This window comes from Balaenoptera acutorostrata, chromosome 17, assembly GCF_949987535.1.
Source record: "Balaenoptera acutorostrata chromosome 17, mBalAcu1.1, whole genome shotgun sequence".
NCBI classification, from domain to species: Eukaryota; Metazoa; Chordata; class Mammalia; order Artiodactyla; family Balaenopteridae; genus Balaenoptera; species Balaenoptera acutorostrata.
Window position 1 is genome coordinate 39202179 of NC_080080.1, and position 72089 is coordinate 39274267.

The following is a 72089-nucleotide window of genomic DNA, read 5'->3' on the forward strand; positions in this document are numbered from 1 at the left end:
CGAGCAATCACACACACCCTGTAAGACCACAGCGATGACAAGTCCTATGAAGAAGAGGCGCACGAGAGACTGGGCTTGGGGTGAGGGGGAGGGAGGCAGGGAGGCCTTGCCGGAGGACGTGATGCTCCAGCTGGGAGCTCAGGGATCAGCAGGAGAGCAGGGGTTAACTGGGCCACGGGGGGAGGGAAGAACGTTTCCGCAGAGGAACGCTACATTCAAAGGGCCTGTGGTGGGACGGAGGTGAGCATGAGAAGCTGAAAGGGGGCAATGAGGCCAGCGTGAAGGAGTGGGGGAGGGCGCCAGCGTGAAGGGGGCTGCCTTTCCTTCTCCTGACGTTTTCCCCCATGCGGAGGGAGCTGTATTAGCTGTAGCCCTCCTGGCCTCTTTCGAGCCCTCACTCGCCCCGCCCCCCTTCCCTGGGGTGGAGTAGGAATGGCCTCCGTGGGTGGCAGGTACAGCCCAGAGTCTTCCTTACCTCGGAGGGAGGGAGCTGCCTGCAGGGAGTGGGAGATTCCTCTGACCCACCAGGGAGAGGCTCTGCCCCTGGGGTGGCCTGTCCCCAGCAGCACTGCTTCCCTGGGGAGGGGAAGGCTGCCTGATTCTGGGGCTCAGAGCATGGAAGCACAGCAGTGCAGAGATTCCAACTACATCCTCCAAGGTGTCATTATCATGAACAAAGATGCTGCTGTGGTCTCCATCTCCTTGCTCCTATGTTCTCTCTCCCCACTGTCCAGAGCTTGGGTGGGAAAAAGGGATGTTATTTATGGGACCCACAAAGACCCCAAGAGGTATAGGTTGTGACCATAGAGATGATCAGGGTTCAAACCTTTCAGAGCCTCGCAGTCTTTGTTAAGAGGTTTGCATTTCCTCCAACGAGCAATGGAAATCTTTGAAGGAAAGGGACCTGATCGGACTTGTATTTTGAGAAGTTCCTTCTGGCTGTTCCATAGTGAAGAGAATGGGGGATTCTTAATCCTGGGTGGACCTCTTTCTCTGTCCTCTGACTTCAAATAAATTGTCCTAGGTCTTGGCTTCGGGAGATCTCAAAGCAGGCAGAACTGCAGTGCGTGGGCCTGGGCCTCGAGAGGGGAGAGGGTCAGAAGCAGCTCTTTCTCCCTTGGCCTCAGCTCCAGCTGAGGGAGCAGCTGCGGCTCCCAACACCCACCCTCCCAGGCTCCTTTACTAGACTAAAATATACTCAGAAACGGGGCTTACCTTGAACAGTGATGATCTGATTTTTTCAGTTGTTGATGTGGAAAACAGAAAATTAAAAATGCAGTTTCAGGTTAAAAACATGCAGTTTGGGTGATGGAAGACTGGCAACGATTCTTTTCATTTCTAGATGGTATCTGTCTCTGGATTTGTTGGGGAGATACGAGAAGTATCTGTGGAAGATGGGGCAGGCAGGGGGAGAATGCTGCAGCTTGGCTGTACGCTCGTCAGGAAGAGGGAGCAGGCAGTGTGGTCAGCTGTGATCAGGGCTTGGAGGAAACAAACCAGGGACTGAGAAAGATTAACAGGGAGGACCTCCTCTAGGTAAGGGGCCAGGGAAGCCTCCAAAGGAGCGATTTGTAAGCAGAAACCTGAAGGAAAAGAAGATGCGAGCCAGGGAGGAGTGGGGAGGAGGAGGTAAGGGATTAGGTGAGGTCAAGCCAGAGGAAGGAGCCGGGCTGGTGCAGGATGAGTTGGAGACACAGCGGGGCCAATTATACAAACTGCAAAGTAACAGGGGAATGTGTTGAAGGAAGAGCTCACTTAGCCAGAGGAAGAGGGGCTGACCTAGGAGGGCTTTGAAGGGGAGATGACATTTGACCTGGATCCTTAAGCCCGAGTAGGAATTCTTCAGGCAGAGAAGGAAAAGAAGCACATTTCAGGGGCAAAATAGCATTGCTTAAAGGCAGAGAGGTGTGAAAAGACCTGATCTGGGATGCCCACAACCTTCAGAAAAAAAAAAAAAGATAATTAATGCCATGGTCTCTGGCTCGGGTTATATTTCCCCACTTCATGTTTTCTTTCCCATGTTGTTTGTCTACCACAGACAGGCGTCTGAGTGTTTTCACTGAAAATAATGCTCAGATAATTTTACTTACTGCTCATGCTATAAAAAGCCCTTAGTGTTGGGTCAGGTTAGGCAGAAGGCAACCAGAACTGTCCCCAAAATATTTATTTCCGCAGCCTGTTTATTCTAGGTGGATTGAAAGAGATGCATTTCACTGATGCAGCCATGAGCTCAAGTTTGAAAGTTGGTCCACAGGGCAGAATGCTCGGAGGCTCACACGGGCTTAACCAGGCCAGGAAGTTGGGACCCTGTTGGCAAAGAGAAATTGAGAAGAAGGAAACCTCTTGAATAATTCAGATCAGAAGTGAAACACTTTGGCTTCAACTTGGCTTCTGGAGAGATCCTGACGTCCTTTCCCTCAACACTCTCCGACTCAGCATTCAGGGGCCAGCCCCTAAAGAGGCAGCAGTGATAAATAATCATCTATTAGGACTCCTTTCCCCAGCATGGCCTGTCTACCTCGGAAGCCATGAGAAGCCCAGCACTCTAGCCCATTCCCTGCCACCCTCCCTCTTGCTGTCCTGCTCTGACTTGCGCTTGAACCCTCCCCCCATCCCTCCAAGCCCTCCCACCGCGCCTCCTGGACTCATGTTCTCTCAGCAGCAAAATCTCCTGGAGCCTCAAGTTCTTCTCTGAACGTTTTCTTCATCTTCTTGCAGCTCTGACTGAAATCCCCTACACCTCCCTCAAGGGGTGTTTCTTCATTGCTTTTTTTTCTCTCTTACCTTCTTTGCATCCTGGGCTTGGAGGTGGGCTAGAGGACCTCCTTGCTTCTCACTGCTGCTTCCAGGGCTTTGTTCCCCCCACGCCCTAAAGTCTTCCAGGGCACCGGAAACACGGGCCATGGGGCTCTCCCACATCCCACTCCTTCCTTTGTGTCACCCGCCTTCCTCCCCCTCATGCCTCCTCATTTTTTGATAATTGTAGCCTGGATTTCAGTCTTTCTACCACTGCCTTTGTCATTGCTTTTAGTATTCTGAATATCCACATGGGTGATGCATCCAACCCTGGCCTCTCAGTTGCAAAGATCTCATGTTCTGACCACGTCAGCCTTTTATTCCCGTGGCCAGCCATCCCCCAGACTCTGTAGTACCCTCTCCTTCACCACCTCAAAGTCTCAACTTCACTTCAAGTGCTTTCTGGCCACCATCTCCTTCTATTCTAGCCCATGCCCTCCACTAAGCCAACCCCGGGAAATATCTGGCCCTTCTCAGACTTCCTATCCATCTTATTTCTTTCCATTGCCAACTCTTTCCTCTTTATCCGGCTGAGATTTCACGGACTGTCTTGCATACATTTTCTTTCCTGCCACTCAACTCCTTTGTTCGTCTCTCCCTTCTTACTTGTTGGCAAAACTCCGACCCTGGTGAAATCCACCCCTCTCACTATCCACATCTGCACAAAGCAGCTGGATGTGGCTTGCAAAGAGCACACAACCTTGTGCCTAGCCATGCTTTCAATTCATGACCATGGACCTTAAGTAGACTCTCAGCCCAGCCTGGTAGAGCAACATTGTTTACCTTGTCAATTCATTCTCCACCCTTTGAGAGAACTATTTCACTTTTTTCTCTTTCCTAAGACCACCAATGCTCTCCCCCCACTATCCATAGACTTGCTTCTTACTTCACCAAGAAAATGAAAGCAGTGGAAAGAGAACTCTGGTAGGCTTCACCAGCCAGATCTATGATCCTGCCTGTACCTGGACCTTGTGCTCTCCTTCCCTCTGTAATTTGAGCGAGAAGTTACAGAGGCTCTACCCAAGGCTGGCTCTCCACCTGCGCACGGGATCCCATCCCCTGTCCCCTGCTCAAGGGCTCTGCCTTACCACTGTCTGGTCTCTTCTGCATCACCCATCCCTTCCTCCACCACATCATTCTGTTGAGCATTTAAACCTACTCCACTACCTCCTATTTTCATCCTGCCTCACGCTCAGCCTCCAGCCCCATTTTGTGCTCCTTTTTATAACAAAACTCCTTCAAAGAGCTGTCTCTTTTTGCTATCTCCATTTTCTCACTTTTCATTCTCTCTTTAATCCACACCCTCCATCAGGCTTCGGTCCTTATTACTCCGCCAAAACTCTGTGTGTCTACACTGACCAATCCAGTGGAAAATTCTCACTCCCTCTCTCAACTTAAGAGCATCATCCAACATGTCACGTCTTCCTTCCTGAGGCATCCTTCTCTTGGCTTGTAGCCTACGGCACTCTCCTGGCTTCCTTCCCGCTTTGCTGCCCATTCCTTCCCAGTTTCATATACTGGATCCTTCTCTTCTGGACCTCTACATGTTGGATTATGCCTGGGCTCTGTCTTGAACTTGTGTCTTCTTCAGCTTCACACTCATTTCCTAGGTTATCTCATCCAGGCCCATGGCTTTCAAGACCTTCTGTAGGCTGATGACTCCCAAATTGATATCTCTTGCCTGGACCTCTCTCCTGTCTTATTTCTTGCCCAGGGCCACACAGTTGTGCAAGTTATGCTTCACACAGTTCCAAGGGGTATCATCATTGATATTGGCAGCAATCATAGATTTGTGTGTTTATTAATATAACTTTCTGGCAGTTTACAATAAGGTGACAATAAAGTGTTTTCTAGTTTGCACCAAGTCATCTGGTGGGCTAGTGGGCATGTTGTAACAACTTTTCCTTCCATCAGTCTACACTCCAGCTATCCTCCGTTGTGGCTGTTCTTTAGGCAAACCAAGTACACACCTGCCTGTGCTGTGCACTGCTCTCCCCTGCCTTGACCCTGTCCTCTAGGTATGTGGTTGCCTGCCCTGCCCACTCATGTCATTCCAGGCTCTGTTCAAGCATTACCACCCTTGATAAAGTAGTAGCCCTCAATTCTTTCCTGCTTGACTATTTTTAATAGTCAATACCTCTCCTTTGCATTGTATTATAAATGTATTTTCTTATCTTTTTTTTTTGCTTTCTCCACTAGTCTTTAAACTCTGTGAGGGCAAGGACTTTTTCACTGTTGAATTCCTGGCATCTAGAAGAGCGTCTGGCATGGAGCAGGTGCTCAAAAAATAAATAAATATTTGTTGAATGGATGAATGAATGAAAGGGTAGCATGGCTATACTTCTTCATGTCATTAGCTTATGTCCTAGTATTCCATATATAGTAGGTATTATGGACTGAATGTTTGTGTTTCCCCAAAATTCATACGTTGAAGACCTAACCTCCAATGTGATGGTATTTGGAAGTGATATTTGGTGGTATTTGGGAGATAATTAGGTTTAGATGAGGTTATAAGAGTGGGACCCCCATGATGGGATTAGTGCCCTTTTGAGAAGAGATGCCAGAGAGCTTGCTTCCTCTCTCTCTCTGCTATGTGGGGACACAGAAAGAAGGAAGCAGTCTGCAAACTAGGAAGAGGGCCCTCACCAGGAACTGAATCTGCCAGCACATTGATCTTGGACTTTCCAGTCTCCAGAACTGTGAGAAATAAATGTTTAAGCCACCCAGTCTATGGCATTTAGTTATAACAGCCTGAGCTGGCTAAGACAGTGGGTGCTCATTAAATGGGGATGATAATAACTGTAAACTCCTGGGCCGTTGTGAGTCTTGAATCAGGTCATGGATGTGCATGTGAGCTGTATACAAAGACTCTTACAGTTGCTCTTATTGCTGAGAAATTAACTCAGAGATAGAAATTGAATTTCATTTATCCATTTACTCCACAATTAATTCTGAGCCCTTTGTAGGTGTTGTGTTCAGGGTCCTGGGGATACAGCAGTGAATAAGCAAAGTCTTTGTCTTCCTGGGGCTCACAAGTTCTCAGAAGATCAGATTTCTTTCTCCTTTCTCTGTTTTGCTCCAATTCCACTAGGGTGTGGTTTGGGTGAAAGGTGCAATCTTATAGCAGCAGAGGGGTGGAGTAGAACATTTGGAGAGAGTAGTGAGCCTGGCTGTCAGGGAGGGCATTTTCTAACCCCAGCTGCCCCGCCTAAAGCTGCAGGAATAAGAAAATTACTTTGTCTCTATAAATCTCATTGTCTCCCCTGTAAAACATAGGAACTAATGGAATCTACCTTGCTGGGCTGTTGTGAGGATAATCTGTGTAAAGCACTTGGCATCCAGGGAGAGTTAAGTGCTCAGTAAGTGTTACTTGTAGATCCATTTTTAGGAGAGGTCAAGGTGGGAATAGCTCCTGAGGGAGAGAGTTTCAGATCTTAGTGGAGGAAGCAAGATTTCTTAGAGAAGTCCTGGCTATAAGCATATTGTTCACAAGAGACTGATGATTACAAAAGAACATCATAGCAGGGCCTGGTAAGAAAGGAGGGAGAGAAGCAGGGCTGGAGCAAAAAAGGTGAGTCAGGTGGGTGTGAGGATACAGAGGAAGTGGCCTCGAGGAGACATGTTTGAGGAGATAATTTCTGAATCCCAGGAATGAAGGAAGTTGGGGTGCGGCAATGAGTTTGAGGCTTGACGATGTAAAGGAGAGATCTGTTAGAGGGAAGTGGGCCAATGTTTATTAGCTGTGACCTTGAGTGGCTTTGGATGCACTAAGGTGGACGTGGCGTTGCAGAGGGGAGTGGAAAAACGGAGCTCAGTAGAGTGAAATGCATTTGGAGTTTCTGGGAGAGCTTGGGAAGTGAATTGGGAGGATGGTGAGGGGAAGGGATGGAAAAGGGAAGAGAGGAGTCAGCAAACAGTAGGAGAATTGTGTCCAAAAGGGATCCCAGATGGCTGAAAGTGAAGAGCAAGGACAATTAAATTGCAACTTCAAGTTGATAGCTCTGTGTTGTGGCCATGTAACCCCTCCCTATGCTATGCAGCCCGCTGCCTGGTTTGATGTTGGCAACATCCTTGTTTTCCTGGATAGTTTAGGGTAGGGTGGAGAGGATTGACTAAAGTCATCTTTTTGGCAGGAATTTTCATTCAGCCCAGGACTACACACACGCACACACACACACACACACACACATACACACACACACACACACACACGCATGCACACACACAGTGACATATATTATTCCATGATACAACACTTAACCTTACTTTGTGTGATAAAGTAAAAACATAAAGTATATATCAACTATGATATCATCAATTCTTTAATGCAAAGAAACTGTTTCAAATAAATAAAAATTTTATAATTTCAAACAAATAAAGATATGATGAGATAGTTGTTCTTGCTTGTTCATAAATTTATCCTAAGACACATGTAGACAAAACTTCAAGCATATCTGGTGAACTATGGATCATAATTTTTCTTTGTTTTTAATGCAGTCCAGGTTGAAAATTTGGTTCACCCAAATGTGTTACCATGAATGATATTAGCAATATACTTTTTCTACTTAACTTAAACAATTCTTAATCTTAATCCAAAGTAATGAACATAAACAAGTCTTGTAATCTTTCTTTGGGGCAAATGACTAAGCTGCAGTAATTTATTCTCTGTTTTGGACAACACCAAGTTAAACTCAATTATTGAATCAGGGTTTGGAAAAGAAAATAGATTTGAAATCCAAGTGTTTTTCTTTAATGTTTCAATTTCTCTTTCAGAAAGTTAAAAATTAAAAGTCTGGGTGGAAGGGGATTGTAAAATATCTCTAATTCTATTTCACTTGGGTTGTGTTCACTAACAATGTTCTCTTCAAGCTGTTGTAACAATATTGGGAACATTTAGTAGATAAAGCCATTATTTCTTACTCACTTGCAAATAAAATCTTTTGAAACCCCTGGATATGTTGTCTTGTTGATTTTCTTCTATGGTTTCAAATTTACTTCATTAAGAATACTGAAAACATCAGCAAAATATACCATTTTTATTAACAAACATCATCTTTGAAAAAATTACCAAATGATACTGCTTCTTGATTAGAAAAATGTGAATCTCATTCTAGAATTCATATACCCTGCTTACCACTTTCCCTTGTAATGATAAGTAAACATTGGGATGACTCAGTAAGTGGATATGATTGTCTCTAATCTCAGAATAAAATATTCCCAAACTCAGCTGTGCAGTGAGTTTCCTTTAATAAAATTAACAAGTTAGCCTGCATTTTTCAATTTGTCCATGAGATCTGTAGAATATCTTTAGATGACCAATCCTCAAGACATATAAGCCAGATTCTAAACAGTAGCATCTAACCATTTTCTAAAAACTCTACCATGTTTTCTAGTTGTATTTACTGTCCTATGTCTTTTAATATTATGTGCTCTGGTTTAATTCATATTGATCAATAATGTATGTTTCTAATTTTGTAACTAATTCATGTGTGTGAGATTCAATTTAAATTATATAACAAATTCTCCATGAATTATCTCACCACACATACCTGATATAAATGAAAAGGATTGCTTCTATTATAATATTAGTGCCCTCAACTTGGATCTCAAAATCTACGCTAGTCTGTGTGTTCTGTACAATATACTGTGTTTTCACTAAGAGGAAAAGTTTTAATTTTGGAAGAGACCTTCAAGATGGTGGAAGAGTAAGACGTGGAGATCAACTTCCTCCTCACAAATACATCAGAAATACATCTACATGTGGAACAACTCCTACAGAACACCTACTGAAGGCTGGCAGAAGACCTGAGACTTCCCAAAAGGCAAGAAACTCCCCACGTACCTGGGTAGGGCAAAAGAAAAAAGAAAAAAACAGAGACAAAAGAATAGGGACAGGACCCACACCAGTGGGAGGGAGCTGTGAAGGAGGAAAGGAAACCCCTAGGAAACCCCTTCTCGGGTGGAGACTGCAGGTGGCGGAGGGGGGAAGCTTCGGAGCCACAGAGGAGAGCGCAGCAACAGGGGTGCGGAGGGCAAAGCGGAGAGATTCCCTCACAGAGGATTGGTGCCGACCAGCACTCACCAGCCCAAGAGGCTTGTCTGCTCACCCGCCGGGGCGGGCAGGGTCTGGGAGCTGAGGCTCGGGCTTCGGAGATCGCATCCCAGGGAGAGGACTGGGATTGGCTGCGTGAACACAGCCTGAAGGGGGCTAGTGCACCACAGCTAGCCGGGAGGGAGTCCGGGAAAAAGTCTGGAACTGCTGAAGAGGCAGTTCATCCAAAGCTGAACCCCAGGAGCTGTGTGAACAAAGAAGAGAAAAAAAAAAAACCTCTCCCAGCAGCCTCAGGAGCAGTGGATTAAATCTCCACAATCAACTTGATGTACCCTGCATCTGTGGAATACCTGAAGAGACAACGAATCATCCCAAATTGAGGCGGTGGACTTTGGGAGCAATGATATATATATTTCTTTCCTTTTTCTCTTTTTGTGAGTGTGTATGTGCATGCTTCTGTGTGTGATTTTGTCTGTATAGCTTTGCTTTTACCATTTGTCCTAGAGTTCTGTCCGTCCTTTTTTTTTTTTTTAGTATAGTTTTTAGCACTTGTTGTCATTGGTGGATTTGTTTTTTGGTTTGGTTGCTCTCTTCTTTCTTTCTTTTTTTAAAATTAATTTATAATTTAAAACAAATTTTAATAATTATTTTTTATTTTTTATTTTAATAACATTATTTTATTTTATTTTACTTATTTTTTTCTTTCTTTCTTTCTTTTTTTCTCCCTTTTATTCTGAGCCGTGTGGATGACAGGGTCTTGGTGCTCCAGCCAGGTGTCAGGCCTGTGACTCTGAGGAGCGACAGCTAAGTTCAGGACATTGGTACACAAGAGACCCCTCAACTCCACATAATATCAAATGGTAAAAGTCTCCCAGAGATCTCCATCTCAAAGCCAAGAACCAGCTCCACTCAATAACCAGCAAGCTACAGTGCTGGACACCCTATGCCAAACAACTAGCAAGACAGGAACACAACCCCACCCACTAGTGGAAAGGCTGCCTAAAATCATTATCAGGTCACAGATACCCCAAAACACACCACCAGATGCAGACCTGCCCACCAGAAAGACAAGATCCAGCCTCATCCACCAGAACACAGGCACTAGTCCCCTCCACCAGGAAGCCTGCACAACCCACTGAACCAACCTTAGCCACGGGGACAGATACCAAAAACAACAGGAATTATGAAACTGCAGCCTGTGAAAAGGAGACCCCCAAATGCAGTAAGTTAAGCAAAATGAGAACAAAGAAACACACAGCAGATGAAGGAGCAAGGTAAAAACCCACCAGAGCAAACAAATGAAAAGGAAATAGGCAGTCTGCCTGAAAAAGAATTCAGAGTAATGATAGTAAAGATGATCCAAACCTTGGAAATAGCATGGACAAAATAAAAGAAACGTTTAAGAACAACTAAAAGAACTAAAGAACAAACAAACAATGACAAACAACACAATAAATGAAATTAAAAATTCTCTAGAAGGGATCAATAGCAGAATAACTGAGGCAGAAGAACGGATAAGTGACCTGGAAGATAAAATAGTGGAAATAACTACTGTAGAGCAGAATAAAGAGAAAAGAATGAAAAGAATAGAGGACAGTCTCAGAGACCTCTGGGACAACATTAAACGCTCCAACATTCGAATTCTAGGGGTCCCAGAAGAAGAAGAGAAAAAGAAAGGGACTGAGAAAATATTTGAAGAGATTAAAGTTGAAAACTTCCCTAATATGGGAAAGGAAATAGTTAATCAAGTCCAGGAAGCACAGAGAGTCCCATACAGGATAAATCCAAGGAGAAACACACTAAGACACATATTAATCAAACTATCAAAAATTAAATACACAGAAAAAATATTAAAAGCAGCAAGGGAAAAACAACAAATAACATGTAAGAGAATTCCCATAAGGTTAACAGCTGATCTTTCAGCAGAAACTCTGCAAGCCAGAAGGGAGTGGCAGGGCATATTTAAAGTGATGAAAGGGAAAAACCTACAACCAAGATTACTCTACCCAGCAAGGATCTCATTCAGATTCGATGGAGAAATTAAAACCTTTACAGACAAGCAAAAGTTAAGAGAATACAGCACAACCAAACCAGCTTTACAACAAATGCTAAAGGAACTTCTCCAGGCAGAAAACACAAGAGAAGGAAAAGACCTACAAAAACAAACCCAAAACAATTAAGAAAATGATAATAGGAACATACATATCGATAATTACCTTAAATGTAAATGGATTAAATGCTCCAACCAAAAGACATAGACTGGCTGAATGGATACATAAACAAGACCCATATATATGCCGTCTACAAGAAACCCACTTCAGGGACACATACAGACTGAAAGTGAGGGGATGGAAAAAGATATTCCATGCAAATGGAAATCAAAAGAAAGCTGGAGTAGCAATTTTCATATCAGACAAAATAGACTTTAAAATAATGACTATCACAAGACACAAAGAAGGACACTACATAATGACCAAGGGATCAATCCAAGAAGAAGATATAACAATTGTAAATATTTATGCACCCAACATAGGAGCACCTCAATACATAAGGGAAATGCTAACAGCCATAAAATGGGAAATCGACAGTAACACAATCATAGTAGGGCACTATAACACCCCACTTTCACCAATGGACAGATCATCCAAAATGAAAATACATAAGGAAACACAAGCTTTAAATGGTACATTAAACAAGATGGACTTATTGATATTTATAGGACATTCCATCCAAAAGCAACAGAATACACTTTCTTCTCAAGTGCTCATGGAACATTCTCCAGGATAGATTATATCTTGGGTCACACATCGAGCCTTGGTAAATTTAGGAAAATTGAAATCCTACGAAGTATCTTTTCTGACCACAACGTTATGGGACTAGATATCAATTACAGGAAAAAATCTGTAAAAAATACAAACACATGGAGGCTAAACAATACACTACTTAATAACCAAGAGATCACTGAAGAAATCAAAGAGGAAATTAAAAAATACCTAGAAACAAATGACAATGAAACACGAGACCCAAAACCTATGGGATGCAGCAAAAGGAGTTCTAAGAGGAAAGTTTATAGCAATACAATCCTACCTCAAGAAACAAGAAACATATCAAATAAACAACCTAACATTACACCTAAAGCAATTAGAGAAAGAAGAACAGAAAAACCCCAAAGTTAGCAGAAGGAAAGAAATCATAATGATCAGATCAGAAATAAATGAAAAAGATATGAAGGAAACAATAGCAAAGATCAATAAAACTAAAAGCTGGTTCTTTGAGAAGATAAACAAAACTGTTAAACCATTATCCAGATTCATCAAGAAAAAAGAAGACTCAAATCAATAGAATTAGAAACGAAAAAGAAGAAGTAACAACTGACACTGCCGAAATACGAAGGATCATGAGAGATTACTACAAGCAAGTATATGCCAATAAAATGGACAACCTGTAAGAAATGGACAAATTCTTAGAAATGGACAGAAGAAGAAATGGACAAATTCTCAGAAAAGCACAAATGGAAGAAATGGACAAATTCTTAGAAAAGAAACGGACAAATTCTTAGAAAACACAACCTTCTGAGACTGAACCAGGAAGAAATAGAAAATATAAACAGACCAATCACAAACACTGAAGTTGAAACTGTGATTAAAAATTTTCCAGCAAACAAAAGCCCAGGACCAGATGGCTTCACAGGCAAATTCTATCAAACATTTAGAGAAGAGCTAATACCTATCTTTCCCAAACTCTTCCAAAAGATAGTGGAGGGAGGAACACTCCCAAACTCCTTCTACGAGGCCACCATCACCCTGATACCAAAAGCAGACAAAGATGTCACAAAGAAAAAAAACTACAGGCCAATATCACTGATGAACATAGATGCAAAAATCCTCAACAAAATATTAGCAAACAGAATCCAACAGCACATTAAAAGGATCATACACCATGATCAAGTGGGGTTTATCCCAGGAATGCAAGGATTCTTCAATATATGCAAATCAATTAATGTGATACACCATATTCAAAAATTGAAGAATAAAAACCATATGATCATCTCAATAGATGCAGAAAAAGCTTTTGACAAAATTCAACACCCATTTATGATAAAAACCCTCCAGAAAGTAGGCATAGAGGGAAATTTCCTCAACATAATAAAGGCCATATATGACAAACACACAGCCAACATCGTCTTCAATGGTGAAAAACTGAAACCATTTCCACTAAGATCAGGAACAAGGCAAGGTTGCCCACTCTCACCACTATTATTCAACATTGTTTTGGAAGTTTTAACGACAGCAATCAGAGAAGAAAAAGAAATAAAATGAATCCAAATTGGAAAAGAAGAAGTAAAGCTGTCACTGTTTGCAGATGACATGATACTAGCCATAGAGAATCCTAAAGATGCTACCAGAAAACTACTAGAGCTAATCAATGAATTTGGTAAAGTAGCACGATACAAAATTAATGCACAGAAATCTCTTGCATTCCTATATACTAATGATGGAAAATCTGAAAGAGAAATTAAGGAAACACTCCCATTTACCATTGCAACAAAAAGAATAAAATACCTAGGGATAAACCTACCTAAGGAGACAAAAGACCTGTATGCAGAAAACTATAAGACACTGATGAAGAAATTATAGATGATACAAACAGATGGAGAGATATACCATGTTCTTGGACCGGAAGAATCAACATTGTGAAAGTGACTATACTACCCAAAGCAATCTACAGATTCAATGCAATCCCTATCAAACTACCACTGGCACTTTTTATGGAACTGGAACAAAAAATTTCACAATTTGTGTGGAAACACAAAAGACCCCAAATAGCCAAAGCAATCTTTTCTTTTTTTTTTCAGACACACACACACTGTATTTTATTTTTACAAGAGATAAATAAACTGACACCAAGCATTGTAAATGGATGACCACAACAAAAGCAACAATGATTGCAATTAACAAACACAAAACATACTCATACTATGTCATAATATTGACATTCAGTTCAGTAATCCTCCACTGTAACAGGTCCTTTACTTTGTAGTGAAAATTGATTTGTATATTTTTTGCCTCTGAGTCCTTGTGGCATTTTTTTAATTCAAACAGAAAGTCACAAAAATTATAATCATCCTCATCACTTCACTCAGTCCCATGTAATTAATTTTTTTTCATATTGATCTTTTGTTAGCACTTTTATGAATTCATCAGTTTTCCATCAGAGTTCTGAAAATGCTTATTCATTCAGTTCAGCAGTATAGTCCATTACCAGAAACCTGTACTTGTCAGAGTCTTTTCCATGAATTCCTTGAAGATGAAACCCTTTTATAGGAACATTTTTGCAAAAGCATCAGAGTACACCCAGAACTGTCTGTAAATGACAAAAGACTTAAAAATGACCACAGTTAAAGATTTGATGCAAGTTCATAATAATGCAATTGGCAAGGAAATTTAGTTATTTCTGAGATATACATTTTAAAGTAGTAACTAGAATTATGACTTATAACATCATACCAGAACATATAAGATTTTTAGAAATTTCATGTAATATCTGAAACATTTATATTAACATATTTCCATACAAATAGCCCAAAGAAAGTTTAATATTAGTTGTTTTTTTGTTTGTTTGTTTTTTTATACTGCAGTTTCTTATTAGTCATCAATTTTATACACATCAGTGTATACATGTCAATCCCAATCGCCCAATTCAGCACACCACCATCCCCACCCCACCATGGTTTTCCCCCCTTGGTGTCCATACGTTTGTTCTCTACATCTGTGTCTTAACTTCTGCCCTGCAAACCGGTTCATCTGTACCATTTTTCTAGGTTCCACATACATGCGTTAATATACAATATTTGTTTTTCTCTTTCTGACTTACTTCACTCTGTATGACAGTCTCTAGATCCATCCACGTCTCAACAAATGACTCAATTTCGTTCCTTTTTATGGCTGAGTAATATTCCATTGTATATATGTACCACAACTTCTTTATCCATTCGTCTGTCGATGGGCATTTAGGTTGCTTCCATGACCTGGCTATTGTAAATAGTGTTGCAATGAACATTGGGGTGCATGTGTCTTTTTGAATTATGGTTTTCTCTGGGTATATGCCCAGTAGTGGGATTGCTGGATCATATGGTAATTTTATTTTTAGTTTTTTAAGGAACCTCCATAGTGTTCTCCATAGTGGCTGTATCAATTTACATTCCCACCAACAGTGCAAGAGGGTTCCCTTTTCTCCACACCCTCTCCAGCATTTGTTGTTTGTAGATTTTTTGATGATGGCCATTCTGACTGGTGTGAGATGATATCTCATTATAGTTTGGATTTGCATTTCTGTAATGATTAGTGATGCTGAGCATCCTTTGATATGTTTGTTGGCAATCTGTATATCTTCTTTGGAGAAATGTCTATTTAGGTCTTCTGCCTATTTTTGGATTGGGTTGTTTGTTTTTTTGATATTGAGCTGCATGAGCTGCTTGTAAATTTCAGAGATTAATCCTTTGTCAGTTGTTTCATTTGCAAATACTTTCTCCATTCTAAGGGTTGTCTTCTCATCTTGTTTATGGTTTCCTTTGCTGTGCAAAAGCTTTTAAGTTTCATTAGGTTCCATTTGTTTATTTTTGTTTTTATTTCCATTTCTTTAGGAGCTGGGTCAAAAAGGATCTTGCTGTGATTTATGTCATAGAGTGTTCTTCCTATGTTTTCTTCTAAGAGTTTGATAGTGTCTCGCCTTACATTTAGGTTTTTAATCCATTTTGAATTTATTTTTCTGTATGGTGTTAGGGAGTGTTCTAATTTCATTCTTTTACATGTAGCTGTCCAGTTTTCCCAGCACCACTTATTGAAGAGGCTGTCTTTTCTCCACTGTATATTCTTGCCTCCTTTATCAAAAATAAAGTGACCATATGTGCGTGGGTTTCTCTGGGCTTTCTATCCTATTCCATTGATCTATATTTCTGCTTTGGTGCCAGTACCATATTGTCTTGATTACTGTAGCTTTGTAGTATAGTCTGAAGTCCGGGAGCCTGATTCCTCCAGCTCTGTTTTTCTTTCTCAAGATTGTTTTGGCTATTTGGGGTCTTTTGTGTTTCCATACAAATTGTGAAATTTTTTGTTCTAGTTCTGTGAAAAATGCCATTGGTAGTTTGATAGGGATTGCATTGAATCTGTAGATTGCTTTGGGTAGTAGAGTCATTTTCACAATGTTTATTCCTCTGGTCCAAGAACATGGTATATCTCTTCATCTATTTGTATCATCTATAGTTTCTTTAATCAGTGTCTTATAGTTTTCTGCATACAGGTCTTTTGTCTCCTTAGGTAGGTTTATTCCTAGATATTTTATTCTTTTTCTTGCAGTGGTAAATGGGAGTGTTTTCTTAATTTCACTTTCAGATTTTTCATCATTAGTGTATAGGAATGCAAGAGGTTTCTGTGCATTAATTTTGTATCATGCTACTTTACCAAATTCATTGATTAGCTCTAGTAGTTTTCTGGTAGCATCTTTAGGATTCTCTATGGCTAGTATCATGTCATCTGCAAACAGTGACAGCTTTACTTCTTTTCCGATTTGGATTCATTTTATTTCTTTTTCTTCTCTGATTGCTGTGGCTAAAACTTCCAAAACTAAGTTGAATAATAGTGGTGAGAGTGGGCAACCTTGTCTTGTTCCTGATATTAGTGGAAATGGTTTCAGTTTTTCACCATTGAGGACGATGTTGGCTGTTTGTTTGTCATATATGGCTTTTATTATGTTGAGGAAAGTTCCCTCTATGCTTACTTTCTAGAGGGTTTTAATCATAAATTGGTATTGAATTTTGTCAGAAGCTTTCTCTGGATCTATTTAGATGATCATATGGTTTTTCTCCTTCAGTCTGTGAATATGGTATATCACATTGATTGATTTGCGTATATTGAAGAATCCTTGCATTCCTAGGATAAACCCCACTTGATCATGGTGTGTGATCCTTTTAATGTGCTGTTGGATTCTGTTTGCTAGTATTTTGTTGAGGATTTTTGCATCTATGTTCATCAGTGATATTGGCCTGTAGTTTTTTTTCTTTGTGACATCTTTGTCTGGTTTTGGTATCAGCATGATGGTGGACTCATAGAATGAGTTTGGGAGTGTTCCACCCTCTGCTATATTTTGGAAGAGTTTGAGAAGGACAGGTGTTAGCTCTTCTCTAAATGTTTGATAGAATTCACCTGTGAAGCCATCTTGTCCTGAGCTTTTGTTTTTTGAAGATTTTTAATCACAGTTTCAATTTCAGTGCTTGTGATTGGTCTGTTTATATTTTCTATTTCTTCCTGGTTCAGTCTCAGAAGGTTGTGCTTTTCTAAGAATTTGTCCATTTCTTCCAGGTTGTCCATTTTATTGGCATATAGTTGCTTGTAGTAATCTCTCAAGATCCTTTGTATTTCTGCAGTGTCAGTTGTTACTTCTCCTTTTTCATGTCTAATTCTATTGACTTGAGTCTTCTCCCGTTTTTTCTTGATGAGTCTGGCTAATGGTTTATTAACTTTGTTTATCTTCTCAAAGAATCAGCTTTTAGTTTTATTGATCGTTGCTATTGTTTTCTTCATTTCTTTTTCATTTATTTCTATTCTAATCTTTATGATTTCTTTCCTTCTGCTAACTTTGGGGTTTTTTTGTTCTTCTTTCTCTAATTGCTTTAGGTGTAAGGTTAGGTTGTTTATTTGAGATGTTTCTTGTTTCTTGAGGTAGGATTGTGCTGCTATAAACTTCCCTCTTAGAACTGCTTTTGCTGCATCCCATAGGTTTTGGGTCATCGTGCTTTCAGTGTCATTTGTTTCTAGGTATCTTTTGATTTCCTCTTTGATTTCTTCAGTGATCTCTTGGTTATTAGGTAGTGTATTGTTTAGCCTCCATGTGTTTGTATTTTTTACAGATTTTTCCCTGTAATTGATATCTACTCTCATAGTGTTGTGGTCAGAAAAGATACTTGATATGATTTCAATTTTCTTAAATTTACCAATGCTTGATTTGTGAACCAAGATACGATCTATCCTGGGGAATGTTCCATGAGCACTTGAGAAGAAAGTGTATTCTGTTGTTTTTGGATGGAATGTCCTATAAATATCAATTAAGTCCATCTTGTTTAATGTATCTTTTAAAGCTTGTGTTTCCTTATTTATTTTCATTTTGGATGATCCATCCATTGGTGAAAGTGGGGTGTTAAAGTCCCCTACTATGATTGTGTTACTGTCAATTTCCCGTTTTATGGTTGTTAGTATTTGCCTTATGTATTGAGGTGCTCCTATGTTGGGTGCATAAATATTTACAATTATTATATCTTCTTCTTGGATTGATCCCTTGATCATTATGTAATGTCCTTCTTTGTCTCTTGTAATAGTGTTTATTTTAAAGTCTATTTTGTCTGATATGAGAATTGCTACTCCAGCTTTCTTTTGATTTCCATTTGCATGGAATATCTTTTTCCATCCCCTCACTTTCAGTCTGTATGGGTCTCTAGGTCTGAAATAGGTCTCTTGTAGAGAGCATACATACGGGTCTTGTTTTGGTTTCCATTCAGGCAGTCTATGTCTTTTGGTTGGAGCATTTAATCCATTTACATTTAAGGTAATGATTGGTATGTCTGTTCCTAGGACGATTTTCTTAATTGTTTTGGGTTTGTTATTGTAGGTCTTTTCCTTCTCTGGTGTTTCCTGCCTGGAGAAGTTCCTTTAGCATTTGTTGTAAAGCTGGTTTGGATGTGCTGAATTTTCTTAGCTTTTGGTTGTCTGTAAAGGTTTTAATTTCTCCGTGAAATGTGAATGAGATCCTTGCTGGGTAGAGTAATCTTGGTTGTAGGTTTTTCCCTTTCATCACTTTAAATATGCCCTGCCACTCCCTTCTGGCTTGCCTAGTTTCTGCTGAAAGATCAGCTGTTAACCTTATGGGGATTCCCGTGTGTGTTATTTGTTGCTTTTCCCTTGCTGCTTTTAATATTTTTTCTTTGTATTTAATTTTTGATAGTTTGATTATTATGTGTCTTGGCGTGTTTCTCCTTGGATTTATCCTGTATGGGACTCTGTGTGTTTCCTGGACTTTATTAACTATTTCCTTTCCCATATTAGGGAAGTTTTCAACTTTAGTCTCTTCAAATAATTTCTCAGTCCCTTTCTTTTTCTTTTCTTCTTCTGGGACCCCTATAAGTGGAATGTTGGTGCGTCTAATGTTGTCCCAGGTGTCTCTGAGACTGTCCTCTATTCTTTTCATTCTTTTTTCTTTATTCTGCTCTGCAGTAGTTATTTCTGCTATTTTATCTTCCAAGTCACTTATCCGTTCTTCTACCTCAGTTATTCTGCTATTGATCCCTTCTAGAGAATTTTTAATTTCATTTATTGTGTTGTTCATCACTGTTTGATTGCTCTTTAGTTCTTCTAGGTCCTTGTTAAACGTTTCTTGTATTTTCTCCATTCTATTTCCAAGAATTTGGATCATCTGTACTATCATTACTCTGAATTCTTTGTCAGGTAGACTGCCTATTTCCTCTTCATTTGTTTGGCCTGGTGGGTTTTTGCCTTGCTCCATCTGCTATGTGTTTCTCTGTCTTCTCATTTTCCTTAAGTTACTGTGTTTGGGGTCTACTTTTCGCAGGCTTCAGGTTCATAGTTCCCATTGTTTTTGGTGTCTGTCCCCAGTGGCTAAGTTTGTTTCAGTGGGTTGTGTAAGCTTCCTGGTGGAGGGGACTAGTGCCTGTGTTCTGGTGCATGAGGTTGGATCTTGTCTTTCTCCTGGGCAGGTCCATGTCTGGTTGTGTGTTTTGGGGTGTCTGTGGCCTTACTATGATTTTAGGCAGCCTCTCTGCTAATAGATGGGGTTGTGTTCCTGTCTTGCTAGTTGTTTGGCATAGGGTGTCCAGCACTGTAGCTTGCTGGTCATTGAGTGGAGCTGGGTCTTGGCATTGAGATGGAGATCTCTGGGAGATTTTCGCCATTTGATATTACGTGAAGCTGGGAGGTCTCTTGTGGACCAGTGTCCTGAACTTGGCTCTCCCACCTCAGAGGCACAGCCCTGATGCCTGGCTGGAGCAGCAAGAGCCTGTCATCCACATGGCTCAGAATAAAAGGGAGACAAAAAGGAAAGAAGGAAAGAAGACGATAAAATAAAATAAAATAACGTAAAGTAAAAAAAAGTTATTAAAATAAAAAATAAAAAATAATTATTAAACAATTTTTTAAAAGGTAAAGAAAAAAAGAAAGAAAGAAAGAAGGGAGCAACCAAACCAAAAAACAAATCCACCAATGATAACAAGTGCTAAAAACTATACTAAAAATAACAACAACAACAACAACAACAACAAAACCGGACAGACAGAACCCTAGAACAAATGGTAAAGGCAAAGCTATACAGACAAAATCACACACAGAAGCATACACATACACACTCACAAATAGAGAAAAAGGGATTAAAATATATATATCCTTGCTCCCAGAGTCCACCTCCTCCATTTGGGATGATTCATTGTCTATTCAGTTATTCCACAGATGCAGGTACATCAAGTTGATTGTGGAGATTTAATCTGCTGCTCCTGAGGCTGCTGGGAGAGATTTCCCTTTCTCTTCTTTGTTCGCACATCTCCTGGGGTTCAGCTTTGGATTTGGACCCACCTCTGCATGTAGGTCACCTGAAGGCATCTGTTCTTTGCTCAGACAGGACGGGGTTAAAGGAGCAGCTGATTCGGGGGGCTCTGGCTCACTCAGGCTGGGGGGAGGGAAGGGTATGGATGTTGGGTGAACCTGCAGTGGCAGAGGCCGGCGTGACATTGCACCAGCCTGAGGCGCACCCTGCGTTCTCCCGGGGAAGTTGTCCCTGGATCATGGGACCCTGGCCGTGGCAGGCTGCACAGGCTCCCAGGAGGGGAGGTGTGGATAGTGACCTGTGCTCGCACACAGGCTTCTTGGTGGCAGCAGCAGCAGCCTTAGCGTCCCATGCCAGTCTCTGGGGTCCGCGCTGATAGCCGCGGCCTGCACCCATCTTGGAGCTCCTTTAAGCAGCGCTCTTAATCCCCTCTCCTCGCGCACCAGGAAACAAAGAGGCAAGAAAAAGTCTCTTGCCTCTTTGGCAGCTCCAGACCTTTTCCCGGACTCCCTCCCAGCTAGCCGTGGCGCACTAGCCCCCTTCAGGCTGCGTTCACGCCACCAACACCAGTCCTCTCCCTGCAATCAGACTGAAGCCCGAGCCTCAGCTCCCAGCCCCCGCCTGCCCTGGCGGGTGAGCAGACAAGCCTCTCGGGCTGGTGAGTGCTGGTCGGCACCGATCGGTGCGATTCCCGCACCGATCTGTGGGAATCTCTCCGCTTTGCCCTCCGCACCCCTGTTGCTGCGCTCTCCTCCGTGGCTCCGAAGCTTCCCCCCTCCGCCACCTGCAGTCTCTACCTGCGAAGGGGTTTCCTAGTGTGTGGAAACCTTTCCTCCTTCACAGCTCCCTCCCACTGGTGCGGGTCCTGTCCCTATTCTTTTGTCTCTGTTTTTTCTTTTTTCTTTTGCCCTACCCAGGTACGTGGGGAGTTTCTTGCCTTTTGGGAGGTCTGAGGTCTTCTGCTAGCGTTCAGTAGGTGTTCTGTAGGAGTTGTTCCACATGTAGATGTATTTCTGATGTATTTGTGGGGAGGAAGGTGATCTCCACATTTTATTCTTCTGCCATCTTGAAGCTCCTCTATGATATTTTCTAATTAAGTAAAAAAAAAATGCTGGTTGTGACCATTGATTTTATGATCCACCAATGGATGGGGCCTGCAGTTTGAAAAACACTCAGTCAATGAAAGGGTTTGAGTTTCCCCATTGGGTCAGTGACAGTGTGGAGATAGATTAGTATCCATGAGATGTAGCATCAAGAATAGGAATTATGTCAAGTTTAGTGGAGTCACCCAATTAGTGCCAGAGTGACCATGAGAACCTTGACCTCTTGAGAAGGTTCAGAACTTGGGAAGGGCATTGCAGTTTTCCCAAAATAGGGATGGAAATTTGAGCTGATCTTATCTTAAGGGACCTGGTGGCCCCAGATGCCATTGGCTTGACAATAGCAGCAGTAGAGTGAAGGGCTGAAAGCATGAGCTTTGGGGCACAGCCACTGAATCTTGGTTCTGCCACTTACCAGCTGTGTGCAGGTTGCTTAACCTTTTTGTGGTTCAGTTTTCTCATTTGTAAAATGGGGATAATAGTATTGAGCTCAGAGGATTATTATCAGGAATAATTGAGTTGCTATATACTGTACATGTAAAATACTTAGTGTTTAGAATGTGATATGCATTCACTGAAAATAAGATTTAAAAAAATTATCAAGGGAAGTTGTGCTCAGGCAGACTATAGGAGTTGAAGGAGCTTCTCAGGATTGCTGCAAACCTCCATCTGAAGACTGCCTTTCTGGGCGAATGGCGCTTCCCAACGTCAGGAGGGTTGGAAACACTGTAATTCCCCATCAGACCCACCCGGGAGTCTGTCCACTGTTGTATGAATCTATGTTCGGAGACTACCCATCTGTGTCCAGGAGCTGGGGTCGTAGCACGTCATCAAAAGGCCTGGGTCGAACCTAGGAATGTCAGTCGACACTCCTCCACGAGCAGCATGATGGAGGTTAAGGTGTTTGCAGTAGAGGAAAAACGTTCACATTTTAAATGATAGAGTTTAAGATGTAAGCGGAGGAGCGGCTATGGGTTGAGCCAGGGTGTGCTCACGGGACGGGTTTGTGGAAATGGAGCAGGTGGAGGTAATTCAGAAATGTGAGGCATGGGACGCAGGAAGCTGAGATCCCGGGAAAGGTGGAGAGGCTGTGGGCGGAGTGGGAAGACGATAAATCAGATGTCAGAGTTAGTGACTCTGGGGGCTGAAGGAGAGTGACAGGTGTAATGACGGTGGGGGGGTGGGGCGCACAGAGGGCTGCGAGCTTCCAGGGAGAAGGTTTTCTGTGGAGAGAGAGGGGAGTCAAAGAGGTTTAGAAACATCACCGGGATACTGATACTGCCTCCCCTGGGGCAAAGGGAGAGGAACAGCCTGATCTGAGAGGAGGAAGAGGGAAAGGCCCTGTGGAGGGCCGGGCATGGCTGAGGACACTCTGCGGGGTGGACCTGTTAGCGGTGGGCAGCAGGTCTAAAGGAGCGGAAGCGGAGGTGGAGGGAAGCAGTAGAGAGCCATGGGATGGCAAGGTGAGAGCCTCCGTGATGGTAGAGGTGCCAAGAATGACAGAAACTGAGGACAGGAGCTGACGTGACCCAAGGGAACCAACTTGGGCAGGACATGCCTAGCACAGCCTCTACCACTCTGTGGGCTTTCAACAAACCTGCTTCCCTTCTTGCTTCTTTCCTTTCAGTGAGCCTCAGTCTCCTACCCTGTAAACTGAGAAAAGCAACGGATGTTTGTGCATTGCTCATAAACACGAAAATGGGCAATTGACTCCATTCTTTTCCTCAGTACCCACGCCCTTCAAGGTCCCTCCTTTGTGACCTTCCCTGGAGACGGAGCCCAAACGGTCTCTAATTCCAGTCACTGGATGCTGTGAATTGTGTGTACCAGGGGTTGAGGTGGGGTTCCCACCCTCCCGCCCTTGCACTGTACCACCCAACCCCGGGGCTGGAGCTTTGCTTACATATCACCATGGCTCCCCGGGGCTAAGGCCCCACTTTCTGTTTTAGGGGCATTAGAACATTTAGGGCAGTTGATAGGGGAGGAGCCACCTGGGGCCATTCTGGTTGGGGCTCAGCAATCCTGGCAGCACAGGCTGCCAGATGAGCCAGGGGCTGTGCAGGCTGCCTTGACGGAAGTGATCGGTGGACATGACTTCTGCATTGGAGCTGCTCCCTTGAAGGGCTGGAGTGATCCCCAGCCACTCGGTGGGCTCATGAGGGGCTCAGATGCCTCTCAACACAGACTCCCCTCCCTGAGAGTCATCCCTGTACCCCACGCCAGCTCTAGTCCTCTTGTCTCTGAGTATAGAGCCCCCCAAGGTCATGTCCCACCATGCTAGTCCCCTCCTCCAGTCCTGGTGACCCTCACCTTGTCTCCCAAGGAGGGGGGAGGGCCTCTTGGCTGCTTCTTCCTCCGCCATGACTTTTTAGTTTTTATTACAGAATTAACTCTGTCTGTGTTCTCTTCCTCTCAGGGCTTTCTTGGGATTCCCAAGAGTCTGGAAGTAAAGGAGTCTGACTATTAGCTCTTTCCTCTCTTCTGTGTCCCTGCAGCTCAAGGACTTGAGCTACCCGGGGCCCGATGATGGGGAGTGGCTGTCCCTAATCTTTGTTATGGCGCATTCTAGAAGTTCTGCTCCACTCAGGGCCTTCTGTTCCCTTCCCTTCAAGGTCAGCAAGTGAGGGAAGAAAGAACAAGCCCCAAGTTTCCTATTTCAGGATCTTACCTCAGTACACATGCTACTGCTCAGGAACTGACTTCACAGGACTGCGCTGGGACAGGCTCTCCAGTCACAGACCCTCCGTGGAAGGGACCTGCCCGGCCAGCCGCTATCTCTATCAGGATTCTTTTGGTTACAAGCGTCACAAGGTCCCTGGGGAATATTTTGTAAAAGGAGGTGAGGGTTTGTCCCTGCAGTTGGGGGCGAGGAGGGGCCGGCCTCAGCTGGCGCCTGGCACACAGACCCGGGAGGCTCTGGTGCGTACCCTCCTTCTCTTATACAGACTGATCTTCCTGCTCCTCTGGCCGCTTGGCAGAACACGGCTGCCCTAAAACGACCAAGCGTACATGATACAGGGTCAGCCATTTGCATGTGGCCCACTGCTGTCCGTTCCTAAGCCCAGATCCCCAGGATGGGGCATCTGATGGCCGCGTTTGGACCGGGCACCCGCCTCTGTTCCGATCATCTGTGGCTGGGCCAGGGGCGGGGGCTGAGAGAGGGCTCAGGCGCTACCCAGTGGTTCTAGATGGGCCGTGTCTGAGAGTGAGAGGTGGGGGCAGGTCATCCTCAGAGATCAGAGAAACATCACATACAGGCAGGCTCCTGTGCCTTGTCTAGCTGCAAGTCTGCTGCTTGGGCCCCCGTGAGCACACCCTGCCACGCAGTGGTCCAGCCTGTGAGAGTCTGTCCCTCCCGCTTCCCCCAGAGCTGACACAATGCTGAGCTGAAGGCTTTCTCCCTGTAATGTCCCCACCTCTGGTGTCAGTTCCAACCCCTGAAGCCATCGAAAATTAATCCAGTCCCTTTTCCACTAACAAGCCCTTTCAGTATTTGAAGAATTTGAAGAAGCGGCTTCTTCAGGGAACTCTGGTCAACTCCTTTAGCTTTTCCTGGTGGGATGTAGTTCTGGGTCCTTTGCCATCCTGACCACTTACTTCTGATGAGCTGCTCGCTAGATCGTCTTTACTTTGAAGCATGGCCTCCTGGGCTGGATGAAGTAATACTCTGTGTCTGGCCTGGCGTGGCACGTGCCAGCACCGACACACGTCCCCCATTCTAAAAGCTACAGTGCACGCAGTGTACGATTGCACCGGATTATTTAATGAACTTCTGTAAAGATGAGAGGGTGCTAGAGCAGAATTTAACCAGGCTGCCTGGATCCTAATCCTGGCGTGGCCACTTGCTAGTCAGGGGATTATGGGAAATCACTTCAAGAACATTCAGAGCTTCAGTTTCCTCTTCTGTGGGAATGCTAGTGGCCCTAGCCTCCTAAATTTATATGTTTGTTTTAAATGGGGACTAAATTAGTCCCCACAGTACTGGAATCTAGGACATGTTCAATAAAAGTTAGCTGTTAGCACCATCATTATTAGTATTGCTTCAAGCACCAGTGTGGGCTTGGGTGTTTCTTACATGATGTGCATATAGGCATCCGGATGTACCCATGTGGTGTTTAGGGGTCCAGTGTGGGACTCTGTCCTTGTGAAACTTCATCATGTTAGATTCTGCCCATTATTCTAACCCCATCCTACTAATGTTGGTCTCTGGCTCAGTGAGGCCGTCTATTCCATGCCTCGCCCAAATTTGCACCTTGGCCAAAGTTGAAGGAATCTCAATACCAATAGGAGGGTAGCTTTTGTTTTCCCTTGGCCTCTCTGGAAGGTTAGTGGATGGAGAATATAAATGGAGAAACGGGAAGCTCAAGCAACCATCTCAGAAGTACAGAGTGGCCGTTACAAGCTCTAGGAGGGGAGTCAGCAGCCGGGGGCTCCAGCCCCTGCTGGCTCATGGTGCAGCGCAGCGTAAATGAATGGGGTGCTCCAAGATCCAGCTTCCTCATCTGTAACACGTGCAGTCTATGGCATCCACCTCCTAGGCTTGTGGTGTGGATTCCATGAGCAAAAGCATGTCTGGCTCACGCATAGTAGGTGCTCAATAAACATGAGCTACTCTATTTTCATTGCTGTGGTGGTTGCTCTCTGTGGTCCTGGGAACCATCACGTAGCCCTGGTCCTAAGAACAGCAGGAGTCTGGAAGAGGCACTGGTGGTGGGGTACCGCCAAAGCAATCCTTGGGAGAAGAAAGAATGGGATGGAGTGAGAGCTGGAGGATCTGATGGCCGGGGCAGCCAGCTAACAGAAACAGCAGCAAAGAGGTCCAGCTCACACAGCTACCCTTTGTTCAGCCCTCTGCTGGCATGTTCTCCTCCAACACTGAGGCTGCTATAACAGAGGTCTTCCTGAGCAGCACACGGATCCCCAGCCGCCAAGGTCAGGCGTACACAGCCAACCTTCCCCAGCTGTGGTCTGGCCCTCTCCCAGCACATCTGTGTGTTGGGTGCTCAACAGAGTGGGGAGCCCAGAGGGCCAGGGTTGGGGGGGGAACTATGGAGGCTGGATCTTGTGTGGCAGCCACAGAAATGTGAAAAAGGTCCTTATTTTTTAAAAGCTCCCACCTTAAAGCTTGGAGTTTGGTGCCCCCAAAGATGGTGGTAATAAAATGATGGTGATGAATTATAAAGATAGGGGCCATTCGGGCTTCTGAAAAGTATTTTGGCTTGATGGAAATGAACAGCTTCTGTGCATATTGAAAATTAATCAAGTGATTCAGATCTTTGCATAATTAAAGTCCTTTATAGGGATCAACGAAGCCTCTGCTGGGAAGCTCTCAGCATATGTGTTCCAGAGATCTTGGAGATACCTAATGAAGCTTATTTTGTCCAGACTTAACAACAGTGAAACTGAAGAAAAATCAGGGAGCATCAGACCGAGTTGTTCGTATCTCTCTGGTCCTAGATTACCACAGTGTGGCCAGGTGTTGCCAGAGATGGCAGACCTCCCCTCAGAGAACTTTCCTCTGCCCTCCCACTTGCTCTCATGTGGCTCAGGAGAAAGGGGTGCTGCACCCCCAAATCCAGTCATGCCCCAGGCCCATTCCTCTGCTGCAAGACTTGCACAGGTGCTCTTTCAGAAAGCAGAAGCCCGCCAGACCAACTGAGGCCCCGGGGGTAGACCCTGTCCCAGGGCCATAGCACCAGAGGCCGTCTGTTTAGAAAGGAAAATCTTAAAAGTAAGTCACTTGGCTTCTGCTCTTGGGCTCTGGGGTTACTTTGCAACTTCCTTAAGGTTTCACTTTACTCTGTGGTGACATCTTTTCAGCCTGTTCCAGAAACCAGGTTTCCTGATGGCTGTTGGGTTCCTGGCAATGTCTCTTGCTCCTGGGTGGCCAGGCTGCATCTGGAGAGGACTCTCTCCTCCCCTGCTTCAAAGCGGCTTGCTTGAGCCTGAAACGGTTCTCTTTTCCCCACATCTCACATGATGCCCTAAGGTCTGCCCTCGCCATGACTTTCCTTTACATTTAACTGTGACAATGCTGCAGCTCAGACCCCTCCAGTCTTTTTTTTTTTTTTTTAACATCTTTATTGGAGTATAATTGCTTTACAATGGTGTGTTAGTTTCTGCTTTATAACAAAGTGAATCAGTTATGCATATACATATGTCCCCATATCTCTTCCCTCTTGCGTCTCCCTCCCTCCCACACTCCCTATCCGACCCCACTAGGTGGTCACAAAGCACGGAGCTGATCTCCCTGTGCTATGCGACTGCTTCCCACTAGCTATCTATTTTACATTTGGTAGTGTATATATGTCCATGCCACTCTCTCACTTTGTCCCAGCTTACCCTTCCCCCTCCCCGTATCCTCAAGTCCATTCTCTAGTAGGTCTGTGTCTTTATTCCTGTCTTGCCCCTAGGTTCTTCATGACCTTTTTTTTTTTTTTTTAGATTCCATATATATGTGTTAGCATACGGTATTTGTTTTTCTCTTTCTGACTTACTTCACTCCGTATGACAGACTCTAGGTCCATCCACCTCACTACAAATAACTCAACTTCGTTTCTTTTTATGGATGAATAATATTCCATTGTATATATGTGCCACATCTTCTTTATCCATTCATCTGTTGATGGACACTTAGGTTGCTTCCATGTCCTGGCTACTGTAAATAGAGCTACAATGAACATTGTGGTACATGACTCTTTTTGAACGATGGTTTTCTCAGGGTATATGCCCAGTAGTGGGATTGCTGGGTCGTATGGTAGTTCTATTTGTAGTTTTTTAAGGAACCTCCATACTGTTCTCCATAGTGGCTGTATCAATTTACTTTCCCACCAACAGTGCAAAAGGGTTCCCTTTTCTCCACACCGTCTCCAGCATTTATTGTTTGTAGATTTTTTGATGATGGCCATTCTGACCGGTGTGAGATATCTCATTGTAGTTTTGATTTGCATTTCTCTAATGATTAATGATGTTGAGCATTCTTTCATGTGTTTGTTGGCAATCTGTATATCTTCTTGGAGAAATGACCCCTCGAGTCTTTTATGTGGATCATCATTACAGAATTCCTCACTGGATGCCCTCTCTTCTTTCTCCAATCCGTCCTTCACATCAAAGTTGTTTTTCTAGAGCACAGATCTGATCATGTCAAAAATCCACCATGGCTTCCCACTGTCTACAGAATAATATTAAATTCCTGAACCCAACCCCTATGTTACGTTTGTTCTGGTTAAATTTATTGAAATATAATTTTCTGTCCGTTAAAAAAAAAAAAAGAAGAAGAAGAAGATCAGACAAATTCCAGTAGAGTAACATCCGACACAGTATCTGACCAGTAACCCCTCAAAACTGTCAAGGTTATCAAAAACCAGGAAATCAGAGAAACTTGCACTGCTGAGAGGGGACCAAGAGGATGACTAAATGTGAAGTAATATCCTGGATGGGATCCTGGAATAGGAAACGGACATCAGATCAAAACTAATAAAATCTGAAAAAAGTAAATCTGAAAAAGTTTTAGTGCAGCTAAAACAAAAGGATCTAAACTCATTTTCTCCGAAAAGGGAGCAACTGAGAAAAGCTGAGCGTATGATTGTCTCAAAGACGTATTCACAATGATTGAAGTCTTTAGCTAAGGGCTGGGATTCCAACCATGACTGATGCTGATGCTAATGAAGATGGTACCAACAGTAACAATAATAACAATGGTAACTGACAAGGAAAATTTAGACCTACTAAGGCAGGTGTTTATTGGCCTGGACTTTGCCCTCCTTCCTGGCATACCTCTTAAGAGATGTGTCACGGCAGACTGCCCATCAGGAAATCTTACTGTGTGGGACATGGTTCCTGACCCCTGGAGGTCACGGCTGCTGGGGAGACTGGCGAGGAAACAGGCCTCGGCACAGGGTGTGTTGAGTGTTGGGAATGGGTGCACAGACCTACCTGGAGGGATGCGCGAGGGAGCCTCCCGGACCCAGGAACACGAAGCTGAGCCCCGAGCATGCGCACAGGCCTCCTTGGTGAGGGTGTGGCGCTGGGAACCCACTCAGAGGCTTCTCCGCAGACGCGGTCACACCACCTGGACCAGAGCATAGCCCCTCAAAGCAGCTGGGTGACAACATTTTTTTAAAAATCAGAGAAATGATTACAGTTTGGCCCAGATTTCCAGTGCTGAGAAAGCAGTGAGACATTTGCATGAAGGCCTTGGAGGGTCTGGAGCTCTCTGCTGTCATTCACGGCTTTCCTTTTAATCGCTATTTATTTTTAAATATCTGTCTAATGTATAATACAAGCTTAGGCTCTTGAGGCCATCGCCTCCCCTTTCAGCTCTGTTCCTGAAATCCCATTTAGGGAGGACAAATAGCTTTTGGGTACAAGAGTCTTTGCCTCTTCAAAGAAGCAGTTAGCAGGCTGTTCTCTCCTGCCTGTGTCTGTCTGTGGCTGGGGGCAATAAAGTGAGATTATTTTAATCCCCCCCCCAAAAAAATTCCTGAACCCAACATTCATCACCTCCTTTAATGTGACTACAGTCTTCTTTTGTCACTTCCGCTCTCTCTTTTATTTTCTTCCAAACGTGTCATGCAACTCAGAGTTCTACAATCCTGGAATGCGTTTTCCCACTTTATGCTTTTGTGTCTACTATTCTCTCTGCCCTTCTTTCTCCGTCACAGTTTTACTCATCTATCTGATCATCTCAAATGCTTTCTCTTGTGTTAAGTCTACTCAGACTCCCTGTGGAACTAACTGACCGTTCTTTTTGTTCCCATAGAATTTTGATTCTACCTCTATTTGAGCATCTGTTTTCTTTCTGCTTTGTGTTAAAGTTTGTTTGCTGCATGCCCTCCCCTCCCCTACACTGTAATGCCCTCTGAGGTTAGACCTTGTCTTACACATCCTAGTATCTACCAAAAATAGTGCTTTGGTTGCATATAGTCGGTGCTTATAATACCTGTGTTGTTGAACTGAACTGAATTGAAGACAATCTGCTTCTTTTTCAATACAACTAACTTTGGTTCTCTATGTTTTGAAATCACGCTACGGGCGAGGACTCTCCAAGTTAATACATAAATACATTCTCATTGTTGTAGTTTTGAAGTGGCCAATTATTCATGTCATTTCTTGTCCATGTGTTGAGCATATTGAGAAAAAAGACACAGATGTCAAATTGGGATCAAAATATGAATTTTCTCTCTGACAAAACAGGATTAGAAAATGCTACTTTGACCCAAGGGCAAAATAGACCACATGCTTCTTCCCCATTTGAGTTGAACTTGTCAGTCGATGTCAGGATGGAGCAGTAGGGCACTGGCAGGCCCAGGGCCCTGTGTCTGGTGTGAGGCAGAGTCTGGCCTGGTGTTTGTTACCTGGAGGAGGGAAGAACACACGTTTCCTGCAGTCAGCCTGGTCCAAACTCTAGAGCATGGAAGAGCCAGGCGGAACCACACGTATTCCTGCCTCATTTCCCTGTCTCAATAGTCAGAGAAATCATTCCCCCTCCAAGGTAATCATTATTTACTATTTAATGGCTCCTTCCAAGCCTTTTCCTTTAATATATTTATATAATATAGAAACACATGCAAACATAGTCTATATTTTGTATACATTGAATTATACTGTATTTTCTGCAACATGATTTTTCTCCATGATGATATGCCTTACAGAGTTTTTTCTTTTCAGCACATACCACATTCTTTTTACATGCTGCACATAATACATATTATGGATGTATTATAAAAATTTTTTTCTGGGTATAACATTCTGGGTTGACAGTGATTTTCTCTCATTTTGTTGAAGGTTGACTTCTGGCTTTCATTGTGGCTGTTAGCATTTCAGCTTTCAGCCCAACTGATAGGAGGTAATCTATCTTTTTTCTCTTTTTTAACACAGAGACCCTCTTTGTGTTCATGGTTATATATGTATATGTATATATATATATGAATTTATCTTTTCTGTTTCACAATCTTTGTGTGTCTTGAGTCTACAGATTGGTGTCTTGTAAGACTATTGGAAAATTCTTGGCCATTATCTTTTCAAATATTTCCTCCGCTGTCCCTTCTCCTCTCTCCTTCTGAAACTCCCATTAGATATATGTTAAATCTATCCTCTGTGTCTCTTATTAACTTGCTCATCTTTTCTGTCTATTCCTCTCTTTACTTCTTCATTCTGGATACTTTCTTTTAATCTTTCTTCCAGTTTATTGTCTCTTCTGTTGAATCTATTCTGCTTTTAAATCTACCTATAGAGTTTTAAATACTAATTATGATTTTTTTCATGCCTAGTTATATCTGTTTGGTTTTATAAAAATCTTCTTGGTCTTTTTTAAAAAAATATTTATTTATTTATTTGGCTGCATCGGGTCTTACTTGCGGCATGCAGGATCTTCGTTGCGGCATGTGGCATCTTCTGTGGAGGCGAGTGGGCTCTTCGTTGCACTGCCCAGGCTTTATCTAGTTGTGGCTCTTGGACTCTAGAGCGCAGGTTCAGTAATTGTGGCACGTGGGCTTAGTTGCTCCGTGGCATGTGGGATCTTAGTTCCCCGACCAGGGATAGAACTCATGTCCCCTGCATTGGAAGGCAGATTCTTAACCACTGGACCAACAGGGAAGTCCCTTCTTGGTCTTTTTTAAAATAGTTTCTTATTTATTGCACATATTTTTCAAGCTTCTGTTTTCTTTTTTTGGTCATAGTAAGAAGATCTATTTTACATGTTTTTGACTGATAATTCACATATCTAAATTCCTTTGGGGTCTGTTTTTGCTGTCTATTGTTTCAGCTGCTTCTCAAACTTGGTGACAGGACTTCTTGTGAAAAGCTCAAATACTTTCATTGTGTATGTGTGGTGTGTGTTTGCACATGAAAATTCTTGAGGCAGGAATGAAGGTGAATTCTTCCAGTGAATATTTGCCTTTGCAATGCATCTGAGAGCATTACAAGTTCAAGTTCAGAAAAACTTAAACTAAATACTCATTTTGAGAATTTTTTTAAACCACCTCAGACACTATGAATTTAGGCAATAAATTGGAGTGAGGAATGGCTTGTGGGTATAACTTATAGGATTCTGTTTGTTTATTTTTCTCCTTCTGAGAATACAGCTTTAGGGGATGAGAATTTTCTATTAGTCCTCTCACTTTTGGTGGGTCTTGGCCTTCCTCAGACTATAAAAATGAAATACAAGTACACTAGGTTTGGCATATACCCTCAGGTGAACGTGAACTTCTGTGCTCTGCTTATCTTTTGAGGTTCCCACCCTCAGTTATGATCTGATGTTAGTAATTCTTAATTATTTTTCAGCTCTCTTTGCCTTTAAGATATTCCTAGTATTTCCCCCAGCCTTTAGTTGTTTTTAGTGAAAGAGTTGGTCTAGAAACCTAGCTACTTATATTACCCTTCCACAAATTATTCACCCATTTCCTTTTTATTGAAAATTTGGTTTATTCCCACAAGATTTTCTCTTACAAATCATGCTGCAATGAGCATGTGTCTCTGTGCACATATGTGGGCATGTCTCTCAGGTAGATACCTATAATTGGAAATTCTGGGTTGAAGACTAGGTGTAGTTTAATTTTGATACAAAAAGCATTACTAATTTACCATCTCATAAAAAGTGGTTGAGAGTGCTCTTTTTCATAACCTCTCCTAGTATTGGATTTTCATAGTTAAGAATTAGTGCAAATATAATGGATAAAAATATATCTCATAGTTGTTTTAATTTGGTATTTCTTGTTCATTAGTGAGTTTTGTCATCTTTTAATCTCTTAATTGGCCATTAGTATCTTTTCTTCTGTGAAATGTCTATTTATATCCCTTGATCTATTTTAAAAAAAATAAACTGTTGTTGTCTTACTGATTTGTAGAATCTCTTTGCACAGTCTGGATATTAATCCTAATAAATAGTCTCCATATTTATTGCAAATATTTTTTCATATTTTTCACATTAGCTTTTAATCTTTTATGACATCTTTTACCACATAGCAATTTAAAAATTTTATGTACTCAATATTTCAATTTTTTCCTTTATGGATTTTGAGGTTTCCACTGTTTTTATGTAAAAATGTTATGGTTTTATTTCTTATGTTTAATTCTTCAATATATCTAGATTTAGTTTTTGTAAATCATGTTATACAGGGATATAAGTTTGTTTTTGAATGGGTAGTTACATACCATTTTTTTTTTTTTTTTTTTTTTTTTTTTCAAACATCTTTATTGAAGTATAATTGCCTTACAATAGTGTGTTAGCATCTGCTTTATAACAAAGTGAATCTGTTATACATATACAATATGTTCCCATTTCTCTTCCCTCTTGCATCTCCCTCCCTCCCACCCTCCCCATCCCACCCCTCTAGGTGGTCACAAAGCACCGAGCTGATCTCCCTGTGCTATGCAGCTGCTTCCCACTAGCTATCTATTTTACATTTGGTAGTGTATATATGTCCATGACACTCTCTTACCCTGTCACATCTCACCCCACCCCCTCCCCATATCCTCAAGTTCATTCTCTAGTAGGTCTGTGTCTTTATTCCCGTCTTGCCACTAGGTTCTTCATGGCCTTTTTTTTTTTTTTTTTTTTCCCTTAGATTCCATATATATGTGTTAGCATACTGTATTTGTTTTTCTCTTTCTGACTTACTTCACTCTGTATGACAGACTCTAACTCCATCCACCTCATTACAAATACCTCCATTTCATTTCTTTTTATGGCTGAGTAATATTCCATTGTATATATGTGCCACATCTTCTTTATCCATTCATCTGTCGATGGACATTTAGGTTGCTTCCATGTCCTGGCTATTGTAAATAGAGCTGCAATGAACATTTTGGTACATGACTCTTTTTGACCTATGGTTTTCTCAGGGTATATGCCCAGTAGTGGGATTGCTGGGTCGTATGGTAGTTCTATTTGTAGTTTTTTAAGGAACCTCCATACTGTTCTCCATAGTGGCTGTATCAATTTACATTCCCACCAACAGTGCAAGAGTGTTCCCTTTCCTCCACACCCTCTCCAGCATTTATTGTTTCTAGATTTTTTGATGATGGCCATTCTGACCGGTGTGAGATGATATCTCATTGTAGTTTTGATTTGCATTTCTCTAATGATTAATGATGTTGAGCATTCTTTCATGTGTCTGTAGGCCATCTGTATATCTTCTTTGGAGAAATGTCTATTTAGATCTTCTGCCCATTTTTGGATTGGGTTGTTCGTTTTTTTGTTATTGAGCTGCATGAGCTGCTTGTAAATCTTGGAGATTAATCCTTTGTCAGTTGCTTCATTTGCAAATATTTTCTCCCATTCTGAGGGTTGTCTTTTGGTCTTGTTTATGGTTTCCTTTGCTGTGCAAAAGCTTTTCAGTTTCATTAGGTCCCATTTGTTTATTTGTGTTCTTATTTCCATTTCTCTGGGAGCTGGGTCAAAAAGAATCTTGCTGTGATGTATGTCATAGAGTGTTCTGCCTATGTTTTCCTCTAAGAGTTTGATAGTGTCTGCCCTTACACTTAGGTCTTTAATCCATTTTGAGTTTATTTTTGTGCATGGTGTCAGGGAGTGTTCTAATTTCATACTTTTACATGTTCCTGTCCAATTTTCCCAGCACCACTTATTGAAGAGGCTGTCTTTTCTCCACTGTATATGCTTGCCTCCTTTATCAAAGATAAGTTGACCATATGTGTGTGGGTTTATCTCTGGGCTTTCTATCCTGTTCCATTGATCTATATTTCTGTTTTTGTGCCAATACCAAACTGTCTTGATTACTGAAGCTTTGTAATATAGTCTGAAGTCAGGGAGCCTGATTCCCCCAGCTCCATTTTTCGTTCTCAAGATTGCTTTGGCTATTCGGGGTCTTTTGTGTTTCCATACAAATTGTGAAATTTTTTGTTCTAGTTCTGTGAAAAATGCCAGTGGTAGTTTGATAGGGATTGCATTGAATCTGTAGATTGCTTTGGGTAGTAGAGACATTTTCACAATGTTGATTCTTCCAATCCAGGAACATGGTATATCTCTCCATCTATTTGTATCCTCTTTAATTTCTTTCATCAGTGTCTTATAATTTTCTGCATACAGGTCTTTTGTCTCCTTAGGTAGGTTTATTCCTAGATATTTTATTCTTTTTGTTGCAATGGTAAATGGGAGTGTTTTCTTAATTTCACTTTCAGATTTTTCGTCATTAGTGTATAGAAATGCAAGAGATTTCTGTGCATTAATTTTGTATCCTGCTACTTTACCAAATTCATTGATTAGCTCTAGGAGTTTTCTGGTAGCATCTTTAGGATTCTCTATGTATAGTATCATGTCATCTGCAAATAGTGACAGCTTTACTTCTTCTTTTCCGATTTGGATTCCTTTTATTTCTTTGTCTTCTCTGATTGCTGTGGCTAGGACTTCCAGAACTATGTTGAATAATAGTGGTGAGAGTGGGCAACCTTGTCTTGTTCCTGATCTTAGTGGAAATGGTTTCAGTTTTTCACCATTGAGGACAATGTTGGCTGTGGGTTTGTCATATATGGCCTTTATTATGTTGAGGAAAGTTCCCTCTATGCCTACTTTCTGCAGGGCTTTTATCATAAATGGGTGTTGAATTTTGTCAAAAGCTTTCTCTGCATCTATTGAGATGATCATATGGTTTTTCTCCTTCAATTTGTTAATATGGTGTATCACATTGATTGATTTGCGTATATTGAAGAATCCTTGCATTCCTGGGATAAACCCCACTTGGTCATGGTGTATGATCCTTTTAATGTGCTGTTGGATTCTGTTTGCTAGTATTTTGTTGAGGATTTTTGCATCTATGTTCATCAGTGATATTGGCCTGTAGTTTTCTTTCTTTGTGACATCTTTGTCTGGTTTTGGTATCAGGGTGATGGTGGCCTCGTAGAATGAGTTTGGGAGTGTTCCTCCCTCTGCAATATTTTGGAAGAGTTTGAGAAGGATAGGTGTTAGCTCTTCTCTAAATGTTTGATAGAATTCGCCTGTGAAGCCATCTGGTCCTGGGCTTTTGTTTGTTGGAAGGTTTTTAATCACAGTTTCAATTTCAGTGCTTGTGATTGGTCTGTTCATATTTTCTATTTCTTCCTGGTTCAGTCTCGGCAGTTTGTGCATTTCTAAGAATCTGTCCATTTCTTCCAGGTTGTCCATTTTATTGGCATATAGTTGCTTGTAGTAATCTCTCATGATCTTTTGTATTTCTGCAGTGTCAGTGGTTACTTCTCCTTTTTCATTTCTAATTCTATTGATCTGAGTCTTCTCCCTTTTTCTCTTGATGAGTCTGGCTAATGGTTTATCAATTTTGTTTATCTTCTCAAAGAACCAGCTTTTAGTTTCATTGATTTTTGCTATTGTTTCCTTCATTTCTTTTTCATTTATTTCTGACCTGATCTTTATAATTTCTTTCCTTCTGCTGGCTTTGGGGTTTTTTTGTTCTTCTTTCTCTAATTGCTTTAGGTGCAAGGTTAGGTTGTTTATTCGAGATGTTTCCTGTTTCCTGAGGTAGGCTTGTATTGCTATAAACTTCCCTCTTAGCACTGCTTTTGCTGTGTCCCATAGGTTTTGGGTCGTCGTGTCTCCATTGTCATTTGTTTCTAGGTATTTTTTGATTTCCCCTTTGATTTCTTCAGTAATCACTTCGTTATTAAGTAATGTATTGTGTAGCCTCCATGTGTTTGTATTTTTTACAGATCTTTTCCTGTAATTGATATCTAGTCTCATAGCGTTGTGGTCGGAAAAGATACTTGATACGATTTCAATTTTCTTAAATTTACCAAGGCTTGATTTGTGACCCAAGATATGATCTATCCTGGAGAATGTTCCATGAGCACTTGAGAAAAATGTGTATTCTGTTGTTTTTGGGTGGAATGTCCTATAAATATCAATTAAGTCCATATTGTTTAATGTATCATTTAAAGCTTGTGTTTCCTTATTTATTTTCATTTTGGATGATCTGTCCATTGGTGAAAGTGGGGTGTTAAAGTCCCCTACTATGATTGTGTTGCTGTCAATTTCCCCTTTCATGGCTGTTATTATTTGCCTTATGTATTGAGGTGCTCCTATGTTGGGTGCATAAATATTTACAAATGTTATACCTTCCTCTTGGATCGATCCCTTGATCATTATATAGTGTCCTTCTTTGTCTCTTGTAATAGTCTTTATTTTAAAGTCTATTTTGTCTGATATGAGAATTGCTACTCCAGCTTTCTTTTGATTTCCATTTGCATGGAATATCTTTTTCCATCCCCTCACTTTCAGTCTGTATGTGTCCCTAGGTCTGAAGTGGGTCTCTTGTAGACAGCATATGTATGGGTCTTGTTTTTGTATCCATTCAGCCAGCCTGTGTCTTTTGGTGGGAGCATTTAATCCATTTACATTCAAGGTAATTATCGATATGTATGTTCCTATTCCCATTTTCTTAAATGTATTGGGTTTGTTATTGTAGGTGTTTTCCTTCTCTTGTGTTTCTTGCCTAGAGAATTTCCTTTAGCATTTGTTGTAAAGCTGGTTTGGTGGTGCTGAACTCTCTCAGCTTTTGCTTGTCTGTAAAGGTTTTAATTTCTCCATCGAATCTGAATGAGATCCTTGCTGGGTAGAGTAATCTTGGTTGTAGGTTTTTCTCCTTCATGACTTTAAGTATATCCTGCCACTCCCTTCTGGCTTGCAGAGTTTCTGCTGAGAGATCAGATGTTAACCTTATGGGGATTCCCTTGTGTGTTATTTGTTTTTTTTCCCTTGCTGCCTTTAATATGTTTTCCTTATATTTAATTTTTGACAGTTTGATTAATATGTGTCTTGGCGTGTTCCTCCTTGGGTTTATCCTGTATGGGACTCTCTGTGCTTCCAGGACTTGATTAACTATTTCCTTTCCCATATTAGGGAAGTTTTCAACTATAATCTCTTCAAAAATTTTCTCAGTCCCTTTCTTTTTCTCTTCTTCTTCTGGTACCCCTATAATTCGAATGTTGGCACGTTTAATGTTGTCCCAGAGGTCCCTGAGACTGTCCTCAGTTCTTTTCATTCTTTTTTCTTTATCCTGCTCTGTAGTAGTTATTTCCACCATTTTATCTTCCAGGTCACTTATCCTTTCTTCTGCCTCAGTTATTCTACTATTGATCCCATCTAGAGTATTTTTAATTTCATTTATTGTGTTTTTCATCATTGCTTGGTTCCTCTTTAGTTCTTCTACATCCTTGTTAAATGTTTCTTGCATTTTGTCTATTCTATTTCCAAGATTTTGGATCATCCTTACTATCATTATTCTGAATTCTTTTTCAGGTAGACTACCTATTTCCTCTTCATTTGTTAAGTCCAGTGTGTTTTGAGCCTGCTCCTTCATCTGCTGTGTGTTTTTCTGTCGTCTCATTTTGCCTATCTTACTGTGTTTGGGGTCTCCTTTTCACAGGCTGCAGGTTCGTAGTTCCCGTTGTTTTTGGTATCTGTCCCCAGCGGCTAAGGTTGGTTCAGTGGGTTGTGTAGGCTTCCTGGTGGAGGGAACTAGTGCCTGACTTCTGGTGGATGAGGCTAGATCTTGTCTTTCTGGTGGGCACGTCCACGTCTGGTGGTGTATTTTGTGGTGTCTGTGGCCTTATTATGATTTTAGGCAGCCTCTCTGCCAATGGATGGGGTTGTGTTCCTGTCTAGCTAGTTGTTTGGCATAGGATGTCCAGCACTGTAGCTTGCTGGTCGTTGAGTGAAGCTGGGTCTTGATGTTGAGATGGAGATCTCTGGGAGATTTTTGCCGTTTGGTATTACGTGGAGCTGGGAGGTCTCTTGTGGACCAGTGTTCTGAAGTTGGCTCTCCCACCTCAGAGGCACGGCCCTGATGCCTGGCTGGAGCACCAAGAGCCTTTCGTCCACACGGCTCAGAGTAAAAGGGAGAAAAAATAGAAAGAAAGAAAGAAAGAGGCTATAATATAGTGAAGTAAAATAAAGCTATTGTAAAGCAAAGCTATACAGACAAAATCTCACCCAGAAGCATATACATATACACTCACAAAAAAAAGGAAAAGGGGAAAAATTAATATCTCCTGCTCCCAGAGTCCCCCTCCTGAATTTGGGATGATTCGTTGTCTATTCAGGTATTCAGCAGATGCAGGCACGTCACGTTGTTTGTGGAGCTTTAATCCGCTGCTTCTGAGGCTGCTGGGAGAGATTTCCCCTTCTCTTCCCTGTTCGCACAGCTCCTGGGGTTCAGCTTTGGATTTGGACCCGCCTCTGCCTGTAGGTCGCCTGAGGGCGTCTGTTCCCCGCCCAGACAGGACGGGGTTAAAGGAGCAGCTGCTTCGGGGGCTCTGGCTCACCCAGGCCGCGGGGAGGGAGGGGTACGGAGGAGGCGGGGCGAGCCTGCGGCGGCCGAGGCCGGCGTGACGTTGCACCAGCCTGAGGCGCGCAGTGCGTTCTCCCGGGGATGTTGTCCCCGGATCACGGGACCCTGGCAGTGGCGGGCTGCACAGGCTCCCGGGAGGGGAGGTGTGGAGAGTGACCTGTGCTCACACACAGGCTTTTTGGAGGCGGCAGCAGCAGCCCCAGCGTCTCACGCCCGTCTCTGGGGTCCGCGCTGATCGCCGTGGCTTGCGCCCTTCTCTGGAGTTCGTTTAGGCGGCGCTCTGAATCCCCTCTCCTTGCGCGCAGCGAAACAAAGAGGCAAGAAAAAGTCTCTTGCCTCTTCGGCAGCTGCAGACCTTTTCCCGGTCTCCCTCCCGGCTAGCTGTGGTGCGCCAACCCCTTCAGGCTGTGTTCACGCTGCCAGCCCCAGTCCTCTCCCTGCGATCCGACCGCAGCCCGAGCCTCAGCTCCTAGCCCTGCCCGCCCCGGCGGGGGAGCAGATAAGCCTCTCGGGCTGGTGAGCGCCGCTCGGCGCCGAGCCTCTGTGCGGGAGTCTCTCCAATTTTCCCTCTGCGCCCCTGTTGCTGTGGGATCCGCGCTGATAGCCACGGCTCGCGCCCTTCTCTGGAGTTCGTTTAGGCGGCGCTCTGAATCCCCTCTCCTTGCCCGCCGCGAAACAAAGAGGCAAGAAAAAGTCTCTTGCCTCTTCGGCAGCTGCAGACTTTTTCCCGGACTTCTTCCGGGCTAGCTGTGGTGCGCTAACCCCTTCAGGCTGTGTTCACGCTGCCAGCCCCAGTCCTCTCCCTGCGATCCGACCGCAGCCCGAGCCTCAGCTCCCAGCCCCGCCCGCCCCGGCGGCTAAGCAGACAAGCCTCTCGGGCTGGTGAGTGCTGCTCGGCGCCGAGCCTCTGTGCGGGAACCTCTCCGCTTTGCCCTCCGCACCTCTGTGGCTGCGCTCTCCTCCGTGGCTCTGAAGCTTCCCCCCTCCGCCCCCCGCAGTCTCCGCCCGCGAAGGGGCTCCTAGTGCGTGGAAACCTTTCCTCCTTCACGGCTCCCTCCCACTGGTGCAGGTGCCGTCCCTATTCTTTTGTCTCTGTTATTTCTTTTTTCTTTTGCCCTACCCAAGTACGGGGGGAGTTTCTTGCCTTTTTGGAGGTCGGACGTTTTCTGCCAGCGTTCAGTGGGTGTTCTGTAGGAGCAGTTCCACGTGTAGGTGTATTTCTACTGTATCTGTGGGAAGGAATGTGATCTCCGCGTCTTACTCTTCCGCCATCTTCCCAATTCCCCTACATACCATTTTTATTTCACCAAAGATTTGGAAAAACAACAATCGCCCTTTATTATATACTAAATTTCCATTTGTACATTAGACTGTGTCTGTACTCTCTATTTTCTTTGATCTATTTATCTACTCTTGCTCCAATATCCCACTTTAAATTATATTATCTTTATAACGTGATTTGAAAGCTCATAGAGCACATTCTTCTTCATTGTTCTTTTTCAAAATTTACTTGGGTATTCTAATGTGTTCTTTATTCCAGATGAAATTTTAGAATCAACTTGTTAAATAGCTTAAAAGTCCTTTTGGAATTTTGATCATAATTATATTCATTTATATTTTATTTGGAGGGAATTAGAGTCCTTATAATAATAAACATTTCAATTCAGGGACATGGATAGCTATTTAGTCTGATCTTTTAAAAAATATCCTTCAATGTATTTTTTCCAAAGTTTTCTCCATATTTTTTTCTGAGTATTGTCTATAACTTTCCCCCCTAGATATTTTTATGCTGTGATAGTGAATGGGGTCCCCCTTCCTATGAAATTTTCTAATTGATTAATTTTGGAAAAAAGATTGGTTTTGCTGATCATGTATTCAGCTCCTTTGATGAATCCATTACAAGTTTTCATTAATAAAGTTATCTTGGTATTTCTTAGAAGGTATCATTATCCAATACAAATAATGACATTTGTTTCTATGGGTGTGTAGGTATGTATGTATCATAGATTTCCTCCAAAACCTCACATTTGGATGATATAGAGAAACAAAAGAAGAGGGGGAAAGGCTAAGACTCTAACATACTAATTTACCTGACCTAGGAACTACTGCCTTGAGCTTATCTAGCATCCTCAAAATAGTATTGCCCCACATTCTATGTCTTGACCTGGTTTTGGCTCTTTGTCCCATCTTCTCCCTCTTCCTTTGTAAGCTTTGCATAGATCAGGTGTTGAATGCAGCTCTTTTGGTACTTTCGAATCTTGCAAATAATACCTCTTGTTTCTTTTTCTTGTCTTATTGGATTGACTAGATCTCCTACAGAATGATAGTAGACTTCTTTGTCTTATACCTGATTTTAATTGGAATGCTTTTAATATAGGTTTGTTAGCGATTTCAGATAATTTTATTGTATTAAGTAAGTTTGCTTCTAGTCTTAGCTTGCTAAGATTTTTTTCCCTCCTAAATCAGGATAAGGTTTTCTTTTTTTTTTAAATCCAGTGTTCTTTTAGAATATGTTGGATTTTATTATTTTTCATCTGTAACTTGATAATGTGTTGAATTAAATTAATAGGTATATTATTACTGAGACATTCTTGCATAATTATGTTAAACTCAACTTGACCATGCTGTATATTCTAAAAAGTTACTACTGTATTCCATTTGCTGCTTTTTTATTTGTGACTTTTATGTTTTTTACCTAAGAAAGATTAGCCTATAGTTTCCTAGATTTATTTTATCTTTTCCATCTTGGTTTCAGGGTTATGCCAGCCTCATATGCCTCCCATGCTCTGTATTATTTTACATAGCACAGGGTTTGTGTGCTTGCTAGAATTTGCCATTAAACTCATCTGAGCATACTATCATTTTCAGCCTGTATCTTTGACAATTAAAAAAATTTATTAACTGGTTATCGTTCCACTGTTTTCCTGTTTCTTCTGGAGTCATACATATTCATAGAAAAACATGCAATTCGTGTAAACATTCAAATTTATTGGTATAAAGTTGTATAGAATATTTTTCATGTTTAAAATAGTCTTTTCTGTATCTATGGTTCTATTATCTTTTGAATTTCTAACATTGTTTTTTGTCCCCTCTCTTCTTTCTTAACAAGACTTGCCAAAGTTTATTTTATTGATCTTTCTAAAGAACCAACTTTTAGTTTTAGTGTTTGTCTGCTATTTTTTATTTTGTATTCTAATGCATTAATGTCTGCCTTTTGGTTATTAGTTACTTCTTTTTATTTGGGTTTATTCTTTTGTTTTTTATTTAGCTTCTAGAATTGAATGCTAAATTTACTTTTAATTATTTTGTTTTCTAATAAATGCCTATGAGGTTATACATTTTTCCTTTTGCTACCACTATGGCCAAATATCTTAGCCTTCAATATGTAGTACACTCATTCCTTTCTAAATAGTTTGTAATTACTCTTCTAATTAAATAGTTATTTTGAATGCTTTTCAATTTCCAGGTTAAAAAAATTTTTTTTTGATGGGAGATGATATTAGTTTCTTATTGATGTTGTAATAAATTACCACAAATTTAGTGACTTAACACAAATTTTTTCCCCTCCAGTTCTGGAGGTCAGAGTATGGAATCAGTTTCACTAGGCTTATGTCAAGGTGTTGGCATGGCTGGTTCCTTCTGGAGGCCTGAGGGGAGAATCAGTTTGCTTGCCTTTTTCATCTTTTGGTTGCTGCCTGTGTTCCTTGGTTGTGGCTCTTCCTTCTTCTTCAAAACTCATCACTCCAATCTCCACCTTTGTCATCACATTGCCTTCTCTTCTGTAGTAGTATCTCCCTCTGCTTCCTTCTTACAAGAATACTTGTGATTACATCATTGGGCCACCTGGATAATCCAGGATAATCCCCTCATCTCAAGATCATTAATTTAATCACTTCTGGAAAGTGCTCTTAGCCATACAAAGTAACATATTTACAGGTTCTGGAGATTAAGATGTGGATAATTTAGGAGGGTATTATCCACCCTACCTCAGAGATTCTTTTCTTTAATTGTGAATTTCTAATATGTTTTATTAATGTCTTAGTGATTTTGTTAATTGTTTTATGGAAAAAATTAATATTTTTAAAGTTTTGAAGAATATTATAATTTAAACCCCTGGTAACAATATATAGTATATATATATATGACAATATATAATAAGAAAGTATTAAAATTGGTAAGAATGTGTTGTATACAGAAGATAGGAGAAAAGCTGGCATTTTATTTTATTTTATTTTTTTTATTTTTTTATTTTTTTTAAATGTTGAGTTTCTTTAGGAGTTTTTGTTTAAATTCCTCTACTTTTTTTTTTTAAAATTTATTTATTTATTATTTATGGGTGTGTTGGGTCTTTGTTTCTGTGCGAGGGCTTTCTCCAGTTGCGGCAAGCGGGGGCCACTCCTCATCGCGGTGCGCGGGCCTCTCATTATCGAGGCCTCTCTTGTTGCGGAGCACAGGCTCCAGACGCGCAGGCTCAGTAATTGCGGCTCACGGGCCTAGTTGCTCCGCGGCATATGGGATCTTCCCAGACCGGGACTCGAACCCGTGTCCCCTGCATTGGCAGGCAGACTCTCAACCACTGCGCCACCAGGGAAGCCCAAGCTGGCATTTTAGAGAAAAAAATGAATCAGGAAATGCTTATATAAAATCAGAGGAGAAAAGAGTTAATAAAATTAGAGTTAAGTTGAAACATCAGCATGAGTTCATAACTTTAAAAAGGTTTTTAGTGTGTCACTAAGTAGTCTAGGCAGCCTTTGGTATAACCTTGCCTACAGCTAATAATAAAACAAAACCCTGCAATAGACAGAAGATGCTAATTGTGGCCATTGTTTTTCAGCAATATGGGCCAAAGGCTCACTGCCCCTATCTTGCAGTATCTGCAAAAAGGGAGAAAAAATATTTGCTTGAAGCTTTTTATTTAGGATTCTTGACTGCTTGCTCTTTTGTTTGTATCAGAAGAAAGTTGTAAGGGATTTTGTCGTGGCCAGAGTGCATAATGGATTTCCCCATGGGTGGCGGTTTTAAGTAAATTTCACCATAGCTCTATAATCTGCTTGCTGGAATTATAACCTGAAAATTCCCTGGAGGGCTTGGCATTAGGCTCCTGGCATTTCTTGCATACTCCACCCTTAAGCACTGTGCAAGCAATCCCAGATCTGGGTCCTGGGACTGTTTGCAAAATTGGTATTTTCATTGTTTGAGCAGAGGGCTGAAATCGATGAGGGCAGTATCTAAATATCATTTAAGCATTACATACAACAGTGGATAAAGGGCTGTGAAATCAGCCTGTCTCTTGACGTTCTGAAATTTATCTCATGATTCAAAGAATCAAAGAATTCAGAATAATCTATCCCAGAGACAGCAAAATTCTAAAATTTGGTTAACTGTAAAACATGTGCCAACTCATTTAGATTTAACTATAAGTTCTCCTGGGTTCTCTGTTTACCAGTTGTGGTAGGATGAATTTTGTTTTGTCTGGATCAGATCTGTCAGAGGCAACTTGACTTTTTGATTTGCAGGAGGCCAGTTGAGATACTTGCTCAGTGTACATCACAGACAATTCATTTAGAGAGTTGGAACTCTTTACGTATATCTGAAAAAACTCTTTATTTTGCCTTCTCATATGAAGTTAGTTTGGCTGAGAATATGATTCTACATTTAAAATAATTTTCCAGGGGACTTCCCTAGTGGCACAGTGGTTAAGAATCCACCTGTCATTGCAGGGGACACGGGTTCGATCCCTGGTTTGGGAAGATCCCACATGTCGCAGAGCAACTAAGCCCATGCACCACAGCTACTGAGCCTGCGCTCTAGAGCCCGTGAGCCACAACTACTGAGCCTGCATGCCTACAGCCCATGCTCCACAACAAGAGAAGCCACTGCAGTGAGAAGGGTGCCCACCACAATGAAGAATAGCCCCTGCTTGCCGCAACTAGAGAAAGCCCATGTGCAGCAACAAAGACCCAACACAGCCAAAAATAAATAATAAATAAAAAATAAAAATAAATAAATTTTAAAAATATTAAAATAATAAAATAAAATAATTTTCCATTAGAAAGTTTTATATATTTCTCCTTTGTCTTTAGGCATCCAGTCTTACCAATGAAAAATTTTATTAGGATATGCTTGGGCAGAGGTCTTTTTCATTAATACTCTTGGGCACTTAGAAATTGCTTTCTAGAACTTTGGGATATCCCATTCTCACCTTTTTTTTTTTTTTTTTTGACTTTTTTTAAAAATTTTTATTTATTTATTTGTTTTTATTTATGGCTGTGTTGGGTCTTCGTTTCTGTGTGAGGGCTTTCTCTAGTTGTGGCAAGTGGGGGCCACTCTTCATCACGGTGCTCAGGCCTCTCACTATCGCGGCCTCTCTTGTTGCGGAGCACAGGCTCCAGATGCGCAGGCTCAGCAATTGTGGCTCACGGGGCCAGTTGCTCTGCGGCATGTGGGATCTTCCCAGACCAGGGCTCGAACCCGTGTCCCCTGCATTGGCAGGCAGATTCTCAACCACTGTGCCACCAGGGAAGCCCCCATTCTCACCTTTTAATTTTTACTTTTAAAACTTGATTGAAGTATAACTGATATATAAAAATTACACGTATTTAATGTTTATATTTTTATGTTTTTGGATATATGCATATACCCATGATACCATCACCACAACCAAGGTACTGAGCATACCCATCACCTCCAAAATTTCTTTTGGGTTTTTTTGGGCTTTTTGGTGGTAAGAACACTTAACATCTTATCCGTCCTCTTAACATTTTAAAGTTTATAATACTGTGTAGTTAACTAAAGGCACTATGTTGTATAGCATATATCTATAGTTATTCATCTTGTATAACTGAAAGTTTATACCTATTGAGCAACAATTCTCCATTTTCCCCTCCCCGCAGCTCCTGGAAGCCACTATTTTACTCTCCACTGCTATGAGCCTGTCTATTTTAGAGTCCACAAAATAGAATCATGCAGCATTTGCCCTTCTGCGACTGTCTTATTTCACTTAGCATAATGTCGTCTTGGTTCATCCATGTTGTTGCAAATGGTAGGATTTCCTTCTTTTTAAGGCTGGACAGTATTCCTTGTATGTATAGTACATACCACATTGGCTTTATCCATTCATCTGCTGACGGACACTCCCTCTTTTCATAGGTGATATTGGGCCTCATGATGTGGTTCTCCATGTCTCTTATTTTTTCCCTCTTATATTTCTACTTATCTTTTTGCCCTAGTTATGGATGATATCCTTGACCTCATTCTTCAGAGTGGTAACTGGTCTCCAGTCATATCCACTTTGTTATATTCTCCTCACAGATAGAGATTTTATCTTAGGAATGATCTTTTGGCTGCAGCTAGGAGAATGGGCTACTACTCCTAATGGACTGCCAAGTCAGGAGTTTTTGCAGTAGCATGGATGAGAGATAACAGTGACTTGTACTGGGAAATGGAGAGAAGTAGCTGGGTTAGAGAAGATTAGGAGCTGGAACAGACAGGATTTGGGGCTTGGGGACTGAGGAAGAGGGAGGAGATGAGGAAGAGGATCAGGTTTAGACTCTGGCAGCTGTATGACTGTGACACCATTTCTCACAGAGATCTCAGAGGTAGGAGCAGCTTTAGGGGAAGAAAATGATCTCATATTTGGCCATGTTGAGTTTCAGCTGACATAGGAATGGAGATATTGAGCAGACAGCTGGATCTACGGGTTTGGAACTCCGCAAAGACATCTGATGTAGAGTTATGGTTTAGGGATTTAGCAGAATATAGATGGAAATTGAAGCCATGAAGCTAAGAATACTACTCAGGGAGAATGAGTAGAATGTGAATCAGTGTTTAAGGAACAAGGAGAGTAAGAAAGGCCCACAAAGGGGCAGACAAAGAGCTGTTAGAAAGTGTATTCCTTTTCTACGACTGCTGTACAAATCACCACAAATTTATCATCTTAAAACAACACCCATGTTCTATCTCACAGTTTCTGTAGGTCAGGAGTCTGGGCTCAGCATGGCTGAGCTGGTTCTTTGCTCAGAGTCACACAAGTGTGAAGTCAAGTTGCCTTGCTGGAAGCTCTAGGAGAGAATCCATTTCCAGGCTCATTCAGGTTGTGGGCAGATTACTTGCCAGCTGGGAGTTATTCTTATACTGCAGAGGCTACTCACATTCCTTGGTTCATGGACCCTTTCAAAGCCAGCAGTGGTGGCCTAAGTCCTTCTCACACTCTGAAGCTCTCTGACTTTCCCTTCCGCCCCATCTCTCCTGCAGTATCTCTCTGACTCTTCTCCTTTTAAGGGCAGAAGTGACTACATTGGGTCCACCTAGATAATCCAGGATACTCTCCCTATTTGAAGATCAGTTGATTACTAACCTTAATTCTATCTGCAGAGTACCTTCACAGCAGTACCTACATTCATGTTTAATTGAATTATTGGGATATGGGAATTTTTTTTAATGAAGTATAGTTGATGTATATTATATTAGTTTCAGGTTTACAAAATAGTGATCCAATATTTTTACAGATTACACACATACGAAGTCATTATAGAATATTGACTATGTTGTCTGTGCTGTATATTACATTGCTGCGACTTATTTATTTTATAACTTAATCCTCTTCACCTATTTCACCCCTCCCCCACCCTTCTCCCTTCTGGTAACCACTAGCTTGTCCTCTGTATCTGTGCATCTGTTTCTGTTTTGTTATTTTTGTTCATTTATTTTTTAGATTCCATGTGTAAATGGAAAACATACAGTATTTGTCTTTCTCTGACTTACTTCACTAAGCATGATACCCTCCAGGTCCACCCATGTTGTTGCAAATGGAAAAATTTTGTTCTTTTGTATGGCTGAGCAATATTCCATTGTGTGTGTGTATACTTTTCAGGGCAGCTTCATATCTATCTATCTATCTATCTATCTATCTACCTATCTAGATATGTGTAAGGAAACTATAAAGATATTATGTAAAGATATATATCTCTCCATATGTCTATATAGATATATATCAGTATACTATCTATCTATATAGCTATATATATAGGGCCATATTCATGGCCCACCTGGATAATCCAGGATACTCTTAACCACCTTAAGATCTTTAATGTGGTCACATCTGCAAAGAGTTTACCATATAAAATAACATTCACAGGTTGCAGGGATTAGAATCTGATATCTTTGGGGAGCCACTATTCAGCCCCCTACACTAGGCTTTTAGATACTTGCAAAATAGACTGAATTACATGTCTCTCCTTAGCCATGTGTGTTGTCCCCTAAAATCCCACCAAAGATAGGAGTGTTGGAGAGCAGAGGAGTGTTATGGACCATCCCCTGGACACTGTAATATCAGCAACTTCTCTCCTTGTCCCCAGGCATGTCTTGCTGTCTGGATGGCTACCTGAACCTCTGGCATCTTACAGGAGATGTTCCAGCACTCTGCTCACAGCTGACAAGAAAAGGTCTCTTACCAGTTTCCAAGGACAACCATGGTTTATTAAGTATGATCTTTTAGGGGATAGCAGGAGGTGGTACTCTCTTCCACCTTTTCCAATTTCCTTTTCATATTATTTGAATCCTGTGTTGACAGCCAATAGGTGCAAAAGGTCTGGAGATGGGGCAGTACAGTGTCTTGAGATTTCTTTGCAGTTATTCTACCTGTAGGGTTTCATTTAATATTTACAAACATACTTTCTATGTGTAGGTCTTGGCCACCAGAGAGTTGAGTAAAACACATTTTCTGTCCTGTGAACAATGAAGGAAAGAAATACTGAAATTGATATTTAATCTGAGGCAAAAATAACTGAAAGATAAAGTGAGATGGAAGTAACAAGTAGTGAGAAGAATGGATGTACCTGCAAGGCAAAGCAGAAAGATTGATCTGGGTTGAAACCATTACTGCTGTTTGTTAGCTGTGTGACCTTAAGCAAATCACTTTACCTCTCTGAGGCTCTGTTTTCTTAGCTCCAATCTAGGGATGATGGCATGTCCTCCCAGGGCTAATTGAAGATGCAACAAGAGAATATATGTAAAATACACTTTCTGTCATGGGATGCCAGTGCATGAAGGAGAGAAAGCTTTGTAATTCAAATGCTGTTCCTGTCAGTCACTAGGGATGTGATCTTGGGTGGATTATGCAACCTCCGTAAACCTCAGTTTCCCCATCTGCAAAACAGATAATAATAGTTTGCAGCAATATTGGGGAGAATAGAAAGGATAATTGTGGGAATTATTATTATGGAAGAAAGTGATTCCTATTTGAGAAGGGATCTAGGTAAATTACAGGGCGGAGATGGAACTTGAGCTTGATCTTGAAAGTGTGATAACTGGAGAAAGAGGGAAAGGCGTTTGGACTGAAGGGATGACATGATCCCCCCCAAAAAATGCAGAGTGCATTGTGCATGTAGGAAACGCTGTGGGTATCCATGTGGAGAATTGAGTGTGGGTAGAGAGCCCTAATAGGGATGAGGCTGGGGAGATGGGCCAGGGATGGACCATGGAAACCTTGCCTGAGGTGCCAGGAATCCATCCAGCAAAGGCCTAGCTCCTTACTCTTAGATGATGGCCCCTAAAGAGAAGTGTGTGAGACTATATAATGGGGGATGGGGAGAAAATATTAGAACTTCTGGAGAACTTTTGTCTCTACTCATTTTGTATCTCATTCCTCCCAAACGTCTCTGTTTTTTAAAAAATTTTTATTGAAATATAGTTGATTTATAATGTTGTGTTTGTTTCATGTATACAGCGAAGTGATTTAGTTATACGTACATATGTATTCTTTATTAGATTCTTTTTTAGATTCTTTTCCATTTGATGTTATTACAAGATATTGAGTATAGTTCCCTGTGCTATACAGTAGGTCCTTGTTGGTTATCTACTCCATATATAGTAGTGTATATATTTTAATCCCAAACTCCTAATTTATCCCTCCCTCTCTCCCCCTTTCCCCTTTGGTAACCATAAGTTTGTTTTCTATGTCTGTGAGTCTATTTCTGTTCTGTAAATAAGTTCATTTGCATCATTTTGTTTTTCAGATTCTATATATAAGTGATATCATGTTATTTGTCTTTGTCTGACTTACTTTACTTAGTATGATAATCTCTAGGTCCATCCATGTTGCTGCAAATGGCATTATTTCATTCTTTTTTATGGCTGAGTAGTATTCCATTGTGGGTATATACCACATCTTTATCCATTCATCTGTTGAGGGACACTTAGGTTGCTTCCGTGTCTTGGCTATTGTGAATAGTGCTACTGTGAACATTGGGGTACATGTATCTTTTTGAATTAGAGTTTTTTCTGGATATATGTCCAGGAGTGGGATTGCCTAATGCCTCTTTTAATGAATGTTTTCTATTGCTTGTAGAACATTAGTATGGTAATTGATACATATAACCTACAGTAATTGTTACGTATAATCTAGTACCATATACCTACATACACACGTATGTACTATATATAAATAAAATATAAAATACTTTACTGATTGGGTATAGGACCAAAGAGTTCTGAGGCCACTCAGTACTTTAAAATCCAGCAGCACAGCCTGCCCCCTACTCCCACTGAGGGTGTAGGTAGACGCCTGCTTGTGCCCAGGAATGAGGCTGTCCTGTTCAGGTGGTAAAATTGGCTCTAAGGCTCTAGGATGCCAGTCCTGGATCATGGCAGCTGCTTTCAAAGCAGGTGGGAAAAACATTATGCAAGATGCTGGGATTAAGTCCCACTGACCATATCTTAAATATCTTCCAGCATCTAAGTAACTTGTCCTGACAGCCCTCTACAACAAGTCAATGTATTTAGTTACTGGTCTATTTTGGAGAGTTTGCCAGGAAGTGACATTACTTAAACTTAGATGTTCAAGATCTGCTTTAATCAGTGTATTTATTGGTTTTTTAAAAATGACTGTGCCTGGAGTTTAACAGCTGAGTGATTTTTTTCTTCTAGGCTGAAATGTTCACAGCTACACTCTATGGAGTAAGGTTTTGGGGGCTCAGTCACCCAGATTAGCCTGATGTACCTGAAATCATTTTCAGAGAGAATCTGAGCCGTATTCTGGGGGTTCTCCTGTGTCTGGCTCTGCACAGGGGTAGGATGGGATGCATGTACCATGTATCCATCCTCAAAACGCTTCTTGTTCTCCATAGAAGCGTGCCAATACATACACACCCGATGGAAGGACATGGGCTTGCCTTTAGCCGATGCTGTGAAATGCCTGCACCCTTGGTGTTAGAGAATGTGTTTATGGAGTCCTGCCTCCTGGGAGCTGGGCCGTTGGAAAGCTGTAAAATCTGGACTTGGCTCTTTTCACCTGGGCTTTGAGGTTAAGCTGTTTTACTGCACTGAGATGTATTATAAACGGATCTATGAACCGGCCTCACAGAACCGTTGCTGGGATGCTGTGGCAGGCGACAGTCTGTCTATCATTACATCACACAGTCCTTTTTAAGAAACTCAAGTGAGAAATTTTCTGTAATTCTCAATAGCAGGATAGAGACTTTTTCCCCCCCAAGCACCTAGTTTGTTTTTCATTTTATGAATACTGTAAAGTATGTAAATGAATACACGTCCCTCTTTGACTGAGAAATGTAGAGCCCAATTTGCTGCTTTCTTCTCCAAAGTACACAGGACTCTATGGGTGTATAGTTTATATGCTAATTCCAACTTCATCTTATTTGTCTCTACCTTAAATTTCCTCTTTATCTCTTTACTTCACTGATTTGTTATCTCGTGTACTGAATGTGTTACTCTAAGTCACCTCAGATATTTCTGAAATAAAGGAAATTGAGAAGGGTGCACTGATTAAAAATGTGAGCTCTTGAATCAGAATGATCTGAAGTTGAATTGCTGCCCTGCCATTTAGGACTTTTGTGACTCTGGGTAACTTATCTGACCTTGTTCAGTCTCAGCATTCTCATATGTAAAATGGGATAACAAGAGCACCAATTTTTAAAGGCTGTTGCGGCTAGTAAATGTAAAAGCATTTAATGCAGCGCCTGGCAGATAGTAAGTACACTCGTCCCTTGGTATCGCAAGGAATTGGTTCCAGGACCCACCTCGGACACCAAAATCCATGGATGCTCAAAATGTAAGATGATGTAAAATGATGTAGTACAGTCATCCCTCCGTATCTGTGGGTTCTGCATCAAGGGATATGGGAGCCAACTATACTGAATCAGTGTTATGTAATTACTGCTATTGTTAGTATTAGAACTAGTAAGAGAATAAATAAATACTTGAATAAATTAATGTATCTGTTGGAGGAGAAAAAGTCAGTCTTGTTTTGCTGGGACATTTCCTCTGCTCCCATGGGCTGAGGCAGAGTAGAGAATAAACTGTATAAACTCTAATGAAGATGGCTTAAAATCCTGTAGAAGCTCACAAACCCCTAAGCCTCTGAGAAGAATATTTATTTTTTATATTTTAACGAGAAGAGAATGGAGGAAGGGTCATAAAATGTTAAAGTATATTACTGACTATATTACTGACCTATATTACTTTTAAACAGTTAAGTTATTAACTCCTAAAATTATTACCATCTCAAAAACAATTCCAAACAATAACGTTGCAGCTGGTGTGTATGCTGTCATCAGTTCAGAGGGGGTATTGCTAGCTACAGGCCACATACTCCAAAACTTAAGCAATAAAACAAAATGGAACAGTAGAAGATGATGCTATTTTAGCACAGGCTGGTAATGTTACGGTGACTAAAGACCAGATGTATTTGAGAAAGAATAGTAATACCAAGGTAGTGTCTTTATTAAGGTACTTTATAAACATGAGCCTATTATTTCCCTGAGGAACTGTCTGAAATAGCATAAGCTCCAGACACCAGACTAAGAACTCATTTTGGTCTGAATTTTTAGGTGCTTAACTCATCTTTGACTCTATTCCAGAACCCAGAACATACCTGGCACAAATGTTTGTTGATGGAACAAATGAATGAATAGGTTGCCTCAAGTTGTGGGAGGTCCCCACCAATAACTGGACAACCTCCCTGAAGGCATCAGGACCAAATGAACCTCGGTGACCTGTGGGGTGATGAGTAAGCAGCTGGAGACCTTTAATCCTGGGAACATGGGAGCAGGGGGCACATTCATTCATTCATTCTTTCAATAAATTTTTAAGTCACTACTATGGGTTCTGATGTTATGCTGGCCACGGTGGATATAAAAGACAAGGCAAATCCAGGCTCTGTCCTCCTGGCACTGACACAATAACAACACAATTGACAGGCACAAGGCATACCTTGAGATGACAAAGGAAGGAAACCAAATTCAGACTTGGAAGCAGTCAGGGAAAGCTTCGTGAAGAATGGCCGTATGAGGGATGAGTTGGAAGTCTTGACTAGGTAAAGGGTGGAAGAGGATGGGGGCAGGAACGGTCAGAAAATGAGAGAGTGCACGGTACGCAAGAGACACTGGCCAGGCCACGTCAGTGTGGCTGGAGCAGAAATGATGATGGGAGGCTGGCGAGGAAAGGAGAGGATTCTGATCAACAGGGCCTTGCCTTCTAGGATAAGGAATACCCCTGATGTTGAGAGTGATGGGAATGAATTGAAATTTTCAAGCAGAAGAGTTTCAATATCAGATCTGAGTTCAGAAAGCTTACTTTGGATGCCATGGAGAATGAATTTAGGGGTGGAAACTAGGGCAAGGAAACCACTTAGTAAGGAGGCTGTTATGTCAACCAAGCGACAGAGTGTGGGTTTGAAACATAATGGGGGGAGGGTTCTTAGTGGTTGATTGTGATTGAGGACCAGAGAGGAAGAAGGGCCAAAGCTATCTGCATAAGAGTGAACGTAAGATTGATGCTGGCTTTGAGTATTGGGTAGACACGTTTCCGCTTCTAACTGTTTTCAAAAGCCACCTTGTGACCCATGGGTGGGGCAGTGAGATGAGCCTCCAACACAGGGCCCATCCTAAAGTTCTGGGAGCTTCTCTTCTCGCCTTATCCCCAATCTTACCGTCATGGTGGCCTTGGCGCTGCAGTCACACTGGGAAACTGGGGGATGGGGGCTGAGGACCCCTCTGATGGGATTTAGGAGGCCTTAAGGTCTTCTGACAATGCCTCCCACAGATGAGTGGGGATAAGGAGCTGCAACTGAGGACTTCGTAGAAATAGAAATAGAAATAGGTGGAAGTCAGTAAAAAGGATAATCACAGCATTGGGCTTCTTGGGATTTGCAGGCAGAAAACCAGAATCCAGGCTCCATCTGGGGTGAGCTTGGGAAAATCATTGAAGCTCCAACACTAAAATGTCATTAAATGTTGACACTAAAAATTATAATGACTCACACAAATCCATGAGTCATTTATGCTCTATGAATTTCAGTTTTCTCCTTTATAGAATGAAAATTAAAATATCTGCCTGTGCGTATCTTGAATGAAACAAATCACATGTGTACTAATGCTTTGAAAACTGTAATATGATTAACTATGTATGTGTTGGAAACCTGTGAGGCTGGACCAGGTGGTGCATTGAGCGTGAACTGTATAAGTCAGACAGACATGGATTTGGGCTCTGGATAGACAAGAAATTAGCTGTTGGTAAGAATGGTAAGCTCGTTCTAAAATGACTCTCGCCCCCTGGATGTCCTCCCTTGTGCAACTCCCTCCTTTTCTGTGTGGGTGGCCTGGACCGGGTGACCCGAATGAATAGAATCCGGCAAAAGTGACGTCACTTTGGAGATTAGCTTGTAAAAGACAGTGATTTCTGTTGTGCTGGCCCCCTCCCTAGCTCTGCCTCTGATGAAGCCTGCTGCTGTGTCACGAGCTGCTTTATGGAGAGGCTCATGTGACAGGGGACTGGGGGTGGCCTCCAGCCAACTGATGTGGAATGGGGCCCTCAGTCCAACAGCGCACCAGGAACTGAAGCCCCAAGCAACCCAGTGAGTGAGCCGTGAGATTCTTCCCTCGTGGAGCTCTGCCGTGACTGGGGCTTCAGCTGATACCTTGATTGCAACCTTCTGGGGACCCTGAGCCAGAGGACCCCGGGGACGTGCTAAGAGTCCTGACTCAGAAGCTGTGAGATAATACATGTGGTTGTTTTCAGCCAGCAGGTTTGGGGGGAATTTTTTATGCGGCAATCCAGGACAAATATCAATACATCAAGTTACTTTCCCGGAGTTCCGGTGTCCTCCTCTATAAAATGGAATCCCAATACCTACTTGCAGGAGTTACAGCAAGAATTCAGTGAGAGAATGTGTCTAAGCCAAATGCAGTGCCTGGCACATAGTAGGCACTTCGTAAATGGTTGTTGTTATTATTTTCTGAAAGGCAGCAAAGCCCAGAGACAGCTGAATGCTACACACAACGGGGCAGTGAGCTCCTGGCTGCCCTGTCACAGTGTCACTATACTCTATTATTAAGGTTTGTTTAGTTGTGTGTCTTCTGCAGTTGACTCTGAACTGGGTGAGGCTGGGGCTGTACTGTGTCACCACTTTATCTCCTGTGCCCAGCGACACTCAGTGAGGGTTTGTTAAATGAATGAATAAATCACTGAATTAATGAGACGGTTGAGAGATCCCTTGTCCCCTTGGGATGGCTGGTACTTGTCCCAGGAAATAGTGTAGGGGAATGGAAAGGATGCTGAGCTAGAGAGTTAGGGCCGCTCTGAGGCTCACGGGCCATGCTTGCTGTCCTCAGACCTTGGTTTTCTCACGCCACAAGTGAAAGTAAAATAGTTGTCTGAACTTTCTTATAGGCTCGCTGTGAGGATTAAGCAAGGTCATAGATACAAAAGTGCTTGGAAAACTGCAAACACGATGTAAACATTACTCTTAGGAATGCTGGTGGAAACAAGCCCATGATGGTCATTCTTCCTAAGTGGCCTATTACTCAACCAGGCATGTTTTGACACAACTCAGATTTAGAAAATATGTTTGGATTGTAAATAAAATTCATGAACTAATTTCATAGAAAAAGCAATATTCTGAAAATTTTTACTTTTTATTATCTGGGGCATATATTCTGTCAAAGGGGTAGAATGCCTTGTTTTTCCCCTGAACTGTTTTTGTTCACATTTGTGATCTGCTTGTTTGGATTTTCAGATGGGAAACATGTCCTTTACAGATGAATTCTTTAGCATAGGACATGGTAGTTTTGCCTTTGCAATTCGTTGTTAGTAAATTTTGGCTTTAAACATTTGTTTTGGGCCCATTGACATGTGGGTAAACACACTTACTGGCTAAAGAATGCAAAGGGTCTTGAGAGGGGCCCTCCAGCTGCAGCCAGGCTGGGTTAAACCCCTGAGGAACCAATTCTGCCTCATATGAATCACGCCAGCAGGCCCCAACCGGACAACTATTTTTGCCTCAGAAAAACCCAGTGTAGCCAAGAAGGCTAAGCCAGTTTCCTTGGAGCAGGGAATTTCCAGGCCCCTTCCCATCACACCCCAGCCTCCCTTTCCAAACACAGCTTCCTCTGCACAATAGATGTCTTTCCCCAGCATTTTACAAATTGAGTGCAGGGAGAGGTTCACCAGTTTGCCTTAAATGAAGGCACCGTACGACATGAACGTGAGTTGTGGGGACATAGCATACTGTTAACTCCCTCTTGGAAAATCACAGTGCCCCTGTTAGGCAGCTAACTTTAACACGATTTAGGTCAAAACAAGCAACATTAAGTCAGAGTTAACTGCTTCCTTCGTTCTTTCTTGTAGCTCTTTAATGACAATGATAACCTTCTTTCTTGTCTTTTAGTTATTTGTCCACTTGTATATCTCTCCGGTTGCTCTAACATCTTTGAAAGTACAGGCTAGCTTTTTTACCTCTACATTTCTGCTGAGTCCCATGTAGTGCTATGAATGGAATATAAGTGCTCAATAAATGTTTTTGGAATAAATTTATAGAATAATGAATGTCTAATAGTCTAGGGTGGGCCACGTAAGCAGAACTTGGAAGAAGAGGCTACAGAGAGGCAAAACAAGTCATGTTTTTAATGGGCCAGAATCAGTTACAGGGTAAATAAAAATCCCACTTTATTCAGCTGTTTCAGGCAGTCTGACATCAGATGACTAGTCATCACTCCAAATAGATTTGGTCCTTTCTGACCGTTTATTCAGCGTCATATAAGCATGATCTGTTTGTACTTTCCTGCCCAGGGACATTTCTTCATCCACACAAATCCTTAATTTTTTTCCTAGAGACATGTTTGTTTACTGCGGGAAAATAATTTAGAAACTGCTCACCTTGATTTGGAGTTCATGAAACCAAATACACTGCCAGTCTTAAATGACCAATAAGATGATCATCTCACAATAACATTGACAGTCTTTGGCCAGATGCCAATTTAGAACTCGCTTTTAACATCGGTCATGCTCTGGGTAGAAGGCTTTGAATAGACTCTCAGGTTCTCCATTACTCATCAGGCTTCCCTTTGCTTTATGGACAAACAGAAACACGTGGGAAAAAGGACTCGGACTGGCTCAAGAGTCAGAGTAAAGTGTGTTGGTGTCAGGCGCTAACTCTCCTCTGTAAATTTTACCCTTGGAGATTCTCTATCTTTCAGTTAGCTCATGCATCTCTCAATGTAGCTACAGGTATCTGGGGGTCTGAGTGTGAGAGAAGGAGATGACTTTTCAGATAGTAATGCTGGCTCCCATAACATGGCAAATGCCAAATGAAGGGGAAGCAGGACAGCATCATGTTGTCTCATGGTTAGCGAGACAAAATGTAGCTGTGAACTCAAGTTGAAGGTCTGCGTTCTGCAGCGATAACCCCGACAACATGTGGAAACAGTGGGGAACCCTTCAGTTTGGCCATGCCGTGCGAAGCTTCAGGACACACCTGGGTCTGTTTCCTAAGACCCAAGTGTCATTCGTGGCTGAGTAAGGTAAACAAGCCCTGCAGATATGACAGGAGGAATGACACCTTCTCACATGTACTTATCAAGGGCCATCCAGAGAACCCAGCTGGGGGAAAGAGAATTGGCAAAGATGACCTTTAGGAAAAGTGATGCCTGTTAAATTGCTAGTTATTGACAGGGATTCATGAAGCATGCGAAGACAGAAGAATTAGACTTTCTTTTTATTTTTAATTTAATTTATTTTTAATTGAAGTATAGATGATTTAGAATGTTGTATTAGTTTCTGGTATACAGAAAAGTGATTCAGTATTATATATATATTCTTTTTCATATTCTTTTCCATTATGGTTTACCACAGGATATTGAATATTGTTCCCTGTGGTACACAGTAGGTCCTTGTTGTCTATCTATTTTATATATAGTAGTTTTTTAAATTGAAGTATAGTTAATTTACAATGTTGCATTAGTTTCAGGTGTACAGCAAAGTGAGATACACACACACACACACACACACACACACACACATATATTCTTTTTCAGATTCTTTTCCATTATAGGTTATTACAAGATATTGAGTATAGTTCCCTGTGCTATACAGTAGATCCTGGTTGGTTATCTATTTTATTTATAGTAGTTTGTACCTGCTAATCCCAGACTCCTAATTTATCCCTCCCTCATCCCTTTTCCCCTTTGGTAACCATAACTTTGTTTACTATGTCTGTGAGCCTGTTTCTATTTTGTAGATAAGTTCATTTGCGTCATATTTTAGATTCCACATAGAAGTGATATCACATGATATTGGCCTTTCTCTTTCTGATTTACTTCACTTAATATGATAATCTCTAGGTCATTCCATATTGCTGCAAATGGCATTAATTCATTCTTTTTTATGGCTGAGTAGCATTCCATTGTGTATATATACCACATATTTTTTATCCATTCATCTGTCGATGGACATTTAGGTTGCTTCTATGTCTTGGCTATTGGGAATAGTACTGCTATGAACATTGGGGTGCATGTATCTTTTCAAATTAGAGTTTTCTCTGGATATATGCCCAGGAGTGGATTGCTGGATCATATAGCAATTCTATTCTTAGTTTTTTAAGGAACCTCCATACTGTTTTCCATAGGGATTGCACCAATTTACATTCCCACCAACAGTGTAGGAGGGTTCCCTTTTCTCCACACCCTCTCCAGCATTTGTTATTTGTAGACTTTTTAATGATGGCCATTCTGACTGGAATGAGGTGGTGCCTCATTGTAGTTTTGATTTGCATTTCTCTGATAATTAGCGATGTTGAACATCTTTTCATGTGCCTGTTGGCCACCTGTATGTTTTCTTTGGAGACATTAGACTTTCTTTTTATTAGTCCAGTCTTATTTGACTCCAGTAGGTGGGGATGGCACATGGAGCAGGAACATGGGCAGTGCTGGAGGCCAGAGGAGAAGGCTCAGAAACACTACACGGAAGCAACCTAAATGTCCATCAAGAGAGGAATGGATAAAGATGTGGTACATATGTACAATGGAATACTACTCAGCCATAAAAAAGAATGAAGTAATGCCATTTGTAGCAACATGGATGGACTTAGAGATTATCATACTGAGTGAAGTAAGTCAGACAGAGAAAGACAAATACCATATGATATCACTTATATGTGGAATCTAAAAAAGGGTACAAATGAACTTATCTACAAAATAGAAATAGAGTTACAGAAGTAGAGACAAACTTATGGTTACCAGGGGTAAGGGAGGGGGAGGGATAAATTGGGAGATTGGGATTGACATATACACACTACTATATATAAAATTGACAACCAATAAGGACCTACTGTATAGTACAGAGAACTCTACTCAACCCTCTGTAATGACCTATATGGGAAAAGAATCTAAAAAAGAGTGGATGTATGTATATGTATAACTGGTTCACTTTGCTGTACACCTGAAACTAACACAACATGGTAAATCAACTACACTCCAATAAAAATTTTTTAAAAATTAAGAAAAAAAAGTGGGGGAAAAAAAAAAAACTTGTCAGGGAAGAAGAGAGCGGGAAATGAGGTAAGGACAAAGGGAGGTCCCAGTGAGCCACGTAGATAAGCAGGCAGGGAGTTCCTTAGGCAAACAAGTGAAGCACCGACTCATTGATTGCTGAAATTCTGGTGGGAGTTACTGAAAGGAATCTAGGAGGCCAGGCAGAAAATCATTAGCAGAAAGTAATCATCTACCACTTTCAACACTGAAAATTATACTGACCTACACAAACCAGAAAGACCACAGAAGAAGCCAGAAGTTCTGCTCTGGGGCCTGAGGGCTCCTGAAGGTGGGGGGCTGCTGTCCTGGCAGACAGAGAGCTGCGACAGGGGTGGGGAACGGTCTTCGACGCTCCAGAGGAAATAATAGTACCCCAGGGCTTTGTGTAGTTGAGAGAGGGGAGGTTCCTTTAGACAGAGGAGAAGAGAAGGTCAGTACTGATGGGGGCCCAGCACCCTTCCTCCTTTTCATATAAAGACCCAGTTGTATTGTATTAAGGGCCCACCCTACTGCAGTATGACCTCATCTCAACTAATTAAGTCTATTCCAAATAAGGTCACATTCTGAGGTACTAGGGGTCAGCATGTGAACATATTTTCTTGGCGGGAGGTTGCAGTTCAACCCATAATAGGTACTTTGGACAAGTGAGGGGTCAGCTAGCAGCCAAATGGCTGTTCTCTTGGACAACACGTTTCCCAAATTATGAGCAGAGCCAAGTAATTTGTTGTTTTCTATTCCAGTTTTAGCTTTTACTCTGGTTTTCAGTTCAAGAACTGAAAGCATTCAACATTCTAGTGAGACATTTATTTACAACTTTAATTGGAAATGTTTCATGACTAGCCTTTAGATGTATTTACACTGGTAAGGCTAGGGGAAAAAAACCAGTCCATGTTGTTGCCTGTTACAGCTTGTGCTGTATAAAAAACTGAGCAATCAGACGAGAATATGGGCCCTCCCCTTATTCTCCCCCCACTGCTTCTATTACACACACACACACACTCACACTCAGTCACAAAGCTCAGAGAGTTCTGCAAGCAATCAGGGCCAACCACAGAGCTTTCACTCCGGTGGGGGCTGGGTAGGAACAGCATGGCAGTCCAAGCAGGAGAACAGGAGGATAGGTAGGTCCTGGAAGAGCCTGGGAGCGAGAGCCAGGTGGACACCATGCATTCAGTCGCTCACATGTTCATTCAACACCCCTGCATTCAACAGCCACGGTAGCAGTGCCGTGACCGTTAACTGAGTGCTACTCTGTGTGCCTGCATCCATCAGGCGATAACACCAGTAGTTCTCAGTAAGGGGTTCTTGGCAACCAGGAATGTTAAGGGAGGTGGAAGGTGAAGTAGAGAATGATCTAGATTATTAGATAAACTAGAATCAACCAGGACAGTGAGTGTGAGCCTTGGAGGAGATGGTGGTGGGTGGATGGCAGTGATGGTGGTAACAGATGGATTTATTGTCACAACTGACAGTTACTTTAGGTGCTGGGATGAATCCATGCCGATGTCACAGTGTAGGTAGTCTTGGCTAATGGTTAAGCACTGCTTAATCACTGGGGCCCAATCTCTTGAGTTTGAACCCAGCTTGACCCCTTACCTGCTCTGTTAGTTTGCTAGGGCTGTGATTACAAAATACCACACGCTTGGTGTCTTCAACAACAGAAATTTATTTTCTCCCAGTTCTGGAGGCTGGAAGTCCAAGGTTAAGGTGTCAGCAGGTTTGGTTTCTCCTGAGGCCTCTTTCTTTGGCTTGCAGATGGCCACCTTCTCTCGGTGTCCTCACCTGATCTTTTCTCTGTGTGCATGAATCCTTAATGCCTCTTTTTTGGGTCCAGATTTCTTCTTCTTGTACAGACACCAGTCAGACTGCATTAGGATTCATCCTAATAGCCTCATTTTAACTTAGTCACGTCTTTAAAGGTCTTATCTCCACCTAGAGGGGTGGGATAGGGAGGGTGGGAGGGAGCCGCAAGAGGGAGGGGAGATGGGGCTATATGTATATGTATAGCTCTGATTCACTTTGTGATACAGCAGAAACTAACACAACATTGTAAAGCAATTATACTCCAATAAAGATATATACAAAAAAAATAAAGGTCTTACCTCCGAACAGTCACATTCTGAGGTACTGGGAGTTAGGACTCAACATATGCATTTTGGCGGGTGTTGGGGGCATGGGAGGACACAATTCGGCTTCTAATACCTGCTGTCCAGTATTGGCAGATTACTTTCTCTCTCCAAGCCTTACTTACCTTCTGTACAACCGGAAAGATGTTAACAACTAACACGTGTCAAACACTTCCTATGTTTTAAATATTTTACATTCATTATCTCATTTAATCCTCACGATAGCCGTATAAAGTTGGTGTTATTATAATACCAAATAAAAATATGGGATGCCCAGTTAAATGTGAATATCAGACAAACGATAATTTTTTTTAGTGTAAGTATGTCCTGTGCAATATTTGAGACATACTTACACTAAAAGTTTCTCATTGTTTATCTGAAATTCAAATTTAGTCAATTGTCCTGTAATTTATCTGGCAGCATTATCCCTTGGAGCCAGAAGAGTAAGCAGGGTCAGGACTGCTCCCTTGGGAGAAGGCCTGATTCTCTCTCCTCTCCCATCTGAAGCTCTCTTCTCTACCGTGGCAGCAAAAGGAGGCCTCCCAGGAAGGCAGCCTAGACCAGCCTGGTTCCTGATTTTGAAAGGAATTTACTTTCTCCCTCTCTCTTTAGTTACTTCTCCTCTGACACTGGCCAGTGTGGCTTAAATAAGCTTTTCCCTGCACTGCAATCCTAATACCAGAGACTCAAATACGAGTCTGGGGGAAAATGGCCTGCTTTGGTTCAGTGTGACTGTGGCGTACCTAGCACAGAAAAGAAGGACTCCTCCATATGACCTAGCTTTGTTCATCTAAGCCCTTCACTCAGTTTTGAGCTCAAATCTTCAGCCAAGAATAAAGTGCTATTTGCCTTACTTTGCTTTTCTTCATCCAGAGGCTTAGATCTCCTTTGGGGACTTTGAGTAGAGTGTTGAGAAAAGTTACTCAAAACTTGGAAAAAAGCAAAAGGATTATTTCATGGCCTTTTAATGTCATCTAAGGCCATGTTACCGAAAGTGTGGTTTGCTGACTAAGAGTGGCACCTGTGAACTTGTTAAAATGCAAATTCTCTGGCCCAGCCCAAGACCTAATTAAATCAGAATTTCTGGGGGGCAGGGTCCAGAAATCTGTATTTTCATATAGTCTGAGAAGCATTGGTCTAGAGAAGCTTGCCTGGGGTCCTCTCACTCTTTTGGGGAATGCAACATAGTTTATACCGCTGATTTGGCCTCGGACCTTTTACAGTACTGGTGAGATGATGATGATTTTATCTTCTGTCCAATAGAGAAGATAACCCTAAATATTACAGTTTTGCTGCTCTCTTGGATATTAACCAGTTTTGTATCTGGATTTGCAATCTTACCTCAGCCCTCTTTTCATCCCCCACTCACTGCACAAGTCCTGTTTTCTCATATCCTCCTTTGATACAACATTGTCATCCTGCTGGTCCCCTCATTAATGAACTGAATAAAACTATGATATGGGCTTACTTATCTATCTATATGAAAATTAGGTTTTTAATATTCTGAGAATGATACTCTAACACAAGAATAACCAGGAGAAGACAGGATTCATCTCTTCTTCAGACTCCTGGCTAAATACTGTCATAACACTCTCTGTCTCAATCAGGGTCTATTTGTTACAAACAACAGAAGCCAACCTGAAAAATTGAAATGAAGAAGGGACTTATTGGAAGCCTATAGGAGTCTCATGAGACTCATTTGCAGGAAGTATAGCAAAGCTTCCAAGGGAGTGGAAAATGGTCAGTTAGTCTCAGGTTCTTTCACTCCAAATGCTCTCTGGCCCCTGATTTTCTCCAGGAATGAACACTGCTTTCTGGCTTCTTTATATACTGGTTATATACTGGTTTCCCTGTTTACTTATCAGCATGAACGTGGCTTAAAATGGATCTGAATGATCTTCCAGCTCCAGAAACTGATTTGTCCCTGACAGATCAGTACATCAGCTGGGTTTCAATCACATGCCCGCCTGCTGGGGGAGGGGGAAGGATTAAGACTTCAGCTCACACATCCACAAGAAGCTGAGATTAGAGCAGATATATTCTAAAAAAAGCACCAGTGGGCAAGGATGGTGAATTTACCTTTGATACGCTAGCCTTTAATAAGACTGTATTAGTGATCAAGGAAAGAGAGATGATGAAAGAGGTGTTCTTTCCAGGGTTTCCTCCCTTGGACATGAGAATGGTCTTGGGATCAATTTGGCTCAACACGCCTCTGAGGCCTCTTGGACTCTGAAATGGGCAGAGTGAAAGCTGAGTAAAGAGAGACTGATTTTTAATTAAAACTTTTTGATATGGAACCTAATAAAAATCTTACTTTTAGGGGTTGTACACTTAATTAACCTTTGAGAAAATCATATCATATTGGCATGCATTTTCAGCCCAAACATTTAACTTAGGATAACACCAGCTACTGTAACAAATAAATCCCTAAATTTCATTGGCTTAGCACAGTAGAAGTTTATTTTCTACCCTCAGCAGTGTAAATATAAAGCAGGTATTCCTGGTCAGTGCGTAGGAATCCTTTAGTTTATTTAAGTCTTCTAAAATTTTTGTCAGTAATGGTTTGTACATCTTTTGCTAAACTTATAGATATTGGGGGATTTTGATACTGTCGTAAGAGTTATCTTTTTAAAAAATTCCATTTTCTAATACTTTGTTGCCAGTGTATTTGGAAATATAATTTTTAAAATATTGACATTGATATATATATATATAATATATTTAATAATTTCTAAGTACTTTCTTTTGTGTTTTCTATGTATACAATTATATAGTCAAAATAATGTTATTTCTTCCTTTCTGATTGTTATGCCTTTTACTTCTTTTTCTTTTCTTACTGCACTAGCTAGGTCCTCCAGTATGATGTTTTATAGATGAGATGTCAGCAGATGTCCTTGTTAATTACAAGTCTCCGGGAGAGGCTTCCACTACTTTACCATTAGGTATTATATCAGTCAGGGTCAGTTAGAATACAGAAACCATATTAGTTATTTTAAGAAAGAGAGTTTAATTTAAAGAATTATCATCCATGTTTTGGAGAAGAGAAAAGGCAAAGAGATGACGTGAAGTGTCACAGAGATTGTAACCACAGGAAGCAGCTACTACCCTGGTGCTAGGAAACAAAGGAAAGGGGTTGATATTAGTAAAACTTAAAAGCTTAGATGAGAGACTCCATGGATTTGGGTTGCAGTCTCCTGGGAACAGGACATTGCCTGACCAGTGCCTGAGGACCTTGGAGCTGAAGGTGCTCCTGAAGAGGGCCCCTTGGAGCTGGTTTCAGAGCTGTGAGGAGGGGGCAACAAGGGCTGGCATTGTTATCTCTGACGGGGCATGGTGAGACAGATTCTGAAGTATGAAAAAGCTGCGAACTGGAAACAACTGCTGCTCTTGGAAACAACTGTCACTTCCAGGATGAAGAACTCTGGATGCATTAACACAAACAAGTGCGAAGAAAACAGGGAAGTCCCTTCTTCCTCCTCCAACTTTGCAGCCTCTGTCTCATGTTCCCTAAAGCCTAACAGGAAGCTTGCTGGCAAAGCAGAAATGTGAACTGCAGAGTGCCAGCTCCCAAAACACAAAATGAAGTAAAAAGAAGGGTGGGTTTGAAGCTTAATAATTATCAAATAGCTTAATAGTCTAAAAATAATTGTGGCACTTGCTGTAAGTTTTTTGCATATACCTTTATCAGGTAAATCCACTTTACAGGAAATTTACATCTATGCCTAGTTATGAAGAGTATTTATAGTGAATGAGTGTTGATTTTTATTAAATGCTTTCTCTGTACCTATTGAAATAAATGTATAATTTCCCCCTGTATTCTATTTGTTTAGTGAATTACAGATTGATTTGGAATGTTAAATAAACCTTCTATTCCTGAAATAAGTCTCACTTGATTATGTTAGATAATACATTTTACCTTTTGCTGGATTGGATTTGCTAATACTGTGTTAGTATCACAAGAGTGATTTTGTCTGAAATTGTTCTCTGTCAGCTTTGGTATCAAGGTTATGCTGCGCTCATGACACAAGTTGTGATGTATACACTATTTTTTTTTTTTATTATCTGGACGAGTATGTATAAAATTAGTGTTATTTTTAAATGTTCGGAAATATTTATTGGTGAAGCTATCTGGGCCTAGTGTTGTGTGTATGTGTGTGTGTGTGTATGTGTGTGTTTTAGCGGGAAGGTTATTATTATGGACTCAGTTTCTTTAATAAATACAGGAATATTCATATTTCTATTCTTGTATTTCTACAAGAATACAATACAATACAATACAATACAATATGATACGATACAATATAATACAATTCTTGTATTGGGGGTCAGTTCCCAGTTTAAAATTTCAAAGACTTTGTCCTTTCTATCCAAATTTTCACTTGTATTGGCATAAAGTTGTTCATAATTTGCTCTCATTATCTTTTAAATATCTGCAAGCTCTGTAGTGATGTCTCTCTTTTCATTCTTGATATTGGTAATTTGTGTTTTCTCTTTTTTCTCTCTCTCAGTACTGCTAGGGGTTTATAGAGTTTGTAAACTTAAATTCGAAGAATCAACTTTTGTCTCTGTACTTTTTCTCTATTGTGTATTTGTTTTCTATTTCATTAATTTCTACTTTTGATGACTGAAACATTTTTTGAGATAGATATTTAGATCATTAAATTTCAGCTTTCTTCTTTTCTAATACATGCATTTAAAAGTATATATTTTTCTTTAAATACAGCTTTAGCTGCATCTCACAAGTTTTAATATATTGTATTTTTATTATTAATCAGTTAGAAGTTATTTTCCAGTTTCCATTTTTATTTCTCCTTGACCCCATGGGTTATTTATAAATATATTTAAAATTTTTGAAATATATAAAGATATTCTAATTTTTTTTTGTTATTAATTTATAGCTTGCTTTGGCTGCAGTCAGAAAATATACTTTGTATAATTCAGTTCTTCAAAATTTATTGAAACTTGCCTTTCAGCCCAGCTTATGGTCAATTTGGGTAAATGTTATGTATTTTCTGCAGTTTTGGGATGGAGTGTTCTAAATGTAACAATTTGGTCAGATTAGTTAATTGTGTTGTTCAAATCTTTCATATTTTTACTGATTCATTGTCTGTTCTATTAGTTACTAAAAGAAATGTATTAAAGCACCTCAGTGTAATTGTGAATTTTAAAATTTATCCTTGAGGTTTTAAAATTTGCTTTCTATATTTCGAGGCTATGTTATTAGATGCATACAAATTTGGGCTTGCTACATCTTTTTAGTGGATTGACATTTTTATCATTATAAAATGTCCCTATTTACCTCTAGTAATGTTTTTGCCTTAAAGTTTAACATTGTTTGACAAGAAAAGAACTACATTTGCCTTATCTATTTGTTTATTTATAGTTTAGTGTTTGTGTAGTGTATCTTTTTCTGTGCTTTTACTCTCAAATTTTTTCCTCCACTTAATGTGTGTCTCATCATCAGCATGTACTTGTTTCTTTTTACAATAGTCTGACAAGTTTTATTTTTTTAAATAAAATATTTTATATATTCATAATTAATGTAATTATTGATATATTTGTATTATTTGTCCTGTGTATCTTACTGTTGTTCTCTATATGTATTATCTATTTTTACTATTCTATTTACAGTTACCCTATAGATGACAACATGTGATCTTGAGTTACAAGGGTGCATTCTAAAGGAGTACTTTTACCACTTTTCAGAGAATGCAGGAATCTTAGTACACTTAAATTATTTTTAACCTTTTCTACTTTTGCTATATTTTGTCATGCATTTTAATTATACATATATTTAAAATGGAACAAAGCATCATTGTTATTATTATTTTTTAATTATTTTTTACAGTTAATTTTTCTTCAGATTTATCCATATAGTTACCTTTCTCACTGATACTCATTCTTTCCTATATTTGCAGGTTTCAGCTAAGATAAATTTTTCTGTCTCAAGAACTCTCTTTAGTATTTCTTTTAGAGTGGTCTGCTGGTGACAGACTCTCTCTCTCTCACTCTCTCTCTCTCTCTCTTTGCCTGGAAATGTTTATATCTTGCTTTCATTTTTGAAGGAGATTTTCCCTGGATATTGACAGTTATTTTCATTCAACATTTTATAGATGTCATTGCACTGCCTTCTGACTTCCATTATTTCTTTTGGGTGGTTAGTTGCCAGTATTACCTTTGAAAGTAATGTGTCTTTTTTCCCTGGGTGGTTTTAAGATATCCTATTTGCTTTTGGTTTTCATAGTTTTCCTATGATGTGCTTAGGCATGGCTTTCTTTATATTTATGCTACTTGGAATTTGTAGAGCTTTAAAAATCTGTGGTTTGATGACTTGAGTTTGTTTCAGATGGTGCTGTCATTATCTCTGTGAGTACTGCTTTGTCCTATCTTCTTCTGGGAGGTGCATTACAGTAAGTTGACCTTTTATCACATCCCATGTTTCTTAGCTTCTTTTAGTAATTTTTTACACTTTTTCCTAGTTGTACTTCAGTAATATATTTTCTACAGACCTATCATTCATTTACTGATCCTCTTTTTTGCTATCTCTAGCCTGCTGTTATATCCACCATTGGGTTTTTATTTTCAGTTATTGTACTTTTTAGTTCTAAAATTATCATTTGACCCTTTTTTATGGATTTGAATTCTTTGGTCAAATTTTCCTTTTGTCGTCTATTTTCATGAAGTATTAAACATGGTTATTGTAAAGTCTATATCTGATAATTCTAATACTTGTAGCATTAGTTCCCCAGAATGGTGAGAATCCTAAAAGTTCTGCTTGGCTTTTCACCTCTTAGCTGTTGCTTTGTGTCTGATGTGTCTTGAGAATCAGAAAATTCCACAATGAGAAAAGCCACACAGACAGAATATTGGGCCCACTTATCTGTAGTTTCCTTTTCTCCAGTATCTTAAGACTTCAGGTACTGATATTGGGTCACCTAAAACTCCAACTTTTATTTCTGCAGCCCCATGGAACTATCAAAAGCTCTGAGAAGTTACTTTCTGCTTGGCCTCTTGACCCCACTTTATTTACAAATTGTCAGTGGAGAAGGTCAGGCTCACTGAAGTGTCCTTCTCCTCTCTCTGGGGTCTTGGCCAATCAGCTTTTGGTTGCCTTGATTGATTGCTGATATCTTTAAGCAGCTGTTTTTCAATATTTTATTCAGCATTCATAATTGTTCGTAGCAGGAGGAATTGTCTGATAAAGGATACCCCATCATAGTTGGAAGTGGGAGTCCTCTCTAGTCCATTTTTCAAAGATTAAGATTTTTTATTTATATAACTGAAGGTTCAAATCAATGATGAAATTTTTGATGTATATCTCCAGACATGACAACTTCAGATGTAATAAAACAATATGTGCCACAGGATCCCCTTTGTTTTGTTGGGGATTTAATGACTGCACAGAGTTTTATGCTACTTAGAAAATGGCAGAGATGATTTTTTATCAGGAGACCATTTCCTAAATTGCTTTGGGGAACATAAATGTTCTGCACAGTTTTAACAGGTGTTCTGTAGGAAAAGATTTTTTGGTTAAATTAATTTGGGAAATGATTGTTAAAAAGATTTCTTACTTCACAATGTCTCTGAGCCTTGATTATGCTATATGCCTTCTAAGTCTACGAAAGAGAGTTAATGGCATGCAGAATTTCCTAAACTTATTTGATCAAAGAACCCTTTGGGGAGCAACTCATGGAGAAATTATTATTCCAGATATTATAGTTTGGAAGACACTGGTTTAAGAGGAAAGAAGGCTAAGGTAGAAGTTAGACTATCTCTGATTCTGATTCTGACATTTATTAGCTGTGTGATCTGCTATATGACATTGCATCTCTGATCATTAGTTTCCTCGTGTGTGAAATGAAAAGGCTTTATTTGAGATAACTAAAGTCTAAGCTTTTCTCTTCTATGACATTGCCAAGCATATTGCTAGTATCACACAATATTATCCCCGCCTCCAACTCTCATTAGTTCCTATTTCTTTATGCTTAATGATAAAGCCCTTGAAGTGGTGGTTTAATTATTGAAACGGGTGTACCATCTTTGAATTTGAGTCAAATCACTGAACTGAAGAGGTAATGCTAAACCATCTCTGACCTCCTCAGGTATTCAATACAGGAACTGTAAAAGCACAAGGTGATGTGGTTTTACTTATTAGGAAAATAATAGGGCTTATGATGTTTTGTGTAGAGTTGCTGATCCTGGAGAACTTAATGTTTGTTTGTTTGTTTTTTTCATGGATTCACGGAAAAAGGAGACACCAGAAAACTCAGGGTATGTTCAAGGCAGAGAACTAAAGGGCCACCTGGTCTCTTCCTTTCTGTCACCCTAGACCAAAGAGGAAATTACTTGTCTCAAAACTTGGTGCTAATCAGGGGAAAAAGAAATCCTCTCAGAATTTTTAGCCATAAATGGGGCATCATGTTAATTTGAAGCCTGAATTCATATGGAACTGGCAACTCAAAAACATTGAACCAAGAATTTAATTTACAGTTAAGCTTAAAATAACAGAGCCTCCCGGAGCACAACAGACACCAATGTAAATCACCTCTGCAGGAACCCATCTTCATCCCAGATCCCCCAAGATTTTCGGAGATAAATTTCCAAGAAAAATGAGCAACTTATAGTAAAAATCATGAGTATATAAGGCACCAGAAGAAAAAAAAAAAAGACTTTAGAAACAGACCTATAAATACTTTAGATATTCTTAACTATGGTTAATATATTTAAAGAAGTGAGAGACAACTTTGAAAATATGAGCATTGGAGAGAATCTATGAAGAATAGGCAAGCAAATTTGAAACAAAATAAAATACAACTCAAAATGATAAACACAATAATTGAAATTAACATATGAATTATATGTGTTTATTAATACATTAAATATAGCTGAACAGAATTAATGAACTGGAAGATGAGAGAGAGAAATTATCAGAGACAGACAAAGAGATGGAAAAGATAAAAGAGAGGTTAAGATTATGGAGGATGGAATTAAAATGACTAGAAATAAATCCAAATATATCAGCAATTATAATACATGAGAAAAAGACAAATATGATCACACTGAACAGGAAATAACATCCAGTTTATCCTATTTACATGAGACATATAAAAGCCTAAGGACACAGAAAGATTGATAGAAAAAAGATGGTGTGATAGATTGAATATTTGCTTCTAATTCTTCACCCTTCCCTCCATCTCCCTTTTCCTGGTCTTATTATGGGTACAGTATACTTCCCTACACTTTGACTTTGGACTTGTAATGTGACTTTCATTGACCAGTGGTCTATGGAGAGAAGTAAT